Below are 72089 nucleotides of genomic sequence, written 5' to 3' on the forward strand. Positions count from 1 at the left end.
CCATATAACACAAGTTCCCTGGGGGCTCCCCTTGAGGGCTCAGGAAGTCCTGAGACCACACCGCCCAACTCTCCCGTTCTTCTCCACCCGCGAAGGTCCCGGGCAGGCAGTGTCGGGGACCGGGCTGATGTCCTCGGGGGACAACAGACCCGTGGGCCTGTCGTCTCAAGAAGGAAGACACCGGAAGTAAGGTCACAGCAAGACGAAAGGATCTTAAAAATCTCTTTTCTGTGACTCACCTGGTGTTAGATGAATTCTAGACAAAGACCTCTGTCTACAGAATGGCAAGAATTCCAATAATAAACTCCATCTCCACAGCTTATGAAAACCTTGTGACGATCAGTAACATCCATTGGTAAAGAATGTTGCAAGTTCTCTTTAAAGTGGGAAGCAGAAATGAATCCAAAACCAACGAACAATGTCCTTGACAGCAAAACCCTCCATCAACTTAGTGCACCCAGGTCAGGCTTTAAGTAGGCTCTGCTTTTAGAAATAAAATAGGAATATGAATTTTTCAAATTTGTCAGTGAGATGACACTCCTGTGAACCATTAAACACAGCGACTGGCACAAAGCTGATACCTCAGCACATTTATATAACTAAAAAAGCAGGAAGGAGAGACACACTTACAAGCACACCTTAGGGCTTGGGCGGGGGGGGGGTCTCTCATTTTATTTAATTACCCAACGTTCAGGAGTTTGGGTTCATTTTAGGGAACCGGTTATCAGAACCCAGAAATGTTTGGTGAATTGATGAAGCTCACAGAAACAGCAAGTAGCTGAAGCAGGGTTTCTGCTGTCTGCTACAAAGTTGCTTCTATAATGCAGCTCAAGGGAGCTAAATCAGAAATTGGTTTTTTCCCCCCTCCATTTCACAGAAGGTATGCTTCCTGTCTGCTACAAATGTTGCCTTATTTTCTGACCTCTAGACAATTATACCATGTGTTACTGTTTCATAAATATTTGAGGAAAAGTACTAAACCTTTCCTCCACATAAACTACAGGGGTGGAGACATTAATGACTACATCCCAACCCCTAGCACTGTAGACACCCCCACTTAAAGAAAAAAAAAAGGAGAAAACATCTGCAACAATGCAACTGCACTTTCACAGATCCTGAAGTTATCAGGAAAGAGGACTATAGACAGCTAAAGACAAACTGTGGAATGGTTGTCCAGACTCCCACATCCAAAGAGCTCAGCATCTCAAGGGATGTTGGGGTCTTTTTGCTTTTTTGGTATTTCTTAGGAACCCGAGACAGCTGGTTAAATGGGACGGGCCTCCTTAGGTGTAGTGGCACACACCTATAATCGCAAAGCTTGGGAGGGTGAAGCAGGAGGACCACAAATTCTACCCTAGCCAGAGATAACCACAGTGAGATGCAATCTTAAAAGTCAAATCAAATGAAAAACTGGACAGGCGCTCAGGGTGACAATGTTTATCCATTCCTTTCTGGAGGGCTTTGAAACAAGCAATACTGGAGGACAACAAACGATATACTGAGGATCAAATGGGATGGATGCTCAGATTTACAACCTAGGAAGGCAGCGTCTGGTAAATGCTTTAGAGGAAATGCTTAACAGGAAAAACAAGAGTAACATGTTGAGGTATGAAACATTTGCATTCTTTAAGAGCCATATACATTTGAGAAGGGAAAAACATACTTCTCAATTTTAAACAACTTCTTTAAGATTACAGGGTTTAAATGTAAGGGCCACAGAGGTTGGTGGGTTGCCGTGGAATAACAACACTTGAAGGCTCCTGGTCTTTGAAACTAATTTAAACACATTGAATTGTTGAAAGATTAAAAACCGCAGTCAGCTAATTACAGTCTCTCTCATGTCTTATTCAGCAAATGAATCACTTTTCATTACCACTTAGCTGAAGTACATGAATTTCTGCCTAATTAGAAATGTTGTAGCTAGAGCATTAGCGAGAAGAGAGCGGGTCAGGATATCTCGGTAGCTTCATTTTTAATTCCTAACAGTAGAGCCTGATAGGAAAGAATAGAGAGTCATTAAATAAATTTAAATTATTTATAAAAATTACTTTGCCCAAATTATAATTATTGTTTCTCCAAATGGTCTCCAATGTCTAATGGAATGAAAGAAAAAGCAGTTCAACATTGATTTTAATGAACATTTTAATGTTATATATAACAGAACATTATGAATAAAATGGAAACAAAGTTTTTATCAATTTAATAAAAAAATCTTCAACATAAAGTGGGGAGGTAATAATTTGATAACTATATTATAGTATTTATTTTAAAAAATATTCCCAGCTTGAGGTTGAAACAATTAACTTTGCATTCCAAACTCTAGAATCATGATTTTCATGTGAGTTTAATGCAGAACTACATCAGGAAAGAAAAACATTTGAATTAATTTCCTTTATTTGTCATTAAATCAATAAAATATTTGACTGCTACAGGCCTCCTTTAGTAACATATAGAACTCCTCTATAGAAACTGTATTGCTAATGTTGCGTTATATACACTCAGAACCAAACAAAAACAAATACCGCAGAAAGTCTAAAAGTGAACATCGTTGAGTTCTAACAATTATACTTCACTTAAGGATTCAATGGATTTCTATCTCTCCAATTTTTGGAAGACACCAAAAAAGATTAAAAAATAAATAATTTTTTCTCTTTTTAACTGTTCCCGACTTAAATGCTGGCTCTAAGGATGAACACGGAAGGAAGCCTTGTCAAGTGAAATCAATGCAAATTGTAAAACAAGAATGCTAAATACAAACAAAAAAAATACTGGAGGTTTGTTTTCTTTTTAAAAAGGGAACTGTAGAGCAGTCCTAAAAAAATGATGTCCCCCCTGGTTCTGCCCTGGAAAATGAAGAGCAGAAGCAACGGGAAGCCCACACAGCCAGCGCCGATCGCGTAGGGACTTGGTTACAATCAAAGTTTGGATAGTATCACTGCAGAGCTGCTGGACATTAGCAAAAGTATGTACATTCCAGTCACCTTTGACCTAGCCATAATCACATGTGGATGCTTTTTTTTGGACAAAAATAGATATTTTTATAAAAAACGGATCATCCAACTTTAATGATTTCATATATGGACTCGAGTGGTAGTAAAAGGAACAGACCCAATTATGACAAGGCGATTCAGGGACAGAAAAATCAAGTTCATCAGGAAAAGAAAAGTATAAAATTAGAGATTCAAACACATTTACTCGGCACTACTCCAATCTCCCACAACGCACGATGTGAACTGGGCTCTTGGCTTTCTAAAGGCGTTCAGGGGCCTCGCCACCCCATCTGCGGTCTATCCTCACTGGGAAAAATGATTTGAAGTGCTCTGGCATGGCCTTCTGAAATACTAGGTATTTCACTTTTAGAAAACAGCCTTTTTGGTTCTTTCTGTAGGTTTATTTAAGTAATTGATAAAAGAAAGGGGAGTTGATTAGCATTTTCCATCCCAACATCACCTATCTGCACAGCTAAAAATTCTTTGTTCAACCTGCATCTTTGACAACTCCTATTTGCTAAAGTTGGCGAAATTTGCAAAGGCATCTTGCTTGGGTTGCACAGTTCCAGGAGTCATGGCTATGTTGGGCATGCCCATTCCCACCGTGCCGGCCAAGCCCATCCCAGCAGCTGACATGCCCATGTTCATGTTCATGCCCATCATGCTCTGGTTCATCATGGGCGTATTGCCAAGGGGGGGCATTCCCATAGTGCCAGTCATCACATTGGGCATGCTCATAGGCATGGGGCCTCCCATCAGAGGGTTAGTTTGTGGCCGGACAGGAAGCATGTTTGGTGCAGAACTAAGGTTCACAGCGCCGAAACTCTGAGTCATCACGTTCAGAGGCTGTTGCATATCTACCAGAAGAAAAGAGACAGAAGAGCATTACAAGCTGAACTCCTCTGTTTGCAAAGCAGCAAAATCAGATGCCTTTCCCTGCTTACCGATACGTCTAGACTCAGTAAAATTCTCTCATTGTGATTTCCTAAGAAGAAAACTGACTTGCACTCTGTTAATACTCAGTGCTTTTACAGGTCCTGGTTTAACAGAGATGTAGAAACAGAATGAAGCAAGAAGCAAAATAATACAGATGGCATGATCCAAGCATTAAAACATGATTAGAAGTAATACAAAAAAAGTCCCAAATCTGTGGAATTAGATTATTTTTCCCCCCTCACTGCTTGCAAAAAAAAAAATTGTTTTGGGTAGGGTATGAGGACTGCCGGGAATGGAACAAAATTAGGCAAGTGCTCTTACTACTGAACTACATCTCAGCCCTTGCTTTTTTGACACAGTGTCTCTTTATGTAGTTCAGGCTGGCCTTGAACTTGTGGTCCTTCTGAGTACTAGGATCTCAGGTAAGCAACACCAAGTCCAGCCACAGATACATTCATTCTAAAGACCTGACCCTCCACATGCCCCCACAACACACTAAGTGTTATCATACCAAGAGCAGAATGCAAATCTGGCTAGTATTCCAGGAGGGATAGATATTAAATGAACATTATGCAAAAAGGTCTTAAGTGAATGCCCAGGTATCTTCCCTTCCCATGTTTTAATGCTTGAAATAGCCTTGGCAGCAGGTCAATAGACTAGAAGAAGACAAGAAGTGGGGTGTGCTGAGATAACTCACTCTGTTGTTGAATCATCGTATTGAGCGATGGCTGCTGGGGTTTGGAAGGCTGCATTCCAGGTAGTAAGTTGTCTAGGCTGATGTTTACACTGGGGTCAGACCACGTGGAGGGCAGGGTTTTGCTGACTGATTTCTGGACCATATCTGTATTCTGATTATAGAGAGGATTAGGCTTCTGCAGCATTGTGCTAACATTTTGCAAAGGCTGGAAAATAAAGAAATGCTCTAAAAATTAAGCATCTGTTCTACCAAGATTATCAGATGGCAATTTCATCACAATAATTAATGTATGAACACTCATCAATTTTCTCCTGTAACCCAAACTCTAGTGACAAATGCCCAAGGCAACTACCAATTTAAGGCTAGTGTACCTTTACGGAAATAACACAGGTGAAAGTTTACAAAATAGAACTTATGATATGATTTCTCATGTTTCACAAGGCAAAATATTGAGCAGCAGATTATATTTCATGTATACTAACATCTCCTTACTCTGCATACACTTCTGCCTAAAATGAGCAACACTACTGGAACTTGATACACATATGGACCAATTCAGGAGAAGAGAGATATAAAGGAGAAAGAAGCAGAGGTATCAGGTGGCTACAAGGACCGTGCATATTACAAAGTTCAGAAGAAAAAAAAAAGGAATGGAAAGAATAATTTAAAAATGCATCAATAAAGAGAATCTTCACCCTTCTGCTTCTTTCTTCTGTCTTTATCCTAATACCTGAAAAAAGTAACTGTACATATTAAAAAGAGCAATTAGTGCCACAAACAAATATTCTTAACAGCCGGAGTCAAAATATGTATTTTTCCCAAATTATTTTTTTCCCTTTTTTTTTGGTGTTGGTACTGTGGCTTAAGCTCAAAGTATTTCACCTGGGCTTGGCTATTTTTGCTCAAGACTGGTACTTGATCACATTATAAGGCATGAGCCACCAGTGCCCAGCTTCTATTCTTTTTTCCTTAAAACAATTAAATAATTTTAATTAGTAACAATGGTACATTTGCTCAAACATTTTTAGCTTTTTTCCTTTGTACAAAGTACTGCATCAGGAAACACAACATAGGTGAGAAGGCCTTGCCCTCCATAATCCAATGTCTATATCAAAGAATGAGTGTAAGGTAAACCCAAGATGCAAAACTAGTGTGCAACACACACATACACACCCGTACACAGAAGTGCGCGCATGTGTGCTGCCTAATGATGTCTTGGTAAACAATGGACCATATAAGACTGTACTGTCCAGTGCTGCTGTAAGTACTAGTGTCCTTCACATGATGTTCGCACAATAGAAATGGCCAATGCCCACTTCTCAGACAGTATTCGTTGTTGGTTAAACGGCTTCATAAATATGTATAGGCACATACACATATACTTTATAACACATGTATATGCACAAAGACATACACATAGAAAGGGCTTATTTTTATGTTTTACACTAAACTTTATGAATAGCTCAAGTTATGGGTCACAGTTGCCACGGGAAGCAGACATCTTACCTGTGATCTTGACATGGGCAAACCAAGTCCCACAGTATTCGTGCTCATCAAAGAGAAGTTCATGCTCTGGGACGATGTCATGGTTGCTTGAGAGGAGCCCATAAGATCAAACAGGTCTGAGGAATTTGAGGCGGCTGGAGGTGGACCCAGAGCGGCCTGTGAGCCACCGACAAGTTCTAGTCCTGCCTGGGGGGCACCACCAAAGAGCTCGCCGCCAGAAGCCACCGGGGCTGAGGGGGCTTGATTGAAGGCACTCCAGTCACCGAAGTCTCCGTTCCCACTTGTTGCTACAGACGAAAAGGAGAAGGGTATGAAACTTCTGAAACACAAAGTACAAATGTAACAGTCTATGAACTGAAACTAATTGGAGTTGATAGGAGTCCATCCAGATTAACATCTGCAGATACCAGCTCCATCTGGACATTCTTCTTTCTCATGAATATTACACAAGTGGTTAACAAGGTGGGAAAGAAGAAAATTTGAAATACAAAGTAAAATCCATCTCTCCAGACTGTGGGTAACACACAGAAACTACCATCAAAACTTCTCTTCAAGTTTTCATGTTAAATTCACTTCCAACTAAACATTAATGGTCTAACTTGGGACTCAAAAAGTAAAGAGAGAATTTCTAAACTGGCTAAGCTTCTTGAGGGAAATCCAGAATCTTCCCGTGCCAAACCATTCAGTAGAGTCAGAGACTTCAAATCACTTACTATGCTCACTGGAAGGGTTCAAGGAAAAATCAAACTACCACTTTACACCCAGGAGGCGTTTTTAGACCCCAAATTCTTCAGATTGAAGTTGCTCAAAGAAAAGCACAAGAGCAAGGATGAGAAAAGCTTTAAAAAGTTAAGGATAGGGTCAACTAATACAATTTATAAGAAGTATTCGCTCATTCCGCTTTGATGGAGACCCTTCAATTTTCTTAGAAAGGAGGAAGGGGGAGCCCTGCGCTGGCTCAGACCCCACTGAGAGCCACAGGGAGGGGGTGGGGCCACGAGGGGCTACTTCACCAATGGGGGGATCCAGTGATGAGGTCACACTCATGGCTTAGGAGGAGGTGGCGCCCGGCTGCAGGGAGTGAACAACTCAAAGAATGCCTTTCAGGAAACGATCTTGCCCTGGCCCTTTTCTCTCTCTCGGCTTCCAGGCCATCATGGTGAGCAGCTTCTTTCTTTCACAGGCACCCTGCCATTGGGTTCTATCTCACTTTGGTCCCAAAGCAAGAGCTGGCCAACCATGGACAGAAACTGGGAGCCAAAATAAACCTGTCCCTCTTAGGTACATCTGCTCAGGTATTACGTCACAGCAATAGAAAAACTAATCAAGAGATGTTAAAAAAATACAACCCACAAACATACAGAACTGTATCACTATCCTTCCCAAGTATAATAATCACAAGCCTGAAGTTGAATTGATACCAGGGTAACTGATAACCTGTAGGAGATGACTTAACTTCTCTGTGCCTCACTTTTAAACAGTGCACCATGAAGACTTAAGTAATTTAAGATACAGTATCATCTGAAGTTTGCTATTATTGTTTGGATTAACAGGCAAGGTAGGTGGAAGCCAAGTACTTGGGATGCTACCTAAGAACAGGTGACATCGGCACACATTGCACTCGTCATTTGAAACAGCACTTATAAAAGCAGTGGTAGGGCAAGTTTAAACGACGCTTCATGTGCAGCTAAGTAAGTAGACCTTCCCTTTGGATAGGGTCAAATGTGACAAAATAGAGTCGAAAAAGGCAAAGGTGAGCCTTGAGCAAAAAACCCCAAAACCAAAAAACCTCAGGGCACCCCTGTTGGGGTTCAGTTTTGACCTTGAGGGGGAAGGGCAATGGAGAGCGCTCCCGAGACGCCGCCCTTCCCCCAGCCCTGGGGGAATATGGAACCAGAAGGACTGGCTTTGCAACCAGACCCCCAACTTTCTCGCCAGCCCATGTGCCCCCCATTCTCGCGGGCTTTCCCCCTGGGGTGGTGCTAAGCAAGTGACGTTAGCTCATGAGGGGGTCCTATGACAAGCTCGCCAGCCTATCGCCAGCTCTCTGATCGACCACCCCTTCTCTCGTCGCCCCCTACTATATCAACTGCTAGCCACTCCCTTATTAAATCAGATTTGCTCTTGAAGCGTCTCCGAGATCTGCGTACGCCTGGCTTTCTTCGCGGGTAAGGAGGGAGGTAAAGCGATCTCGTACGGCCGTGTGCACCTGAGGTCTTTCCTGAGCCTCCCCACTCCACTCTGGCCTTATCTGCGGGTCGGGTGACCAGGGGAGAGGGTGAGAAAGGGAGCGGTTAGAGTAGAGTAGAGCCTGACACCCCTGTGCCAAGGGGAGGCGACCCGAGCCCGGCACACCCCGAATTCAAGCCCCAGTACAAAACAACAAAACAAAAAAGCCAGGCATCAGTGGCTCACGCCCGTAATCCTAGCTCCTCAGGAGGCTGAGATCTAAGGATGGCCGCTTGAAGCCAGCCCAGGCAGCAAAATCTGTGAGACTCTTATCTCCAACTAACCAGAAAACCAGAAGTGGCACTGTGGCTCAAGCAGAAGAGTGCTTGCTTTGAGCATGAAAGTTCAGGAATAGCACATAGGTCCAGAGTTCAATCCCCAGAATTGGCAAAACAAACCAAAAAATAAAAACAAAATAGCAATGGTGAGGAGTAACCTAGAGGAACTGACTGCTGGAAGTTTATTACCTCTGCCCTCTTGCAACTGTTACTGTTAACATTTGTCTAGCTTAAAGGGAACCCGGTAACCAGACACAGCAACACTGTGCCTCATTATGCTAAAAGTGGAAAGAGAACAGTAACTCCACTCAGTAGTTATTCTTCTATGACCATTTTAGAATGTAAGCACCCTCAAAAGAGAAAGTAATTTACTTAGAATCCCCAAGCTCTAGCAACAATGTAATAGGACACCGTGCTAATAATATTCTTTACTTAATGGTTTTACTAGAACATGTATTTGGTCTCTATTACAAAGGAAACTACAGTAACAGTTTTACAATTAGTTCTATTAGACAATCTGAACTCAAGAAGTACTGCTGCTGGATCAATGTAAACATTGTGTTTACACATTGGGTTTACATTCCCTTTGCTTGGTCTATAAAAGCAAGACCAGTGGGAACTGGAGTAAAATGGGATGCCCCATCTGAAAACCCAATGTCCTGAGAAGATTAATCATGAGAGGAAAAGATTTCTAGTGAGTCATATGTTATTCAGAAATGATTAATCATTGTTCCAACAGTGTCAGCCTCCTGTGCAACGGTGACCAGGTTATATTAATCACATACATATAGATAAAGAGATGTACCATTAAGGTACCATTAAGAGATTCGAATTATTTGCACTGTAGGCAACTTTATAGACATAGAATATTGTGAATTACACAGGAAGTCAGTAAAACTAGGGCAATGTTTATCTTCTATTCTGATTTGCCTAAAATATGGTATCAACTCTTAGAAGGCATCATCACACTTCCCAAATGAAATGTTTATTATTCAACAATTCTGGTTTCTAGAATCTGCAAAAGTAGGTTGTCAAAATCACCCAAACTACATCCAAGGTTATGTATTTTCCCATCCTGACTTCTCACAAACCTACATCAGATATTCACATAAAATTCCATTCAGTTAAATATAACAGCAACATCATTCTACTTGCAATGAATACATTTTATATATTCTCTTTCAAACTTCATAACCTACAGGGAAAAAGATTGTTAATAATAAAGTTAGTGTATACACAGTTCTATGGACATTATTTTATCCTTATAAAGAACCAGGACAAGTAGTAGTTATTATTCTTGGTTTTAGAAAGTTGGTATGTTTCATTCCTAAAAAAATCATATAAATAATTATACTTTTGTTGCTAAAGTGAGATACTTATTCATATCTCCCTGCAAAGGTAAGTTAGTTACAAATATGGATAATTTTCTTGAAGTGAACCTGTCATCGGCAATGAAATGAATTCTCCTGATATATTTAAGATACTGGATCCATACAAGCTTTATGGATAAGCTGTTTAGGAATTATGATTACAAATGACAAGAAGGTGCTGAGGGGGATGGGCTGTTCTGATGATATCCCCCTACCCCCCAACTTTCCGGCCCATCATACCTTGGGAAGGGAAACTGCCTGTTGCAGCTGCTGAGCCGAAGTCAGCAAATCCCCCGAACAAATCTGCCGATCCCCCTGGAAGTGAAGAATGAGGACAAGGTCAAACTCTCAGAACCGCACAACAACTAAGCAATTTCGGGAAGTCCGTTTTAGCTTCATACAAAAATGCAATTGTATAGGTGGGTGCTGGTGGCTCACGCCTGTAATCCTAGCTGTTCAGGAGCTGAGATCTGAGGTTTGAAGCCGGCCCAGGCAGCAAATTCTATGAGACTCTTATCTCTAATTAACTCTGTGTGTGTGTGTGTGTGTGTGTGTGTGTGTGTGTGTGTGAGAGAGAGAGAGAGAGAGAGAAAGCTAGAAGTAAAGCTGTGGTGGGCTCAAGTGGTAGAGCACTGACTTTGAGCAGAAAGCTCAGGGACAGCTAGCTCCTAGGCCCTAGGTCCAGCTGCACACACCAAGAGGACCTTGCAAAGAAATCATATCCAGGAAACCGTTACTGGGAAAATGGTAGATATTGTATCATAACATGTTCTTGTAAGAGGTAGAAGCCACAGCACTTTACAGGCAAATGTCCTGTTTGCATTCATCATGTAAAATGTTATAGAGCTACTAGCATGAAATAAAGAAAAACAAATACAAAAGAATTAAAGAAATGGGCATAGAAAATGGGGTAAAATTTCTGTGCATTACGAAGTTTAAAAGTAAAAAAGCTGAGGGAAAACCTTGCAGTTGGTTTGTATAAAAGCCGGTTTAAACAGACAGGGAAAAAAAAACCAGTCATGATTTTATTTCCCCTTGTTTATTCCATGAGACTAAACACTTCACTTTTTAATGTGTGAAAAAAGAATCATTTTTGCTATCACTTCTCAACTGATACTATTAAAGGGGCGAGAACTTAATCATGACCACAAATCAATCTCCATACAGGTAACACCACATTCTCAGAGCTAGAGGTGTGGCACAGTGGTAGGCTGCTAACCTAGTGGTGTTAGGCCCCCAGTTCAAATCACAGTACAGCTAGAAATAAACACCTTCCTAACCACATTCTCATGCACACTTTAACTTATTTGGGTATTTACTTTTATCAACAATTTTAACAATAATTATTTCAAGTTTCAGTATTCCATTTCCTCCTTTTGAACTATCCATGAAATAGGCAAAGACCTAAAACTGTCCTGACTTTTGTCTGTCCTTAAAAATTTCAAGAGTCGCAACCTTAGAAATCTAGAGCAGCAGTTCAATTACGGGGGTTTTAGTGTTATGGGAACATTATACAGGTTACAACACAGCTGCTTAGCCCGCAGTGCTCAGAAACTAGCCAGGTGGGACTGGAACATCTGGGCTGCACTCAAACACCACCAGGGACAGCTTCCAACATCTGGTGCCATTTCTGAATTGTCTCATCGCTGCGAGACGTTCTGCCCCATCTGCTACACTCAACTGGGTTAATTAAACTAGAACCATCTTCCTTTCCTAACAAACGGCCAGCTGTAATAAAAGGGACAGATCAGTTTGAGGCATGTGTATTTGGTATTTCTCTCTAAGCGTATTTATTGAAGTCAACTCTCAGCAGGTACAGCTAATTCTCCATTCCTTCACATCGCAGAGGTGCAGGCTCTGTGGGTGCACACAGCCTTACTTAGCAGCAAATGAGCCAGCCACAGACTCTCCCTTCCTACCACTACTACATCAGATAGGTTTTAAAATTCATTCTAGGGATAACAGCACGTACTCTCATCAGGACAAAATGTGAGGAGGAGTACAAATGACCAGTGAACTATCATATATTGTAACCCATACAACAAGGTTATTTATTAATAACAATCAGGGCGCAAGTGAATGGTGTCAACAGCTGCTGCATGTTTGTAAGTTTGTTTTCTGTAATGTTCCTTCATGTTAAAGTATATACTGTTGGGTACAGAATGATGTGGTTCACCAATTAATGTAACATTAAGGGATTTGAAAATGAGGAACTTCAATGTGATTCTTCTAAGCAGTAGGTACATATCCATAGACTTATTATGCCAAACAAGTAAAAACTTTCATAAGTAGTCTAAGCCACAAAGAAAATTCATGTCACAGATAAAAGCACTGAACACCAAAGATCACAGATTAAAACTGAGTAAGAAATTTTTGTTGTTTTTTCCTTTGCTGAATTCATATTTCAGACAAATTCTTTGGTTATTCTGCTGCTCCATCTCCACAGCAAACATTTTCCACTCAGACTACAGGAAGTTTTGTTTCAATGAGACTCAGGAATATCAGGAGTAGAGAATGGAAACACACACACACACACACAATGAGACTCAGGAATATCAGTAGAGAATGGAAACACACACAATGAGACTCAGGAATATCAGGAGTAGAGAATGGAAACACACACACACACACACATACACACACACAAAATGAGACTCAGGAATATCAGGAGTAGAGAATGGAATCACACGCACACATCCAATGAGACTCGGGAATATCAGAGAATGGAAACACACACACAGATTTTACAAATAGAAGTTACCTCAGACATAGATCTAACTTCTCTGTCTCTTGTTATCTCTGCTTCTACTAGTACCTTTACATAGTCATCTTCAGTTTTGAAAACTGTGTCAAAAATTAAAAATCTCCATTTCATTCAGAAGATTTTCTTATTCATAGGTAAGACATTCCTACCAATGCTTGAAACTGAACTGAAATTTGATATGCTCCAGCATTTTCCAGATAACTTCTATCTAAGGAGGTGTAAACAAAAGAGTCTATCAAAAATTGCCGCCTGTGGAAGACTGCTAATTTTCACAAGAGCGATTCTTCATGATTCCCACAAGAGAGCTGTCATTACAAATGAACCATTTCCATCTGCCTTTTCAGGGTGGCAAGGAGGTTATTTACAATCACCAGCTGGGAACATGCATTTTCCAAAGCAATACTGTGAACAGGAAAAATATGACTAGACACTGCTTCAACTACAAATAGCAATTTTCCTTAACAAAGAATTTAATGTTGACTACATTAGGAGAAAGTAAAACATGGCAAATGTAATATAAACTATCATTAAAAGAAATAACAAAATACAACTGTGATAAAAACTATCCAAAATCTTTAAGAATTTTACAAATCATTAAGAGTAAATATTTTTAACAGAAAAAAATGGATATAGAACATAAACAGGAAAGTCGTAACTGGCTTATTAAAATATGAAAAGGGTTTAAATCTCACCTAACAAACAAATGAAAATATAATGAAATATAATGAAATACTGTTTTTACCTTACCAACCTGTGAGATTTTAAAAGGTCCTAGTATTCTATTGTTTAGAAGAGAAAAAGTTGGAAAGTAACAGCAGAAACAAAAAAACTCTAATGCCTAGATAATAAGGGACTGATCTACTTAAGTAAATTACAGTATAGCCATACCATGTATGGTTAGAAAGCAATGAAAACTGTAAAGGTATGCGCTATCATAAAGAAAGAGTCATGATCTCAGGTAAACAGCAGTTTACATAGAAAAGAAATCCTTATCTAGAAGCTCAAAAGATTTGTACATAAGAAATGCTTAAACAGGGCTGGGAATATGGCCTAGTGGTAAAGTGTTCGCCTCATATACATGAAGTCCTGGGTTTGATTCCTCAGCACCACATATGTAGAAAAAAGCCGAAAGCAGCATTGTGGCTAAAGAGGTATGTTAGCCTTGAGCAAAAAGAAGCCAGGGACAGTGCTCAGGCCCTGAGTCCACGACCCAGGACTGGCAACAAAAACAAAACAAATAAAGACATGTTTAAACACACATATTATATGAATATCCAGAAAATACAGTTTTCAGGGTGGTACAGAATAGTATCTGCTTACCCTTCTAGTTTGTTCCCACATTTCTTGCCTGAAAGTACTGTTATAAGTATGGGCACATCTGGAAAATGACACTCAAGTGACATACCATTTAGTAATGTTAATATGGCAGATTCTTATGTTTCTCATGTGTAGATACTAAGGATTTACTATCCAATTTACTTTCACAGTAGAATTCAAGTTAAGATATGGTTATTAAGTTACTTTGGTAGAGACGGGAAAGAGAATCTTCAAGACTTGTTGCATATTATTTAAAATAGAAGGTAATTTTAAAATAGTTCTGCTGTCAACCCATGTTCAATTACTCTTTGGAAAATATTGGGATAAAACCAACTTTAAGTGGAGAATATTCCAGATTTTTCTCAAACTTTCCTAATTCCTACATGAATATTAATTGCTACTTTCATCTAATGAGTCAATTTACTTTTTGCACTAGAGAAGAGAAACCATTCCAAGCTTACTTGCAAAGGAAGCATGTTGGGTATTTAATAATTCTGTCTGTTCAAACCAATCTTGAAATCATGGGAGGAAGAAAGTTCCATCCACTCATCTGCCCTTCCTCGTTAATTCTTCTCTGATTGCTCCATTAAAACTTTCCACACGCACATAAAAGGAGCCTCTATTTGGACTTCATTGCAGAGGTCAGAACTTACTGATACTTTATGATATTATGTATTATGTGACTACATAATAACTACCAGTTAACACAATGGTTCAGTATTAGATACATAAAAACTCAGCACATAAACTGTGAAAGAACTAGTATGGCTATGTAGCATTTTTAAAGTAACAGATACCAAGGTTACCAAGAAGAAAAAGCCAACATGGACGCTTACCTGTTGATTGGCCGGAGCCATCAAACAGATCAACAAGATCTCCAGATGACTTGCTGCCAGGCACTGAATTCTGAAAGCAAACACAGAATAGGCTGAGCCAACATTTCTCCAAGTTTTAACATTTCCCCTCTATTCTGGAAAGTTTCTTTTCCTCCCTAGAATCAGCTCTAATTCTCAACTTAGATGCAAATACCTGTAATTGTCTACACGGGATAGATTTCATTTTCTTTTTTTTTTTTTTTTTTGGCCAGTCCTGGGCCTTGGACTCGGGGCCTGAGCACTGTCCCTGGCTTCTTCCAGCTCAAGGCTAGCACTCTGCCACTTGAGCCACAGCGCCGCTTCTGGCCGTTTTCTGTATATGTGGTGCTGGGGAATCGAACCTAGGGCCTCGTGTATCCGAGGCAGGCACTCTTGCCACTAGGCTATATCCCCAGACCAGATTTCATTTTCTAATGACAAAAATGAGTACTAACATAGCACCCTATGTTCCGGAAGGCAGTAAATGAAGTGTCGCTATAGCTCGCACTGTGGAAGTCCCTAACATCTGTAGTCTTTTTGTCTACTAAAGGTTTTGACACAGAGCAGCCCATGTTGGCCTTAGTCCCCAAGTACTGTGGTTATAGGTGTGCTGTTTCATATTCAATTTTCAAACTGAAGTCTGGAACCTGGCCTCCTACTTTTTTGTCTTCTCCATAGTGCTGCCAAGTGTATTCATATCTAGGTCCTCTATGTGCAGTCCTATGAGACCACAGGAAAACTCTGTAAGACTAGATATGGTCATTTGAGCTCTGAAGACCATGTTTCTTTTGTATTTATGTTATTCTGCATTTTCTTATTAAAATAGTACACCGTGGTTCTTAAAATTTTTCAACTGAAAGCAATCTGGAGCAATCCAAAAACTGGATAACATACAAAACCTTCAGCCTCCCACACATTTTTAAATTAGCAGAAATAAAGACAAAAAGATTACATTACAAGGTTAGGTGTGTAGAAAAGGTATATAATTCCAGTCTGAAGCAGGAAGATCATGAATTCAAGGCTACCCCGTCTCAAAACATTGTCTCAACCCCTGCCCCCCCCCAAAAAAAACCCAACAAAATAAAACATAAACAAAAAGATTAAAGTTGGGTACTGTGACTCATGCTTACAATCCTATCGACTCAGGAGTCTGAGATCTGAGGATCTCGATTCAAAGCCAACTTGGACAAGAAAGTCTGTGAGATTCTTATCTCCAATTAACTACCAAAAAGCCCTAAGTGGAGCTGTGGCTTAAAAGGCAGAGTGCTACCGTAAGCACAAAAGCTCAAGAATAGCATCCAGGAACTGAGTTCAAGCCTTCGGGACGGCATGTGCATGCACGCACACTTATTATTACAAATGTAAAGTATTTGTGGCAAGCACGGGTGGATGGTGCTTTTAATTACTCAGGAGGATGAGATCTGGAAGACGACGCTTCAAGATCCATGGAAAGTGCTCTACCTCTGAGCCTCAGCCACAGCTCTCATTCCTATCTTCACTGACAGTGCAAATCACTTGGCAGTTGGATAGGTTTCTTCCCCCAAGGACGTTTCATATTACTGAGTAACATGTGCCAACCGATCTATCCTCAGGATGACCGAGAACGCCCGAGTGGGCTAACGCAGGAATTCTGAAAGGCGCTCTCATCCTTGTACCGGGCCTGTGCCCCTTCTCACCTTCACTGAAGGCTGAGGTGGATGGGCTGGCGCGTTCTGGTCAGGACTGGCTTTGTCCCCTGTGTAGTGCGCTGCGGCGCCCAGGTCAATGGTCTTGGAAGGGTTGGCTGTGCGTTTGTGCCGGGTGGTGGTGGTCTCGGTGGCCTGCGTGATGTGGATGTGCTTGGTCGTCACCGTCTCTTCTTCATCTTTGAATTCACCTTTGGGAGATCTGCCTCTTCTCGCCTTTTTTTCCTCATCACTGTCACTACCAAGACAGTAAAAATGAAGCAAACTGTAAGACTGGGTGGTTTTTACATGGAAATCTCAATTATTTGAATGGATTTCAAGTGCAGTAAGCCCCAAATTCCATATTTTTTGACAGGAATCAACTGAATGTCATTTAAGCGTTATGAACAATGTTGGCTGTATGCATTGAGGAAGGAAAGGAGAACTGGCAAAATTCTCTATGCAAGCCTAAACTCTGCTATTAACAGGTATGTCATAAAGGTCTACAAACAAAAACTTAACTAAAATGCCTTAGGTTTTATTGTAGAGTTAAAGCTTAAAGATAAAATAAGCCAGGCACTGGCTGCTCACGCCTGTAATCCTATCTACTCAGGAGACTGAGATCTGAGGATTAAGGTTCAAAGCCAGCCAAGGCATGAAGGGAGACTCTTATGTCTCAATCAACCACTGAAAAAGCTAGAAGTGGAGTTGTGGCTCAAGTGGTGGAGCCTTCAGCAAAAAAGCTCAGGGACAGTGAGTTCAAGCCCTGAGTTCAAGCCCCAGGACTGGCAGGAAAAAAAAAATCACAATCTCAATGTGTAGCTTTAAAATGTTATTGTTTGAACTCAAACAACATAGCTCTCATCTGTGAATGCAAAAATGAGGTTAATGTACTTTGTAATTTTGCTGTCTTTGCTACATTATCAGGAGATCACACTGCTGTGTATATAAACTGCTTCATGGAAACAACTGTATTTAAAATGTTTATGAAATTCTTTGATCACACTTATAATGTTTTAGTAGTGCAAAACATTTTGTTCTGGGTCCAAATAGGAAAAGAGAGACACAGAAAGAACAAGAACTTGCTTCCCTACCACGCATGAACCCTGAGTTCAAACCCCAGTTTACAAAACAAAATATGACATGAAATAAGCTCCATTACCCATTTTACTTAATTTTAGAGTAGGTTGCTTGATTTATGAATATCCTAAAATGAAATGCCTAAATTTCTCCTATAAACTATGACTATTACTGATAAAATTTAGCTCTGAGTAATCTCAAACAATTTCAATTTCAACTTCAATATAAGTCAATTTGGAACTTGCATGTAGAAAGGCTGAACAACAATGACTTCCCATACAGAGCAAAGGGGTTAAATGCAAATTTCATATTACAAGTATTTCAGGGAACATACAAGTTCTGGCAAGTAGCCAGGAGCTGTTACAAATGACCTAAACAAAAAGTGTCTTAAGATTTCTATCATTTACCCTTCAGATAAAACTGCCATTCTTAGCTTTCCAATGTCCAGTATTATTCTAAGGCAAGATGATCTCTTTGTCTGTTAGGCTTTGTATGTGGTCACTGTTTAAGAATTCCTGACTCTAATCATGAAGTAAGAAGCATGAAATCCTGCTCGCATGTTGGAGGTCACTCACAACTTTAAAAGTCAACTATTCTCTCCAAGTACTCCAAGATGTACTTCAAGTCCCTGATGTGTATTATTTTCACTGACATTTGCTATGTTTTGAATCTTTCAAACCTGAATGTTCTATATCCAAGATTTAGGAACTCTAGCAGCTCTTGTATTAAAGACACTATAAAACAACCACCACTACCACCAGAAAATCGGGGGGGGGGGGGGGGGAAGAGAGAAAGAGAGAGAGAAGAGAAGAGAAAGACAAACCAAGAAAAGAAATACTAAAGGAGGAGGAGGAAGAAAGAAAGAAAAAAGGAAAAGGGAAGAAAGGGAGAGAGAGAGAGAGAGAAAAAGAAAAGAGAAAAAGTTTATGAAACTCTAGGTCTATAATAGAAAATGTTTGATTCAAAATCTATTTAGATTGTTTTTCGGGAACACAGAATCATAATATATTACAGATCCTTTACTTATTTTAAAATTTAATAAACAGACTTCATTATCCCTCAACAGTATCTTAGATCCCTGGATCTTTAAGATGTCTAAATGCAAAGTAACTTGTGAAAGCTTTTGCTGGGGGAAAAATACTATGAGAAGACTAAGAAACACACTGTATCACTTGAGCCATGCCGCCCCTTGACTTTTTGCCTGTTATTTGGAGGTAAGAGCCTCTCAGATTTGTTTCTCTGAGCTGGCTTCTAATCATGATCCTTAGATTTCAGCCTCCTGGGTAGCTAGAATTATCAGTTGTGAGTCATTGGTACCTGGCTTTGTTCTGTTTTTGCACAGAACATATTTAGGGCAGTGAAATTATTCTATTTGATACTTTCATGATGAATATTATTCATCTATCAAGATCTACAGAAACTGGAAAACACTGTAAACACTAATACACTCCAGAGTTTACGACCAATTTCTCTGTGACCCTAAGATGACTCTAGACAAGTTTATTTAAACAGTGTGTGGCAAATTTAATCTCTAGTAGCAGAAACAGGGAAAGAGGAGGAAGAAGATGAAGCTAAGCTTCAGACAATGCCATCATCCCAAACAGAAACCCAAGGGCACAAATCTAACACCCTTTCTTTCCAGGACACACGCTGCTGCTAATACCTGCATCTTTCTGGAGAGTCTTCTCTGTCTTTCCTCCGGAACTTGCTGATGGTGTCATCGATTGTGCTTCCAATCTTATCACTCAGTTCCCCTAATTTATCACTGAATGGAAATGCACTCTTGTTTTTATCCCACTCCTCATCCCACTTTGACTTGGGTTCAGGGTCGTATCTTTCACCTATGTAACACAGTAAAAAAAAGAAGCAACTCTAAAATAATCAATTCAGAATGTCAACAGTCCTTATGTCTGAAGCTTTTCCTCATAATAAAATCATTTTCAAAGGCAAACAGACTGCTCCTACAATGCTGAACCAACATAATTATGGCGAGGCACATCATGTAATGCCAGTCACTAAGTGGCAGGAATGCCGACTCAAGAGCTTGTATTGATGAAAACTTTCACAACTTAGTGCACAGCATTGGAAGGCTGCTGTTGAGAAACACAAAAAAGTTATCAGGCACTTTATGAGCAAAAGAGAAAAGGAGTTCTTTTTGTTTTCCAAAAGTCATTTAATACATTACATTTTATTTCTGTCTCTTAATGGTTTTTCATTTTTAGAGAAGTATTAGTAACAGTGTCTTAAACAAAAACCGAAATGTAACATGAGGGTGGTATAGGAGCCTGTAGTCAATGAAAACTACTTGGAAAGGAGAATAGGGCATGGGGCTCACTTTATCACTTGAGTACGGGAATTCAAGGCCTGTCTGGACAAGACAGCATCTCAAAACAAATAGCAAAAAACTCCTTTCCCCCAAAAAAGACATCAGGCCCACTCTGAATGCTTCATGTCCCAATACGCAAAGGAGTAAGCAACTGTCACTTTTTAATATCAAACTAAAAACCAAATGATTTTAAAGCATGGCAGGGCATTTTTGTAATGGTCATAAAGATAATTACAGTCTCGCAAAGCCCGCACACATTAGTCATACAGATGCTCAGGCAGTTCAGAACAGTGACAACTAGTGAGACCAATGGGAAATACATGCAGGAATGGTAAAATCTTATGCTGGTATGGACGCGGGAACAGACAGCAGGGCATGGCCATGAGGAAAAGCTGCAAAATGTCTGGGTCTAGGGGCCCAGTGGAGAAAAATTACAGACACAAAATAGGACCCTAGTCTAGCTTTTATGTCCAAATTCTGCTTAAGAAACAAGAGTGGGAAGTAGTGAGGTCTGAAATAAAAGGTTGAAAACTAAGGCAGGCTGGGAAGACCTGGGGCAGAGCTAGGAGAAACTAAGATAATGAGGCTTCAAAAATGTACCTACTAGAAATATTTGCCTATTATGATAGAAACCCTGACTTCCACTCACATCTCACACACACACACACACACACACACACACAATCTAGATGTGATCATTAACTTAAAAAAGATTCCAGTTAATCAGGAGGCTGAGGCAAGAGGATCACAAATTTGAGGTTAGTTTGGGCAAATTAGGAAGTTTCAGATGCAAAATAAAAATAAAAAAGGACCTGGATGGGCTGGGGATATAGCCTAGTGGCAAGAGTGCCTGCCTCGGATACACGAGGCCCTAGGTTCGATTCCCCAGCACCACATATGCAGAAAACGGTCAGAAGCGGCGCTGTGGCTCAAGTGGCAGAGTGCTAGCCTTGAGCGGGAAGAAGCCAGGGACAGTGCTTAGGCCCTGAGTCCAAGGCCCAGGACTGGCCAAAAAAAAAAAGGACCTGGAGATATAGTTCAGTGAGAGTACTTGCCTATCAGGGGTGAGGCCCTGGGTTTGATCCCCAGTATCACACACACACACACACACACACACACACACACGAGAAAACAAGGCAAATAGTAACTTGAACCAGAATTGTTTTCTAACAATAAGTGATTTTTCAATAACTTGTAGGTATATTCCAATGACAATGTGATGCTCCAGATAGATGACATCAAAATGACTAGTGTCGTGGACATCATAGTAAATTAATGCTAAAGACAATAGATGGTGGCATAACATTATATAATGTGAGAATGAAAAAAACCACAGAAGACAGATACAACTGAGTAGCAAAGTCTGAAAATCATCAATACTGAGCCAAGTATAAGATGCAAACAGTTTGTTTAACTGCCTACTAATACAGATACTGCAATTGGTGTGACTCACTCAATTTTCTAAATTTATCTGAGATAAATACCTATCATGCTGGGGAAAGAAAAGAGGACTACAAGCAAGCTGAATGAGGAAATGAGTTGCAAAAAGCAATTTCTAGTGAAAAATACATTAAATTGCTATTTCCAGATTGAGAAAATAAAATCACTAAGTAAAATAACAAGGGCAAATATCCCCAAATTTCTTACTCTCCTATACCAACAGCTCTAAAATCTATGTACATATACATTTTTACTTAAGAGAAAACTCTTGTCGATTCATGAATTGACGGTTACGTGATTTTTCAATACAAAAAGTGAAATTTTCTCTTTATATAGCTAACTAAATGCAGCATTTTTTTTTGAGGGTAGGAAACAGAAGAGCAAATAAAGGTATTTTATAGGTCATCACAAAATAATAGGTTTTACACATTCCTTTGAAGAGTTTAAGATCTGCATACAGATTTATACCATCTAAATATAAACTGACATATGGTGGGAGGAGCTTGGAAGCCCCAACAAGCACTGGCCTGTCTGTACACATGCAAAGCGACCTAGTACTATAGAACCTCACACAAGCCCGAGAGAGTCTAAGGGATATGCTACCAGAGAGAGCTCTTGGTTCCTGCGTGTGTCACAATACCTGATATACTATTTTTATATTATTACACAAAAAATACAGATGAGAGGAAATGTTCTGTTTCTTTAAGACAAGGTCTGTTAAGCCTGTGCTGGCTTCCATGTCCAGCTTCTAGTTGCTCTAAAATGTCTTTGGAATGACTAACAAAGAAAGCACAGACCTAGATGAGAAAATCATAGTATCTTCAGTCATTTTCTACTTCAAATTATGCAGAGAATAATTAAGGAAGAGAGACTGGCACCAGATTAATTTATTGGAAGCATATCTGTCTGGGGCCAAAGATAGAGCTAAATTGGTTTTGAATTAAAAAGACGAATCTCTTGATCAAAGTATATATCCACGCTCCAAACTATGATGCAGAGAACCTAACCTCCTCATTGAAGAAAAAATAGTAACTCTAAGAGGGAAGTGTGTCCTTGTGTTATTCACTGCACCTTAACTCAGTTACGTTCATCTAATTAGCCATTAACAATGAAAACCATATTCTTGAATCCACGCAAAAAGGGTAGATTCCCAAGATCCTAGGAACCCAAATGACTACCATGTATATTTTAGTACTCTATATATTTCTGAGAAGAAAAGATTCACCCAAGAAGCTGAGCTGGTACTTAGGTAGCAGATTGTCCTTGATACTCACTGTATCGGAATCCTCCAACACTGTCTGAAGAAACTCCAACATACTTGTCTTTGTTCTTCTTAGCTTTCTTTCGCTCTTCTCGAAGCCTGTCATCATCTTGGGCAAATTCAACTAATTCCTTCACCTTCTGGCGGATATTTATACCTTGATCCTTGCCATGCTCATCTTAAAGGCCAAAAGGGAGAAACAAAGCCTTAACAACTCACTTCATATACACCAAACTCTTTCAGAACATTAAAAAAAAACTAAACAAAACAAGCAAAAAAATAGCTACAAATTAAGACACCAATTTCAATATTGTAAAAGAGTAAGAGAAAGAGGGATGCACATTCTTGTACTTAAATCTTAGGATTTGCTGTAGAGGAAATGACAAGTTATAAAATGGGATTTTGACTTAAGGATCACAGATAATAGCGTTGTATATGGTCAACAGAAGGATTACCGATAATGACCATATATGGACACCTCCATAAATACTACCCATTGGACGATAGCAGAAAAGATCAAAACAAGACCTACTTTTAACATTGTAATGACTGAAAGGCACCCCACATGTCTTAATTTCTCCCATATAAATTTGGGACACTCATGATTAGAATTTGGTATGGTTGAAAAACTTAAAATTCTTAAAGATTTTCAACAAACGCATGCTATAAAATGAAGGCGCTTCATTCTCCAGCCTCGTTCACATTCACAGCACACTCTGGCCTTGCTGCCTCTGCACAGTAAATATTATTTGGTGGGAGGGGAAAAAAAACCCCAGCTTCAAACAGATGTGTGTGTTTTGGAGCTCTAACCTTTTCTTCCCATATGATTAAAGCTATTCCTTTATGGACACCACAGGGGACCGGTCTCCAGTGCATATTTTAATATAAACCCGAACACTCATGTTGTGTTGGTTCTGTTGTTATTAGCCAGTCTTTTCTGCAAGTTCTTGTCTTCACTAATTAATACTCTAGGGCCCCACGTCTTGGATTCTGCACTCGTCACACAACTGGCAACAGTCACATTCTAATTAGAGCAGAGGAGCTTCTAAGCTGGTTCAGGTGACTGACAACTCCAACTACTGTTTTAATTTGCTTATAAGGTTTTTCTATTGCTCACCTACAAAGTGGTAATTTTCCAGGGATCGCAAATCATAAATGTGTTCTCTGGCACTTGTAACAACACGCTCTGATCCATTTCTTATGAGGTAAGCTAGGAGCAGCAGAGACTGTGGAAATACAAAGCACCAAATGATTTAATGAAGTAAATTTTGGTAGAGCTTTGCTAAATGGTTAAATTAAAAAACCAAGTCCAGAATTAGCAAAAAGAGAATCTTTACAATGGTAGGTTTTTTTTAAAACTCTACATTAAACTTTAAATACCTAATGCAGCACTTGTCAATTTGAAGTTCCTCTAATATTAAGTATAGTAAATAATTATAAACTATCCAACAAATACTATGTGTCAAAAGTTTAAAAAGTCAGTAATTCTGATCAACAAAATCTAAATGAGCCAATAAACAGATTTTAGAAAGCTAACTCAGTTGTGTGTGTGTGTGTGTGTGTGTGTGTGTGTGTGTGTGTGTGTGTGTGTGTGTGTTCCTGGGCATTATGGAACTGTGGATTAAGAGAAACATAACCTTTGGATAATCATAGACTCCCACAGTATTCTCCCAAGATAAAATCTAATTTTGAGGTTAATGACATGAATCTTGTATCAAAAGATTGCAGCAAATAAATGAAAGAAAAAGCGTTTCAGAAAGTGTCCTAAAATGTGAGTCTAGACTTGACTGCTAATAGATAGGTAAATTCCGTATGAGGGGATGAAATGACCTGAAATCAGTATGACCCTTGAGTAACTGTGAGCACATTTTGTAAAAGAGCCACACTGATGTGCACGTTTTGAACTTATTCTGTATGGAACAAACCTCCCTTAATGATAGATGGAAATCAAGTTAACTTGCTGAAATTGAGAGCCATGAAACAACATCCTATAAAGTAATTTTCTTTTGTAAAAGGTAGTACCCAAGGCTTAAAAAAAAACCTCAAAACTATAATTTTACAAAGCCTTTTTTAAAAAAACAGAAAACCCAATGAATGTTTTCAGAAATCAACAACACAAATATACAAGTAAAGCATAGACAGGCAATTCTGAAAACAGAACTTCAAATCTGCCAAATATGAGTATGTTACCTTGTAAAATATATTCAGAGTTGCAAGGAAATATGGTGGAGAAAGAAGAGCAGATGGCTCTCCTGTTTAGAATTCTGCATTCTATGGTATCAAAATTAAAGGAAAGCAATCTGACAAAAAGTACATGCTCATAAATTAAAACAGAATTTAAGCCTATGTCACAGAATCTCTGATTATATTCTGAACTATTGTATTTTGGGGTGTTGACTACTATTACAATATTACTATAAATTGTGGTTGGGAATGTGGCTCAGTGGTAGAGTGCTTTCCTAGCATGCATTAAGCCCTGGGGGTTCAATTCCTCAGCACCACATAAACAGAAAAAGCCAGAAGTGGCGCTGTGGCTCAAGTGGTAGAGTGTTAGCCTTGAACAAAAAGAACCCAGGGTCAGTGCTCAGGCCCTGAGTCCAAGGCCCAGGACTGGAAATAAATAAATAAATAAAATACAAATTATTACTATAAATTAGGTGAGATTTTATGTAGATAGGCAAACCATACTGCTGGTTTTTATCTTAACTGCTCATGTATTACCTATGTTCATGATTCGAAATTCTGTACTTCTGATATTCACAGTTTCAATTTGAAAATTTTTAACAAAAATCTTCAACATTCTGAACACCTTACAGTAAGATTGGTTAATGAGCAGTAGAAATAAAAATACAAATAAGAAATTTACTTCTTTTAAGTGTTTTACAAAGTTCTATTTTACCTGAAGACCATTCTACATACAAGCCTTACATTTAGGCAAGTGTTTTCACCATGTGAAAACTATTCAAACAGGCTTATTGTCATACCTTATAAACTCTTCTCCAATTCTTTTTGTTGTCTTTTAACATTCGAGACCAAAGCATGTTCATAAGTTCTGGAAATTGTTCATACATAAATGTAGCCCTGAAAAAAAGGGTAATTGTCCTTAAGCATTTGCAGTATGTTAATTTTGACAGTAGATGGCAGGCTTGTTCCAAGTTACTAAGTTTCCATTAGATATTTAAAAAAACAAGCCCAATGCAAAAAATTTAGATCACATACCTCTGACAATGTTTTCCCCATGTTTTACAAAATATACAGCACATCTGTAAATGCCAATAATCATAGCAGACACTGCAAATTCTTCATTCACTGGCACAGAGGCCCAGATACTCACCAGAAAAGAATTCTAATAATTTTACTTCAAATGTTTCATATGCATTCTTTAAAAATTCACATCATAATAAGCTATAAATCTCTTAAACTTCACTAAAACTTTTTAAAAGTTGTGGGCTGATTTTTAAGGGAAATGGATTTTACATAAACTTTTGAAATTATTATTTACATCATTATGCAAAAATTTTGTCTGGCAATTAAATGGTGTAAAACTGAAAGCAAGTTTCATATTTCTGTGTAGAGACACCTTGATTCTTTCTGCACTGCTGAGTCACATGATCACTTACTTGGCAATCTCTCCCATGAGCTGCCCAGAAGGTCCCCAAGGATCATCATTCGTTGCTTCTCGAACCTTAGACTCGATCTCTGAATAATTCATAACCACATTGGTGCTGCAAAGAAAAAAATGCACGCACATACGCACAAAGATTAGCATCAAAACTGAGAAACACATGAAAACTTAATAATGACACTACTGGGTGTCCTAACGAGCTATCTCTACAGGGAGGGGTGGGAGACATCTTTTGTGCACAAGCTACCCAAGGACACAGCATAGCACATTTAAGTCACCTTTAAGAAGATCGCACTAGTTCAATAGCCTTTACAAATATGATAAGAAATTACATTGGTTCTGGCATAAGTCCAATTAAAAAAATTGACTTTGAGTTAAATTAAGAAGGGTGAGTGCCCTTAAAAAGTGTGGGTTCATGCCTATAATCCTAGCTGCTAAGGAGGCTGACATGTGAGGATTGTGGTTCAACCCCAGCCCAGGCAGGACAGTCTGTGTCTGTGAGACTCTTATCTCCAATTAAGGAGCGATTTGGAAGTGGAATTGTGGCTCAAATAGTGGAGTACTAGCCTTGAGCCAAGCTTGAGCTTCAGATAGCACTTAGGCCTTAAGCCCCAGGACAGTCACCAGCCCCCTCCCCGCCCCCTAAAGAGGACACTGGCATGCTAGAGATTTTTATGAAACTAAGTAGCTTGTTTTCCAACCAAATCTGATTTACATTCAGGCTTATGCTTCATGTTTACAAACTTTTGTAGATTAAGTAAAAATTATACAACACCAAGTAATTCAGATAAATGATAAAGCATCGTATCTACAGATGCACAGATATCTATAGAGATGCCCTTGTCTTTTTTCACTTGTTATCATACTTATCTGTGTGCACAGATATCTATAGAGATGCCCTTGTCTTTTTTCACTTGTTATCATACTTATCTTCCATGCCATTCATTATGTGGTCACAGTAATCCCCGCTTTTATAGGTCACACAATGCATTCCACCAGAAGATGGCATTTTAACTTTCTCTTAAGATGTCAATAATGGTCAGCAACACAGACTAGGTCTGGATGTGTGGCTCAGCGTGAAAGATGCAGAGTGTGAGCCACGGTCCCACCAAAGGCAGAAAGATCTACTCTAAATCTCCAACACTTTGTGACCTTGGGCAAAGCTGATTATTTTGATTTCCTCCAACGTAAAGTGGAAATAAATAAGAACACCACCCACAGGAGTATCTCATTGTGTTTAGCAGTGGCTGACAAACATAAACATGATCAACAGCATTCCTATTACTATGACACATTTTAAAATGAAGTAATATTTATTAAGAATTAGCTTTAAAAAGAATATTTTAAATTTAGACATGAGATGGCAAAATCTTTGTTAGAATGTAATTTGTCAATGCTTCCATGAATCTAAGAATTCAAATATATTTTGAGAAGAATTTTAAAGACTGAAAATATGATATAATTGATTTTTTAGCTAAAGCTCCAATTATTATTGCACGGTTAGTACAACAGACATCAGTTATATAGGGTAATTCAAACCTTCTACTTAAAGTTAAATCATAAAAAGCCAGATGGATGTCCACTTGTAATCTCAGCCCTTGGGAGGCTGACTGAGGTTAAAGCAACAAGATTCTGGGTTCTAGGTCAGACTCAGTTACATATTAAGATCCTGCCTCAAAAAGAAATTAGATATAATGCAAAAATCAGAAATTGGTAACTATTACATATATATAACTCCCTTTTGCTTTTCAGTTGTTAGTTTTGTTCTTTAAATAAGGGCAGTCTGGTTGAAATTGGCACTCAAACCTCTCAGATACACAAATATATTAACTTTAGAATTGTCACAGCAATTCCTCCAATTTCTATAACCTTAAGGAATAGATCTATAAACAGGCTTAGGTCAAAATTTAAAGAGATAATTAACTGTGAATAAACATGACTTGCCAAATCATGAAAAAAACCTGGCTTTTAGATTTCCAATACTGTTCTATCTAAGAAAGAAAAATTAAATCCTAGTATTTTCTTTCATACCTCAGAGAAAACTTGCTCCTAAAAAGTCAACTAGTATGGTAAAATAAATACAAAGCATTTCCCTGAGGGTAACTTAAATCCATAATCTCTAGTGCCTTTCAAGATTTAAGACTAATATTGAATGAATTTTCATAAAACTGCAATATATGAGTCTATGGGCAACAACTCTGTGTAAATGTAAAAGAGTAATTTTTTCCCCCTGATTTTATCAACAATGGAACCAAAATAAAACCAAGGCAGCCAATAACAGATCTGCAATCTGAAATGGCCCAAAGTGATGGCTATCAGAATGCTATTGTTTATCCTGGCGGCTAAAGAATGTATGGACCAGGCAGTTAAATGTCAAAATGCAGCTGTGAAAAGGAACGGCTGCAGTTAGGATTATACTTCACCCAAGCATTTCCTTACCAAGAATGTACTTGAAATCTTTTCACTGCTTAATTTGTTGGAGAACAAGATGAAAGGAGTTAATCTCCAGTCCATGTATATAAAATACTTTCCCCAGAGCCTCCATAAATGCTCAAGTTTTAGCACACTACTTCCTTGTTCAAGCTACAGAGGCCCATGGGTCAGAAGAGAAAGGCTGTACTTCAGCAACCCTTCACAAGATTCTAGGGTGAAGGCCTGCAGTGATTATGTACAGAGAGAGAGTGGCAGACTGCCAATAATTTAAGAATTTCTGTATTTCCTTGGTTGAAAAACAGAAAGAGCCATTAGAACATGTAATATACAGCACATCACCGAAGGCTACAGAAACTATAAGAACCAAACAGAACAGAACACTTCCACAAAGAGAATCAAGCTCTGTTTTAAGGCTATTTTCCACTGAAATTATTGCTTTCTGAAACTGGAAAGAACTCTTTCAAGATGAGATCTGATAACAAAAAAATTCCAAAACAAAGTTATTTTAAAGCTTCATTTAGTTCAAAAACAAGCATAAACTAAAACCAAACACAACTAACACCCACTAGTGTGACCATATTCCGGGTCATTTAAAACAAAACAAGGGCTAGGAATGAGGTAGCTTAGTGGCATAGTGCTTGCCTAGCATGCATGAGGTCCCGGGTTCAATTCCTTGATACCACATAATGAAAAAAAGATAAAATTAATTAAAAAACAATCTAAAGACAAAACACACCCCCAATGTCTCAAAAGGCAGAAATGGCTTTTGAACTTTTCCCATCTAACCCATGTCTTATTCATAAATTCAGTAATACTTTTTTTTTAAAAAAGGGAAAAGAACACCATTCCCATACAGAGGAAAAGAATTTCTAGATATGACAGGAAAGAGCAATTAGTTTAGTCCTTAAATGTCTGTCAGAAAACATCCTAAGAATGGCTATTTCAGACACTAGAGGGGGCTCTCTGTTTTCTTACAAGGCAAAATACAAACAAAAATTCCAATGTAATCTGTACTTCAGACAAATTAATAAAAAAGTTTCATACTACTTGTTTTAACACTATAGTCTAATGAGTGACCTTTGGACTTACACCTGTCTTGAACTGAAACTTGAAAACGAAATTGTATCTCTACACTGCCAAACTTTCAGGCAACTGTTTTTGTGCCCTCCTGTTAGAGGCTAAGAGTCTCTGAACACAGAACTTTCGACTTTCATTTCCTTTCACTGTAGTACTTGAAACCAAACAATCTGGTTAACACCTTTTTTAAAAAAGAAAAACAAAAAACTGTATACCAATTTAAACCAGCTTGGCAATATTTTTTTAAAGCTCAAACTACAAAATTTTTCTAATTACCCTCACCCACCTTCTATTTCCAGGCTTTTACTTGTTTTTTATTTCTTCAAACATACACAGACATAAAGATGTCTGGAGAGGAAAAGGTAAAAGAAGAATTGCTGGGCAATACAACTGGTTAGCAATATTAAAGGATTTTAATGTTAGGCTGCAAAGGTAGAGGAGGAAAACGGGGTATGAGCACAAGATGCTGCTCCCAGTTTGAAGATTTTACTGAAAAGTAATTTTGAGCCACTGCTTTTACAATCATCATATAAATACAACCATCGTGGTTTATTTGTATAAAACTGTGTACTGCTCCAACAATGAGCTCACTGGCTTCTGCCACTGCTCCTAGACCAGGCAGCAGCGCTGATATTTAAAAGTCAACATCAGCTAAGTTCCCACCCTCAAGCAGTGAGTATGATGTTTGAACAGTACAAACACTCAATTTGCCAAGGGCAGACAACTCATAGGTTCATTACCAGTGTTTATTGTGGTCCTCCACTTTTCCCCTCATATTCTAAAAGTGCCCATGAGTCTAAGTTATAGTCATCATCTAAAAAGTTCAAGGTTAAAAAATCACTCCAAAGCCCTACAATTTTAACTTGTCCATTAAAGAAATACTGTTCCTCTGCTGATAGCAAGTTCACATTTTAAAATTTTGAATTCTTAATAACCAATATATATTCATCCCTTACTATAAAAAGTCCCGAAAGTACAAGTAGCAGAAGTAATAAACCTTAGGAACTTCCCCCCAAAAAACCCATAGAAAAACGAACATTTTGTATAAAATTCAAGGTCAGAAAAAATTATCTTAAATGAGGAAGCATTAAAGAAGTCAACAACTTCCGTTTCAAATGGTAACCCAGCAAGGATACGCACACTGATGACCACAAAGGGAAAAACTTAACGCGTGGAAAAACTAAAAAAGGTCACTTTATATAGAAGTCATTAAGTGGTTACAGCCCAACATAAAACATTTTTTGGGGGGGAAACACTGGTACAAATATGTAATTATTTAATGTCTCAATAAAAATACAGGAATTGATCCAAAACAAAAAAATACTTAAAACCAGGATTACAGTGGAATTTCTTTGCTTAAAGTTTGTCATTTAATTTCAAAAGGGACCAACTTCTTGATCACTATTAAGAATGACTTAAACTGGCAAGTTTTCAAGGAGAAAGTTTAGTAATTTATGTAACAGATGTGCTAGGAAAACTGCATGAATGAGATAAGCCAAGAAAAACATCCTGATGTCCACAACTAAATTATGACCTATGGGAGGAAGCAACTATAAAATTACTTCCCTTTCCTTACTGCTTCAGTGGTTAGAAATGAAGTAACCTACTTCACAGCAGCCCATTTTCAGACATTAAAATGGACCTTAACTACTCTAAAACACAGGACAATACTAAAGAAAAATATTATATATTTATGTATTTCCCTAAGTTGCTCTATATTTCAGACATTTAATATAAAAGCAAAGTAATATGTGCATTAACTGAATAATCTATTAAGATTATTGGGACCTGAATCGGTGTCTTATATGCGCCTGTTTACTAGATGCACCAATCAATTACCATGTGCTTCAATTTCCTCATCTAGTCCCACAATTACATATTACTATCATTATGGTGAATAAAGGAAATGACAAATGGAAAATATTTAGCACAGTTTTCTGGTATTGCCTATTTTCAGGTTCAATAGACTCAACCTAAATGTGCTGTAAATATGCTCTCACTGCTGAACTTGACAGTCATGGTAAGTAGCCTCCTGCTGACCCAGTGTAAGGAAGAAAAAAGACTACTGATAAGTAATAATGGTCAAATAGCTGAAAATGAGTACCACTAAAAACAAGACAAGAACCTATATTCCAGCATAGAATAACTGCTAAGGAGAGTTGGTACCTGGAAGTTTACTTTTCTTTCTTTAAGTCATTCATTCAGTCATGGCAGAACTGGGGTCTGATGCTCATAGAACTACCTGTCAAAGGACCCTAAAAATGACCTTTTGATGTGGCATCAGAAAAACAGGTGGTAAAACTGACATCTGAAATAGCACAGGCCTGAAAGAATGCAGGAAAGGGCTGACCCATTCATGTGCCTGAGAACTGGAACAAAAACACTGCTTGTGCAGCTAGGTTTCAAGTTTCTTTAGTTCCAACAAAAGGTCTGTCACCTGACACAGCCCATGGTTAACCCAGATAAGCACAGCAAAAACACATAGCTTGAGATGTTGCTTCATTCTCCAAATGTATGAAGATGGTGGGTAAGAATGAAGAGCATCGAGATTTGATTTGAAATGTCTCTTCAATCTCTAAAGTGTATGACAATGATGAGAAACTGAAGAGGAGGGAGTGATTTGGGATTGTCACAAGCTCAGCTGGGAATGGAACCAGAGGATCCAAAGCAAAGAGGAAAAGAGCCGAGGGCTTTGGGACCCCCTGACAGAAAGCTGTTCATGCTTTCTGTTGTCCCATAGATTCCATTTCTACTTCTTCTTGGCCACTTGCATCCTCAGTGCAGCTCTGTGCCTCCAGCCCGTTTTCAGAGAGGGAGCATGCACTCTAGGAACAATGTGAATCACTGCTCATCCAACTTTAAAGTTGCTGTACTCTAATTATTTGACCTGTTAATTTAAAAAGGAGAGCTGATTCTCATTTTTTGTGAACTCTGTGCTAGCAACATTCACAGTCACAGTACTCTGTGGCCATTCTTGAACACAAGCACAACAGTAAAAACAAAAACCCTTGACTAGCCCACTGCACAGATTCCCAAGTGAGGTCAAACAAGGTAAGACTCTGCCCTCTGGGTTCATTCTGTAAAGCGGTCCTGCTTGTGGTCTTCTGGCACCATGCTTTCCAGCACTTTGTGCTTTTCATTGAAGATTCACTGTTTAAAATGGTCACAGATGCAGTGCAGAAGCTTAAGCTGAGAAAGGCTGGGATGCGCCTTGTAGAGAGGACGCATGCATGACCTGAGCTTCTCTCAGGCTTCAGCTATACTGCTGAGATTGAGTCTTGTGGACTTTCTGCCCTGGCTAGCTTTGAACCTTGATTCTCTAAATTTCAAACTCCTAAGTAGCTAGAATCACAGGTACGAGCCTCCAGCATACAGCTCTATCAGTTTATTTATTTATTTTTAAATTGCTGGAAAATGCTACTCTCAAAAGCCAGGCCCTTTTTCCCCCTCAATTTAAGTCAAAAGATCCCATACTCAAATGAACTCTATTCAGTTTATAGGGAAGGCAAGCATGAGTCCAAACTTCGAGATATTAGTAGTTTTCAATACTGTGCTGGTCCTGGGGCTTGAACTCAGGGCTTGGGCATTCATTCATTGCCCCTTAGGTTTTTCCACTCAAGGATGGCGCTCTACCACTTTAGCCATTTTTGGATTTTTTTTTTTTGGAAGTCAACTGGGACTTAAGAATGTCATAGACATTTCTGCCCAAGTTGGTTTAGAATCTCAATCCTCAGATTTTAGCCTCCTGAGCAGCAAGGATCACAAGCACGAGCCACCAGCACCTAGCTTCAATAGTTATTTTTACAAACTCACAGAGGTATTTTAACTTGTTTGCTAAATAAAGTGCCAATACCCAGTATTTTAATCACAATAGTAATCACTTAGTAATCAGCTGCTAGTATAAACAATTCAAGAGCTAAAAAGGCTGCAATACAATGAAAATACTTGGATTACAAGTGTAAACTAACAGGAAATACTAGGAAGATTATGTTCTATGAGAGCGTTTTATTGACACAATCAGAACAATGATCTTTGATTTTTGTCTGTTTATACTGAATTCATTTAAGGAAGCAAGTTACATTGCTGGGAAGTGAAAACAGAACAGAGAGACAGCCTTCCTCATAAATCTTAAGATTTAAAAATGTGAAAGCAAAACTTAAAATTACTGAAAGGAAAAATATTAACACCACATTTCCAAATAGCTCTTAGCCCTATGTCAACCCTGTGAGCTATTAAGTAATCCTGAATATTAAGAAGTACCAGCAATGACTTACTTATGACAAGCACCTCTTTGTATAATCAACTATATAATCTTTATTTTTAAAACCTGTAGGGCTTTCTGAGTGGCTCAAGTGGTTGGGCACTTGCCTAGCAGATATAAGGGCCTGTAATCCCAGCTACTCAGGAGACTGAGATCTGAGGAGCTCAAGGACAGCACCCAGGCCCTGAGTTCAAGCCCCATGACTGACCAAAAGGGGAAAAACAAACAAGGCTGCAGCACTTGCTCAAGTGCTAGAGCACTAGTCTAGTAAGCACAAAGCCCCAAGTTTAAACTCTGGTACTGGAAAAAAAAAATTCTGCTTCATTATAAATGTACTCCCGCTAAAATGAATACTGTAAAATGGTTAATTTTATGTAATGTGACTTTTAGCTCATTAAGACCACTTGCAGAGATGATTTGCTTTTCAGTAAATTAAATTTGTGTTAAAAAAAGGGGGGGAGGGCAGTGTGTTTTTTTCTTGTATCATGTTAAAATGGCTCTGCAAGGAAGATCAAATGTCCAAGGTATTCAAAAGTGAGTACAGCTCAACAATTTTATTTTCACTCTACATTTTAATTTTATTTTCTACAACTATGATAAAAGAGCCGCTAAAATAATTTAAACAGTCAAAACTTGACTTGTTAAAAAGGTTTAAAATTTTCTAAAACTATACCAGCTTTTTAATTTCTCTTAATTAGAACTAAGCTGAAACAAAGCTTTCCTTTTGTGTTATATCTTTTGGCTATCACCCAAAGACAAGACTAAAGAAGCAAAAGAAAGAAAAGAAAAATTGAGAGAAAGACAGTAAACATTTGCACAATCTATCAGCTCATTTAATTCTTTCCCAGTCCTGAAAGGTAGGCTTTGTCCTCACTTCATACAGAGGTAGATAACTCCTTTTTCAACTCAATTATCCTAACACTACTCATTTAAAAATAAAAACAAAACCCAAAGAAATATGATCAACGTTGGCACACTCAGGCAGCTATCTTTTGCATAGGTGGTTCCCTATGTGAAACATTAAGGTAGTTTTGTCGCAAGAATTAGGTTACCTACCACTCAGAAGAAAAATCTAACACAAAGTAACGACATCAGTAACCCTGAAAAACTACCTTCTAAGAGAATAAAAGGAGATATTCTACAATATCACTACGTGAAAAATCACATATTTATAGACACAAATGCTTGATATTGCAGCTATAATGTTTTTTTCCATTACCACTGCGAGATGCAGATGTACAGTCAAACGTCAACACAAATGGAGTATAATTCTAGAAAAGTCCTAGCAGAACAGAAATGACAAATTCTATACAGCGATGCTGGTTTGTGATGCCATCTTTGTGAACTATACTGACACTGTGTTTAAACTAAGCTGTAATTTTCTGATTCTGATTCACAAGTTTCTACACTCAAACATGATCAAATCCCCAAACGAATCAACTGTTTTGTTTTTTTATTTTTACATGAAGAAAACTATTTCTATACTTGAAATTAATTATTTAACTTGAACGATGAGTTCTTTTTAAAAATTGTACCAGTCCTGAGGCTTGAAGGCTATCCTTACTTTTGGGCTTAAGGCTAGCGCTTTACTATTTGAGCCAGAGCACCACTTCCAGCTTTATTTTTGGTAGTTAATTACAGATAAGAGGCTCTTGGACTTTCCTACCTGAGCTGGCTTTGATCTTGGATCCTCAGTAAATACTGGCCTTTCACTTTATTATTATTACAATTAAAAACATTTTTGGGGGTAATGGCACTGAGGCTTGGACTCAGGGCCTTGAGCTCTTATCTGGCTTTTTTTGCTCATGTCTGATGCTCTTCCTCTTGAGCTACGTCTCCTCTAGTGCCAGCTTCTTGCTGGATAATTAAGAGCTCTATGGATTTGTCTGTCCAGGTTGGCTTAGAACCATGCCTCTCAAATCTTAGCTTCCTATGCATGTGGGATTATAGGAGTGAGCCACCAGCTAGAACTGTGTGCTCGTGCTCAGCCTTCTTGTTCATAGCTGGCACTCTGACCTGAACCATGCTTCCAGCTCAGCTTTTGGCTGGTTAAATGGAGAAAGTATCTTCCAGAGTTTCTGCCTCATTTGGCTTTGAACTGCAATCCTCCAGATCTCAGCTTCCAAAGTAACTAGTATCATAGGTATGAGACACTTGCACTTGGCAAACAGTAAAGAATCATTCTTGTGTTGTCTGGAGAGTAGGATTATATAGTTAAACTTTTCTATTTGGTTTCATGAGAAATGAGCCACATGTCAAAATCCCATTTAGTACCAAACTTCAACAAACTAAGGATATTTAAGCAACTTAACTGCAAATGACACAGTTTTACTCATACAATTACATGTCAACTTAAAAATGATAAATAATGCTGGGGTGGGGGTGTGGCTCAATGGTAGAGCACTGGCCTAGCAAGCACAGGTCCTGAGTTTAAACCTCAGTACTTTAAGAACAAAGGAAGGAAGGAAAGAAGGAAGGAAGGAAGGAAGGAAGGAAGGAAGGAAGGAAGGAAGGAAGGGAGGAAGGAAGGAAGGAAGGAAGGAAGGAAGGGACAAGCTAGTCAAGCCTTGTGGTATAGGCCCAAAGGTCTAGCACTTGGGAGATTTGAGACAGGAGGATTGGGGGAGTTCTAGGCCAGCCTGACCTGCAAAACCACACTTGGGCTGGGAATATGGCCTAGTGGTAGAGCGCTTGCCTCGCATGCATGAAGCCCTGGGTTCAATTCCTCAGCACCACATATATAGAAAAGGCCAGAAGTGACACTGTGGCTCAAGTGGTAGAGTGCTAGCCTTGAGCAAGAAGAAGCCAGGGACAGTGCTCAGGCCTTGAGTTCAAGCCCCAGGACTGGCAAAAAACAAAACAAAATATATCTTGTCTCAAAAACCAAAACAAAAAAGAAGACAAATATGACAAAAGTTAATAGAAAAAAATGAAGTATGCTTGCATGCATTTTTCTTAAAAGTTTACTAAAAATTAAGAAAACAAATGTCGAGAAAAACAGAAAGCTAAACTTTTTTTTTTTTTTTTTTTTGCCAGTACTGAGGCTTGAACTCAGGGCCTGGGCACTGTCCCTGAGCTTTTTGTTCAAGGGTGGCACTCTACTACTTGAGCCACAGTGCCACTCTGGCTTTTTCTGTTTATGTGGTACTAAGGAATTGAATCCAGGACTTCATGCGTGCTAGGCAAACACTGTACCACTAAGCCACATTCCCAGCTAAACTTTTCATATCATTTTTCTGGTACAAAAATGTGATTGTGGATGAGAATTCTTGAGTAGAATATTCATTACAAAAGCTTGTATGCAGCTGGGAATGTGCCTTAGTGGCAGAGTGCTTGCCTTGCATGCATGAAGCCCTGGGTTTGATTCCTCCGTACCACCTACACAGAAAAAGCCGGAAGTGGTGCTGTGGCTCTAATGATAGAATGTTAGCTTTGAGAAAAAAGCCCAGGGCCTTAGTTCAAGCCCCAGGAATGGCAAAAAAAAAAAAAAAAAAAAAAAAAAAAAAAGGAAAAGAAAAAGAAAAGCTTGTGTGCATATTTAACAAATGATGAGTTTGTGTGAAAGCTACAAAAATTATTCCTATTAGAATTAGAAGCACACTTTAAGTACACTTCAGAATTATGTCAAAAATGATGCTTCTGGATTTTCGTAAGCGAAGTACAAAGCATGTGAGGCTACTATGGGACATGAACACAATCACTTGTATTTCAAAATTCAGTAGCTTAATCTATCCAAAAGTCCTATTGGCTACTTGTTGGCTCCAATGTGGGGATGCCGTGTTCCTATACCTGTATTTCATTTTCAGGCTAAAGGGGCTCTACTGAGCCAAAAGACTTCCTTGCCAATCTGGGTGAGTGGACAGAATCATCAGGAAGTCTTTCTTGCAGTGTCCTCTTTCCTTAGAGTATAGATTTCATTTACTGCTAGAGGCTAACGATATGGAATCATATATTTTAGATGGCTCTTTTGCTTAATATTACTCTGCTCCTTAGGAATAAATTGTCAGCTCCATTTTGCATTCCTAAAATAAAGCTTTTTATGTTTTAAAATCAATGTTTTACATTAGCAGTATGTTTTTAAGCTTGAGAAAACAAGCTGAACAAACAGTTCAAGAAGTGACAGGTGGAAGTTGCAGGATATCTTTCCAAAGACTTTATTCCTCAACATGTCTTTCAAAAGAATATTTCTGCATATGCCTTACAATATTACAGTAAAAGCATTTTTTATTTTGCAATAACACAAGTATGTACAACATACAGAAGTATGTTAAGTAAGCTTTCTGTCATATTAGTTAAAGATGGACTTAGTTCCACTGTTGTAGTAGAAAGGCTGGGCCTTGGGATGTATACCAGTAATCCCAGCACTGGGGGTTTAGAGAAACTGAAGCAGAGGCTGGAAGACTTTGAAGGTAGTCTAGGGGACACATAGTTCTAGGTCGGCCTTGACTACACAGTGAGACTTTGTTTCAAAAATAACAAAACAAAACAAAAACAACCAAGGCACAAAGGTTTAGCAAAAAATGTCCAATGAAAATACTGAGTTCATGGGCTTTAAGATACAGTTCTTACATTCTTGTAAAGAATCTAACAATCTTTATCCTCTCACTGTACTTCTTTGATTTGCTCATATTACTGATTATTCTGTGCACACTGTAGCAACAATAGTGTTCCAAGAGTTTATGTCAAATACAAGACTAAGGGTTTCATACTTAATCCTCATGAACCTGTAAAGTTTCATCATTTCTGTTTTACAGATAAGGAAAATCAGAGACACCAGTCTAATATCTGAGATCACTGCTTGCCAGTAGTGGACCTAACATTTCTATCAATTTCTCATCTCTGAACCACTACTGGCTTCCCAGATCGATTAAACACCACCTGGAGGTACCTGGCTAACAAATTCCTATAGATACATAGATGGACAGACATTCATAATGAAGCTAAACAAAGAAAGTACATATGAAGTGATACTGTCCAAAAAGAATGTTAAATACGGTGGCCTAGCAAATGGTGTAATTCTTTGTATTCAACAAATATCAGAAGTATAAAAAAAAAGAAGAAAAAAACACCTTTAATCTCTGTGAAGCAGTCTCCTTCCCCCAATCTGGAATTTGAGTTGGATTAACTGACCAGATATAATTACCAATTTATGGGCAACACAGAGGTCAGAGGACTGTTTAAATAACGCCATGGGAATGCAATAAACTAAATCTAGATGGAAAGAAATGCAAATGATCCAGTTTCTTTGACAAATAAGCAGCAAAAGGAAGAGAGAAAGTATAGTGTGGATGTACAGATGAAGAAAATGGAGAGAGGAGGACTGGGGAGGGAGCTCAGCTGTTGTGTATGCCTAGTGTATAAGCAGCCCCAGGTTTCATATCCAGAACAAGTGGAGGAGCCAGGACAGAGAATATAGAATCAAGAAATGTACGTACCAATCAGAAACAATAGAAAGGAATTAAAAGATGAGCATCGGTGTCTGACACCTGTAAGCCTAGGTACTCAGGAGGCTGAAATCTGAGACCACAGCTTAAAGCCAGCCCAGGCAGGAAAAATATATAATTTTATTGTTGTTATTATTAAGGTGTTGTATAGAAGGCTACCATTTCATAAGTCAGGTAGTGAGGGTGGTTGGGGTTTTTTTCTAGATAATGCCATCCACCCCGCCCACAAGTTAGATAGTTCATTTCCACAAGATTCTTATCTCCAGTAAAATACCAAAAAAAAAAAAAAAAAGCTAGAAGTGGTGCTGTGGCTCAACTGGTAGAGCACTAGTAATAAAGCTTAGGGACATGGGGCTGGGGATATGGCCTAGTGGCAAGAGTGCCTGCTTCATATACATGAGGCCCTGGGTTCGATTCCCCAGCACCACATATATGGAAAACGGCCAGAAGTGGCGCTGTGGCTCAAGTGGCAGAGTGTTAGCCTTGAGCAAAAAGAAGCCAGGGACAGTGCTCAGGCCCTGAGTCCAAGGCCCAGGACTGGCCAAAAAAAAAAAAAAAAGCTTAGGGACAACACCTAGGTCCCATGTTCAAACCCCAGGACTAGCACAGGACAGAAAAAAAATGGGGGGGGGGAGTTATGAAACAATAAGAAATGAATTCTACCAGGTATGGTAGTGCACACTTGTAATTCCAGATACCTGGGATCAGGACTCAAGTTCAAGTCCAGCTCCTGCAAAAAGTAAGATCCTATCTCAAAAAACAAGCCAGGAGTAGTAGCATGTACCTGTAATCCCAGCTTAGCAGGAGGTATAGGTAGGGCACTGCAGCCGGAGGGCAACTCCAGACAAAATGTAAGACCCTATCTGCAAAATAAAGCAAAAAAAGAATGGAGCATGGCTAAAGTGGTTAAGAGTGCCTGTGAAGAGTAAATGGACATTTGATATTAAGGAAGCACCTTTTATTTAAAAGAGGATAATGGTATTGTGGTAGGATCATAAAAATGTGGTTCTTTACTTGTTAGCAGGTGATCTATTTATAGGTGAAGTGATACAGTATTTGAGATGTCCCTCAACATAATACAAAGAGGTGGGTAGCTGGGAGTGCAGCCCATGCGGTACTGAAATGTGGGCGTGAGGTCTAAGCCCATGTAAGTTCACAATTATAGTCCCTCTATTGTTTTTTAATATATTTGCAATTTTGCATAATAAAAGCTAAAAATATATTCCAGTGCGATGATACATCTAAGTGTAAAAGGTGAAACAATAAAGGTTCTAGGGGATGAAAGTTATTCAAGCTGCCTCTATTTTCTCTTTCCTTAAACACTGTAAACAAATGGGAATATAATACAAGAATACAGAAACGACACTGCTATCAAGCCATACTTTAGTAGCAACAGTTAAAATGAAAAGGCTAAGTACTTTTAGTGCCGGTATCAGTAAACAGATGAAAAGCTACTTATGAACTAAAACTAAAGGATACAGGAAGATGTTAAGAGGTGCATAAGTATTTTTAAAAGCATGCAAAGGACCAAGGAAGTGACTCATGTAGTAGAGCACCTGCCTCACAAGTGTAGGCCCTGAGTTCAAACCCCAGACTGCCAGTCAATAAAAGTGTAAAGTAAAATAAAGATAAAAAGCACCTTGATAGTTAGAATTCCATACACTAATGTAAATACAGAAAATCACCTTCAAGAAATGCTGGCAGAGGAAAAATTAAACTTTTCTTTTTCTTTTTTTTTTTTTTTGCCAGACCTGGGGCTTGAACCCAAGGCCTGAGCACTGTCCCTAGCTTCTTTTTGCTCAAGGCTGGCACTCTACTACTTGAGCCACAGCGCCACTTCTGGCTTTCCCTGTAGATGTGGTGCTGAGGAATCAAACCCAGGGCTTCATGTACGCTAGGCAAGCCCTCTATCACTAGGCCATATTCCCAGCCCCTAAATGTATCTCTCTTTTAGAATCTAATTCTTAGTATCCACTCAGGTCCAGTTACCAGAAGAAAGATAATTAACTCATTGTTTCAGCAATAACAACGAGTTCAGCACTTAAGTTGTTCTAGGAAGATTAGAGAGCTGACAGTCAGCTTCTCTTTGCTTTCAAGTTCCAAGAAGCAAGCTAAACAGAGATTTACTGGTGAGATAGGGAAAATTGGAGCAGGGGCCACAGAAAGAAAAGCAAAACCAGAGATATGTTTATGTGGCACATTTTCTTGAAGGCAGACACCTGTACTTTCCAAGTTTAGCAAATACAGTACTGTGACAATTTTTTTTTTTTTTTTTTTTGCCAGTCCTGGGGCTTGGACTCAGGGCCTGAGCACTGTCCCTGGCTTCTCTTTGCTCAAGGCTAGCACTCTGCCACTTGAGCCACAGCGTCACTTCTGGCCGTTTTCTGTATATGTGGTGCTGAGGAATTGAACCCAGGGCTTCATGTAAATGAGTCAAGTACTCTTGCCACTAGGCTATATCCCCAGCCCCTAGCAAATACAGTACTAATCCAACATACAATTAATGAATTAACTGTTAAACTACTGAAGAAGCTGACGCTTATAAACGCAAGTTTCTCCCAGGGAGGTTAGCTGGACTAGAATAGTAGCTTCTACAGCTCTTAAGTAGCTGAATACTTAGGAATTTCAACAAATACACACCAATAAAATCACTAGTGGGGGTGGGGGAGAAATGCAATCTATGAGTAAGAGAATTAACATAAATCAGATTATTCATTGCCACTATCTCAGGACCTGTCACAAGAAGGGCTGCTTATGAAGTATTCCCGACTAAGAAGGAAGAGAAGGAGGGTCAGGCTTGCACAGTACAGGACAGTCCTGACCCACTACTGTGTTACCTTCACTGCAATCCCCAATTTCACTACAATCTCCAAGTCGGGAGGAAAATATAAGCGAACTGCAGCAACTTTCAGTTGGTACCATGGGTGAGATTACAGATTACAAGTGTATCTCATTTTACTTCAGCTTCAAAATCAGATGGCTGATACTAGTCAAGCTGCTTCCAGCCAGTCCTTTCTGGCCTGGGTAAGTTTTTATACAACTTGACTACAAGTGAGAGGAAACCACCACCCCAAATGCTGGCTGGCCGGGACTTTATCTGTTTCCTCTCAGTTTCACAATATTCTGCAAAACAAATCCACTTAAAACTACCAAGGGGCTGGCTGCTGGTGGCTCGCGCCTGTAATCCTAGCTACTCAGGAGGCTGAGATCTGAGAATCGCGGTTCAAAATGGCAGAGTGCTAGCCTTGAGCAAGAGAACTCAGGGAGAGGGCACAGTCAGTGCACTGAGTTCAAGGACCATGACTAACCAAAAACAAATGCAACAACTGTGGAAAAGATCCCCTTCCTTCCAGAAAGGCTTTTCAGAGGCCCAAAGCCAATGTGTGAGATGTATCATTATGCTTAAGAACTGCTACCATATGAATACAAGGGTGCTCCAGCCAGGAAACACAGTTTGAGGGAGTGTTATTTCTTTTTGAAGTCTCACTGGACAGGGGTATACACTACAAGTACTCGTTTTCCTGAGTCACTGGCTGGACTTATTTTGGCTTGGAGCATTTAAATATAACAATTGATTCCCATTTTCTGTTTATTTTTGCAGTCCTTGGAGATCTATGTCATTCTGCTTCAAATCATACATACTGCCAGCTAAAAGGTGTTTGAATGTGAACTTGCGTTCTTCAAAGTCCCTAACCAGTGGTCATTCCATGCTATCGCGCTCTGACCCAGTAAGAACAGCCCTATGTCCACTCCTGCTACCTCCCTTGTCCCTTCAACCAACCAAGTGCCATTCTATGGATCTGTGTCACCTTCTTTATGGAACTGTAAGGTGTCCAGTCTCAAAAGACATAGTGCCACAGTCTAGGGTTCTGTAAGACACATACATGCAGGTGAGGAGTTTCTTCACTCTCTGCCAGTGAAAGGTGCAAATCAAATCCTGAGTATTGAGTCAGTCCAACATTCCCAATGTCCTGATCTTAATGTCAGATAGCAAGAAAGCTTTCACAAGTTCTTAGAGGACGTATTATACGTTTCAAAACCCTGCTGGAGCCTATAATGGACAGTGGGTAGTAAACAGAAATAAGTTATTTTCACCCCAGCTCTTCCAATAGATGAGGTGGTAAGTGCTTGCATGGCAAATCTAACATGTAAACATGAGCATCAGGGTGATACTGACAAATAGGAAAGGAGTAGCCTTAGCAGAAATAGTTTCTTGATTTGTCTTCTAAAGTATGTACGGCCTTCTCACCTTTTTAAGTACCACAAATGCAGTCCTCTAAAACAAGTGAGAGGAAGCCACCATCCCAAATTCTGGCTGGCCTGGGCTTTATCTGTTCTCCTCTCAGTTCCACAACATTCTGTGAAACAGATCCATTTAAAACTACCAAGGGGCTGGCTGCTGGTGGCTCACACTTGTAATCCTAGCTAGTCAGGAGGCTGAGATCTGAGAATCTTCTGTTATTCTGACTCAGAGCTAAAGAGGTAGCTTTATGGAGACGTCTTCTGACTTTGAAAACTAAACTATTGGTATCCTGCTCTTTATGCAACATTAAATAACCAAGGAAATGTATCTGGAAGAGAGCCATTAATTTTATCTTTGACCATCAGAAACAAAGGGTGTGTAAATACTAACACAGCTCCAAATAAATACTGAAAGGCCTAATGGTCAAATAAGTAAGTTAGAAAGAAAAATTATGAAAAAAAATCACTTTCAAGCTTGGAGCTTCTTTCTTAAATGAGGTGATTTTCCTTTACATGCACTACACTGCTAAGAGTTCACAAGTACACTGCTAAAGTAAATTGTGTTTGTTTTAGGCAATCTAAGCCCTTGGCCCTTAGTTTTCACAGCCTTCTGAGGTGGGTACTAGTGTTTCCATTTTGCACCAGAGAAAACTGGAGTACTGGGAGGTTAAGTAACTTACTTGCCCATGGTCACTAAGCTTGAACCGAGCTTTGCAGCTTCTGAAGCCCACACTCCTTGGGCGCTCACTCTGATGCTTTCTTAGTAGCAAACAAAACCTGACAGTCCAGTCAAACTTTAGTTCCACCTGATGTATATTATTACCCAAGCCACTTGGAATTACTTGTCAGCTAATGTCAAGGACAGTTTGCTATCCACACTTCCTGATTCTAGGTTGGGGTGGTGGTGGTTCAGATAAATTGTTTTTTTTTCTTACCACAAGTATTGCATAATCACTAAAACCCAAAAGGAAGAGGGACTGATTAAATTCTTCAACTTTTATTTCCCGCTGGCCTGTCACAGCTGATATACCCAGTTTAAGTACTAAGCTTTTCTCGGTGTGCTAAGATCCTCAAGTCATTTTAGTTTTGAAGGAGACTGGTGTGCACTGGTCATTCCACCTGTCAAGGAAGTTAAAAGGTCACTGGGATAGAAACCCAGAATTCCTTTTAAAAGGTAACTTCGACGTCTCAATTTAAAGGAATTAGAGTCAAAGAAACGAGTCAAAAGGGGGAAAGCTAAGAGGAAAAAGAATCACAAGGAGCTGTATTATTACATGGCCGATCAACCCTCACTGGGGGTTAGAAAACATCAGGACGGGGTGTGCCTCCTCTTGAGTAACTTCGACCTGACCACAAAGGCCACTTGTTACACCTACCAACCCACGCTCACACTTGAGTTTCTCTAGGACTTAAAAAGGGGAGTAGTGAGTGCAGCAAGGTGCAAGGCGCACGTCGATTCAGGCCCACGGTCTTTCTGAACTACAACATCCTGATGGGCACAGAAAAGCACAAGGCAGAGCACGGCGTCCCCGAATTCCATCCCCCCGCCCCCCACCCCCCAGCTTTCCCTGCTGCCCCAGAAGGAACCAGGACAGTCCAGCCCGGGGCAGTGACCCAGCTAGCTCCGGACCGCCTGCCCCTCGGATGCCCGGGGCATCCGTACTCAAGGTTGGGGCGGCGGGGGGGGGGGGGAGGGAGATGGAGGTGGCAAGGAAGTGCTGGGCAGAGAGAGAAGGTGGGTAGGAGGATGGTTGGAAGCGCGGGGTGGGGGTGAGGGGGGTCCCCAGTTTCGCCCAGTGGGACGAGGGCCCAGGCCAGGAAGGGAGCCGGCCGCCGCCATGATGGGGCTGGCCGAGCCGGCGAAGGGAGGGAGGGGGGGGGCGTGACGCGAAGGACCCCCCGCGCGGGGCCGGCTCCCCTGCCTCCTCCCCCTCACCCCCTCCCCCGCTTCTCTTCCCCCGCGTGGGCCTCGGCCACAACTGCCCCCCCCCCCCCCGCCGCCGATACTCACGCTTTGTCCACCAGCTCCCGCACCTTCCACATGTTCAACATCGTGCCCCACGCGGGCCGGGCCGCCGTCTCCCTGTCCTGCTCCCCACGGACCCCGGAACACTACCGTGCCGGAGGAGGTCCAGGTCGGACGAGGGGCGGGGACGAGGGTGAGGGGTGGGGGGCGGGGAGGTCGCCGTCGCCTCCTCAAAGTCGCCCCCTCAGTCCGGATCCTTTCCCTGGCCACAGCCGCGGCGCCGCCGGTGACACGTCGAGACGCGGCGGCAGAAGTGCTGCGTGGACCGGAAGTTCCCCGCCTTCCGCCCGCGGCGCGCGCGCGGCACTCTGGGACTTGTAGTTTTTGTGGTGGCCCTCTCTTCCTAGTTCACCTGTTCATTTCAGTCAGTGCTCAGAATAAAAGCTTCAGGTAAATTTAAATCTCGTGTCATCCAACTGATTACATCATCTAGTTCTTTTCATTTCAATATAACATTAATGCCAGAACTAGGGGATACAGCTAGGGGTCCCAGTTCTCTTGGAGTTTATTAAAGGTCCCTGGAGGAAATAGTAATCAAAAAAACGTTTAATTACAGATTATAAGTGCTTGAAGAAAACAAGAAGATAAAACAATTGGCAATGATGTTAGAGGAAAATAACTTTAGGGAATGTATCTAGCTCCTTTGAGAAGTTTGTATTTAAGCTAAGATTGCAATGATTTAAAAAAAGAAACCGGCCATAAGAAAAAAAATTAAGGGAGCTAGGTGTGAGTGTCTCACACCTGTAATCCTAGCTATTCAAGAGGCTGAGATCTGAGGACTGCAGTTAGAAGCCAGACCAGGCAGGAATGTCCTGGAGACTCTTACCTCCAATTAATCACCAAAAAGCAGGAAGTGGAGCTCAGGTGGCCTTGAGCAGAAAAAGCTACAGGACAGTGACCCGAGTTCAAACCCTGGTACCAGAAAAAAAAACACAAGGGAAAAGTCATTGGTGAAGGATACTGATAAAGACTGATTTACAAGGAAGAGAAATGGACGGTTATTAAAGATGAAGCTGAGTGTTAGTGGTCCCAAGACCTCTGGTCCCTCAAGACAAGATAGCTCTATATGTTGAATCTTCTCTGTTATTACAGGTAGACTTGAAAGGAGTTTCAGTAAGACTTTGGGAGTAAGGCCCTGAGAGAAACAAGCTGAATCCATTGTCAGACAAAAGCAAGAAATCAAGATAAAGCTGGGCCAGAGTTCTGTCAAGATTGAACTACTGAGATCCCAGTGAGTTCTAGGATAGGTGAGGAAAGTAGTTAAGCCAAGAAGGTCCAAAAGTGGGGTTTTCAAATGAAGAGTTAGTCTTTCCAGTTGAAAAGATTGTCCAGCCCAAAGTTCAAGGGATGGAATGTGGCCAAAGGAGATAAGAGAAACTACTTTGCATAAATAAGTGCTTAGTAAGTTAACTTTTAGATAAACAAGTCCAGAGTGCACCTGCACAATAAACGTGGCACAAAAATAACAAACTTCCCTGTCTTTGGGCTTTTATGGACATTTCATAGCTTTGTCCAGCAAGGCTCACCAGAATTTTCCAGGAAGTACAATGCTAGTGGCTAATGTTCTCATTCCAACATCTAGTTTGGGTGTATCTAGACCTAATCTAGAATTATTATCCAGAGTAGACCTAATCCAGAATTACCATGTAGTGTTTTCACAGTCGGCTGGGGCCATCTAAACTGCATGAAAATCCTTCCTGTTCACCTTTCATTCCTGAGAGCTTCCAAAGGATTCAAAAATATCTGACCTGCAAAGTTTGTTGAAAAGTGGTCTTTAGCCTGGCAATAATTACACCTGTAATCATAGCTAATTAGGAGGCTGAGATCTGAGGATCACAGTTCGAAGCCATCCCAGGCAGGAAAGTCTGTAAGACTCTTATCTCCAGTTAATCATAGATAAAGCTGGACGTGGTGTTGTAGCTCAAGTGGTAGAGTGCTAGCCTTGAGCAAAAGGAGCTTAGGGATAGCACCCAGGCCTGGAAGTGATTTTTAAAAGTCTGGTTTGGGTGTCTCATGTCTGTAATCCTAGCTAGTTAGTGGACTAGAGGATCATGATTCAAAACCAGTCTGGGCAGGAAAGTCTGTGAGATTCTTATCTCCAATTAACTTCCAAAAAGCCGAAAGTGAAGATGTGACTCCAGTGTAGAGCACCAGCCTTGAGCTGAAAAGCTAAGGGACAGTGCCCAGGTCCTTGAATCCAAGCCCCAGTACTGGAACAACAACAACAAAAGTTGTCTCCAGACACGAAACATTTGCATGCAGGCAAAATGTTACATTTTGTCTTGGAAGTTTGAGGGCAGTTTCCATAGTAACTTCTTTGTGGCAACTTAAATAGGTCTATGGTAGAGAAAATGCCACCACCTCACCCCCCCCCACCCAACCCCTGCTACCCTTCTTCAGGAAAACATATTTCCATGAAATGAGCTCACATTTTTAGTAAGGCCAAACCAACACATGCTCTGAAAGGAAGCACACTCAGCTGTGCTCATTCCTTGGGAAGCACAGTTGTGCACAACGGACACGGGCTGCTTTTCTCATGTGTTTGGCTCCTTGGTGTTTCATGGGAGAAGTTTAATTCATGAGACACAACTTGGGCAGCCTTTGGAAGTCCCCTGCCAGACCTCCAGGCACCTACTAACAGCTTCTACTCTGGGGTCACTTATGTCAAGGCTATGCTTAAGCTTTGCTGGAGCTGGGCCATTTCTGCCAGTTTGAGGCCGCTCTCCCAGGCTGTCCCATTTCCTCAGAGCTTCCTTGCAATCTTCCTTCCTTTTTTCTCTTAACACAGGCATCAGAATTGCCCATGGTTTGAGACTCTAACCACTTGCTTTGCACGCTTCTCTTTTCCTTTTCTTTTCTTTCTTTCTTTTTTTTTTTTCGGTGCTAGTACTGGGGCCTGAACTCAGGAACTGGATGCTGTTCCTTAGCTCTTTTGCTAGGGCTGGTGCTCTACCATTTGACCTACAGCTCCACTGCTGGCTTCTCAGTGGTTATTTGGAGATAAGGGTTTCTTCCTGAGCTGACTTTGAATCTGCTATCCTCAGATGGGTACCTAGGATTACAGGAATGAGCCATCGGTGCCCAGCACATTCTCTTCTTTCTGTTTCATTTTTTTTCTCTCTCTCTCTCCTCCCCTCAACCAATAAATATCTACATTTCTAATTCTGTTTTGTCTCCGTTCAGCAGTACCCAAATGGACCCAACAGTTTCCTGTATACCTTGGTTTTGGTGTTTGGGTCATGAGGTGTTTGATCCCACCTGGCCACTCCCCTTGTAGAAGGAAGGCCCCTTGGTTCCTAAATGTAGCATGAGGGTTGTCAGAAAAAGCCATGCAATTCTGACTAGTGGTGGTTTAAATCTGTAATCCTAGCTACTAGGGAGATTCAAGTTCGAAGTCAGGCCAGGTTTTAACAAGAGTCTGCGAGACCTTTATCTCCAACAAACCACCCAAAAGCCAGAAAGCGGAGCTGTGGCTCAAGTGGTAAGAGTGCTCAATCCTTGAGCAAAAAAAGGCTGGGGTGACAGCGCCCAGGCCCTGAGTTCAAGCCCCAGTACCAGGCCTCTCTCTGTCTCTGTCTCTCTCTGTCTGTCTCTGTCTCTCTCTGCAGAGCTACCAACTGCAAGGCGCATGGTCCCTGTGCTTTCAACTGAGCACCTAGGAGGCTACAAATAATTGTCTCGTTTGCCAGGGGAGACCTGACATGGCGGGGAGAACTCTGATTGGCTCAGTGGAGATCTCGTGCCGACCTCCCAGCCAATGGCAGCGAGGGCGGGTATGCGAACTCTGATTGGTCTCGTTTGAGTCACGTGCCTACATCCGGGGTCCGCCGGCCTTGGCGGCGGGCGCTTGAACAGGCTTCGAAGCCTCCTCGACGCTTTCTGAGGCGGGGAGAAGATTCCTGAAGTCATCTTTTTTTTTTTTTTCAAATTTTTATTATCAAACTGATGTACAGAGAGGTTACAGTTTCATGCGTTAGGCATTGGATACATTTCTTGTACTGTTTGTTACCTTGTCCCTCATGCCCCCCTCCCTCCCCCCCTTTTCCTCCCCGCCCCCCCCCAGTAGTCATCTTTTTTTTTAAAGCTGTATTTTACCAGACAAAAGCCGCGGCAGTTTACAACTAAGTCTGAGTTTCTGCCGACACCACGGCTTGTCCTCATCTGCTCAGGCCCTGGGTGGATTTGTCCCGTTTGAAACTCATCCATCTTTCAGGATCCACAGCGGGCCTCAGGTAAGGCCTGAGGCCGAGTCCTCATGCAGGCCTCTGGGGTGTGTGTGTGTGTGTGGGGGGAGGGGTGGCAAGGCCTCAGGTGTGTGTGGGGGTGGGGTGGGCAAGGCCTCTGGTGTGTGTGGGGGGGCGGTGGGGTGGGGTGGGCAAGGCCTCTGGTGTGTGGGGGGGGCGGTGGGGTGGGGTGGGCAAGGCCTCTGGTGTGTGGGGGGCGGTGGGGTGGGGTGGGCAAGGCCTCTGGTGTGTGGGGGGCGGTGGGGTGGGCAAGGCCTCTGGTGTGTGTGGGGGGGTGGGCAAGGCCTCTGGTGTGTGGGTGGGGTGGGCAAGGCCTCTGGTGTGTGTGGGGGCGGTAGGGTGGGGTGGGCAAGGCCTCTGGTGTGTGTGGGGGGCGGTGGGGTAGGCAAGGCCTCTGGTGTGTGTGGGGGGCGGTAGGGTGGGGTGGGCAAGGCCTCTGGTGTGTGTGGGGGGCGGTAGGGTGGGGTGGGCAAGGCCTCTGGTGTGTGTGTGGGGCGGTGGGGTAGGCAAGGCCTCTGGTGTGTGTGGGGGCGGTAGGGTGGGGTGGGCAAGGCCTCTGGTGTGTGGGGGGGCAGTAGGGTGGGGTGGGCAAGGCCTCTGGTGTGTGTGGGGGGCGGTAGGGTGGGGTGGGCAAGGCCTCTGGTGTGTGTGTGGGGCGGTGGGGTAGGCAAGGCCTCTGGTGTGTATGGGAGGCGGTGGGGTGGGGTGGGCAAGGCCTCTGGTGTATATGGGTGTGGGGGGGGGCGGTGGGGTGGGCAAGGCCTCTGGTGTGTATGGGTGTGTGTGGGGGGTGGGCAAGGCCTCTGGTGTGTGTGTGGGGCGGTGGGGTGGGGTGGGCAAGGCCTCTGGTGTGTGTGGGGGGCGGTGGGGTAGGCAAGGCCTCTGGTGTGTATGGGAGGCGGTGGGGTGGGGTGGGCAAGGCCTCTGGTGTGTATGGGTGTGTGTGGGGTGGGCAAGGCCTCTAGTGTGTGTGGGGGGCGGTGGGGTGGGCAAGGCCTCTGGTGTGTATGGGAGGCGGTGGGGAGGGGTGGGCAAGGCCTCTGGTGTGTATGGGAGGCGGTGGGGTGGGGTGGGCAAGGCCTCTGGTGTGTATGGGAGGCGGTGGGGTGGGGTGGGCAAGGCCTCTGGTGTGTATGGGAGGCGGTGGGGTGGGGTGGGCAAGGCCTCTGGTGTGTATGGGTGTGTGTGGGGGGTGGGCAAGGCCTCTGGTGTGTGTGTGGGGGGGGAAGATGGAGAAGGCTCTGGCAGGAGGAAAGATGGGAGACTGCAGTTCTCATAAAGCCATTTAAAGTCAGGCACTGGCAGCTCAGGCCTGCAATTCTAGCTACTAGGGGTTGAGAGATGAGGTCTTTGATTCCAAGTCAGCTCAGGCAAGAAAGTCTATGAGACTCTTTATTTCCAATTAACCCACAAAAGGCTGGAAGTAGAGCTGTGGCTCAAGTAGTAGAGCATTAAGCCTTGAGCAAAAAAAAGACACAGCACCCAGGCCCTGAGTTTGAGCTCCAGGACTAGCACATACCCACAACAAATACAGTATTTTAGATGAGTTTCTGGTCTGTGGAAACAGGCGAGCCCAAGGGTATAGGCCTCTGGAAAGTCCTTTTTGCAACAAACCAAGGTTCCCTTCCCAGAGCTTCTCAGTAGTGTGGAACTGTGGAAACTAAGGGTGGGCTGGCTTATGTCTGAAGCAGGAGTTTTCTGCATAAGACCCCAGGTCTTGGGAAAATACCATGTGTCCAGAGGTTGTACTGAGATGCCACTAGTCCTCTAATGTTACTAGTTCCTCAAAAGAGTTGTATTGTGCACAGGTGGATTACGCCTGTAATCCTAGTTACTCAGGTGGCTTAGAATCACTAGCCCTTATAGGAAAGTCCATGAGATGCTTATCTACCAGAAAACACTGTGGAGGTATGGCTCAGGTGGAAGAGCACCAGCCTTGAGCAAAATAGTAAAGGGACAGCACCCAGGACCTGAGTTCAAGCCCCAGTACTGGGACAAAAAATAATGAATTGTGGCTGGGAATTTGGCTTAGTGGTAGGGTGCTTGCCTAGCATGCCCGAAGAAGCCCTGGGATTGATTCCTCAGTACCGTATAAATAGGAAAAGCCACAGTGGAGCTGTGGCTCAAGTAGCAAAGTGCTAGCCTTGAGCAAAAGAAGCTCAGGGACAGTGCCCAGGCCCTGAGTTCAAGCCCCAGGACAGACAAAAAAAAAATTGTACATCAGGGGAGGAGCTCAGAAGAGCCAGACACTACTTTAGTAAACAGAGTAGCTAATGATTTGGGGGTGAGGGTGGAGCAATCAATAGCATTTGTGCTTTCCTGCTGGGAAAGAATCAACATTTATTGGACACCTTTGGTTTGCATTATTGCAGTGGGGTTAAATAGATAATTAAAACTGCCTGCCACCCAAGGAATTCAGAGTTTTAGTGGAGGAAAACCTTTTTGTCTTCCTTTTAAAGTCTGTACATGGGAGCCTGTGAATTAAATTGATGGACAGATTGGCAAAGAAAGGTTTATGTAGCCAGGAGCCGGTGGCTCATACCTGTAATCCTAGCTACTCAGGAGGTTGAGTTCTGAGGGTGATTTGAAGCCAGCCCTAGCAGGAAATTCAAGCCCTAGCAGGAAATTCCGTGAGACTCTTACCTTCAATTGACCCCAAAACCCAGTAGTGGAGGGGTGGCTCAAGTAGTAGAGCACTAACCTTCAGCAAAAGAAGCTTAGAATTAGCACTCAGCATCAGGCCCTGAGTTCAAGCCCTAGTACTGGTACATAAAAAATAATGGGGTTTATATGTGTGATATGTATATACACAGGAGTGCTTTGTGATGAGATCTTTAAGGGCAAATTATATGTAGCTAAAGAACAGTGACTATCTACTCAGGAGGCTAAGATCTGAGAATTGCAGTTTGATGCTATCCCAAGCAGGAAAGTTCATGAGACTCTTATCTCCAGTAAACTACTGAGAAAAAGTGGCACTGTGGCTCAAGTGGTATAGTGCTAGCCCTAAGCAAAAAGAACCTCAAGGACAGCACCTAGGCCCAGAGTTCAAGCCGCCCAGTAATGGCAAAAAAATAAATAAAAAATAAGGAGTAAAGGTTCTTATGAGCAGAATGAAAAGGATTCTTTAAGATGGACACATGGGTTTTTAGAAAAACAAATGGGAGATAAGAAAGTTTATGAAAATATTTTCTATACAGCTATGAATAGTCTTTTCTGTTCACTTTAGGCATCATAAAACTTCCCAGAGAAGGGCTTTATGATGGATTTACTCTTAGTCTTTTTCCTGGGACCATCCCAAAGAGGGAATTTATGACAGTCTTCATTTCTCAGAAGTTTCTGCCCTGAGTCAAATAAGGGAAGCTCCCGAGAAGGCTGCTTTCTGCATCTGTTGAGTGTCAAATGTCTTCAGTTTAAAAGAATTTTTATACCAACTGTGGGCTTCTGGTGTGTCTCCATCTAATCTAATAGGGAAGACAGTTTTGTAAGCAAACAAAACCCACAGGGAGATATAGATGGTGTTGTGCTGTGTGCAGGAGGGGCTCAGAGCACCAACTGGGGTGAGCACAGGACCTTGATTCACACTTGGGAATGTGACCATGGCTAAGTGATGTGGCCTCTTGGGCATCATTGCCCTCATTGCTAAAAAGGGGGTGGGGGTGGGGACTAATAAGTGTCTCTGTTTCAGCCGTGTCTCACTGGTGGCTCATGCCTGTAATACTAGCTACTCAGAAGGCTGAGTTTTGAGAATCCCATTTCAAAACCAGCTGGGACATGAAAGTCTATGAGAATCTTACGTATAACCACCAAAAAATCCTGGAAGTGACAATGTGGGTCAAATTAGTAGAGCTCTAGCTTTGAGTAAAAAGAGCTCAGCACTCAGGCCCTGAGTTCAAGCCCCACAACTGACAAAAGAAAAAAGAACAGTCTCTGTCTCATTGGATTGGTGTAAGTAGTAAAGAATGATACACCTAGAATGTCTAAAGAGCACCTAGTATGCAGCAAGGTCTTCCTTGAGCAAAATTTCTGTTTTCCAGGCAACAGTTGTTCAGATCTGTAATCCTAGATGTGAGGATTACAGTTTGAAACCAGCCCAGGAAAGAAAATCTGTAATATTCTTATCACCAAAAAACTGTAAGTGGAGCTGAAGTTAAAGTGGTAGAGCACAAGCCTTTAATGAAAAAACTGAATGATAGTGCCCAGGTCCTGAGTCCAAGCCCCAGAACTGGTGCATTAGTCAGTCAATAAAGGAATACACTCATCTTTATAAGTGCAACAACCCAAAATACATAAAGGAAGAAGTGTTTTCATTCCTTTATGCTAATTTTGTTAAAAGCTCCATATGTGTTTTTCCACACTTGGTCTTGCTCACACAGGTGTAAAGAAATACATTCATAGTAAGTTGGGGGTCATGCTCTGTGATGCTTGCTTTTGCACATAATCAGGAAATCTGGGTGTGGTCACACATACCTGTAATTCCAGCTACTCAGACTGAGGCAAGTGGATAATAGGTTCAAGGGCAGCCTGGCCAACTTAGCAAGAGATTGTCTCAAAATAGAATAAAAAATGCTGGTGATGGAGCTTTGTAGTTAGAGTGTTTACCTCTGGTGTGTAAGGCCCTGGATTCAATTCTCATTACCATCTGAATGAATAAGTAAGTATATAATATAGTTAGCCCTCAGTTTCTTTTTCTCTGTGTGTCTCCCCCCCTCTCTTTTCTTTGTTGCTGGTCCTGCTCCTGAGCTTCTTTTGGCTCAAGGCTAGAAATCTACCATGTGAGCCAGAGTGCATTGTCCAGCCTTTTCTGAGTAATTTGTTGGAGATAAGTCTCACCGACTTTCCTGCCCAGGCTGTCTTGGAACCATGATCCTCAGATCTCAGGCTTCTGAGTAGCCGGGATTACAGGTGTGAGCCACTGGAGCCTGGCCTCCAGACATACTTTGTGCTGGAGGTAGTTTCATTTTGTTCCCAGGAACAGGCCTAGACCCCAGTCTTATTTTAGGCTTCCCATTGTAGCTGGGTTGGCAGGTGTTTGCCACTGTGCCTACTTTGGGATTGGGAAAGGATTTTGAGCAACCCAGGCATTTACTTTGATTTCTGTCTGCCTCTTTTAGGTTTCCAATCATAGCTAGGATGATAGACATATGTCACTAGACACAGCTTCTTCCCAGGCCTCATGGCCTTTTCTGCCTGAGTTCCCCTCAAATCCTCCTACTCTCAGCCACCGATATGGAGGTCTTTTGCTTTTCTCGCTATGTAGCCTAGCCTGGCCTCAAATTCAGCTTCTGTCTCTCCCATGCTGGGATTACAGGCTGTGCTCCCACACTGGCTTTGGGTTGATTTTCATGTTATATGAGCTCTGTGATCTGTGTTTATTTTTTTTTGCCAGTCCTGGGGCTTGGACTCAGGGCTTGGGCCCTGTCCCTGGCTTCTGTTTGCTCAAGGCTAGCACTCTACCTCTTGAGCCACAATCTGTGTTATGTTTTGAGTGGATAAAGTATGACATGGGGGTCTGATTTCATCACTTTGCATGTGGACATCCAGGTGTGTTGGTACCATTTGTAGACTATTTTTTTTCCTAATTAATTGTTTCAGAATCGTGTTGAAAGTCAGTTGATCACCCTCTGAAGTTATTTCCGATGTCAATGAAAATGATAAGAACTTTTTTTGTGTGTGTTCCAGACTTGGACCTTGAACTCGAGGCCTGGGTGCTGTCTCTGAATGATTTTGCTCAGGGCTAGTGCTCTACCACTTCAGCCACAGCTCCACTCCTGGCTTTTGTTAAAAAGAGTTTCAAAGACTTTCCTGCCCTGGCTGGCTATGAATCATAATCTTCAGATCTCAGCCTCTTGAATAAGCTAGGATTACAGGTGTGAGCTACCAGCACCCAGCTAGAACTATTTTTGGCTGTTACTGTATATTAAAACAACAAAAAGACCTGTCTTTTTCACTTGGAGGTCCCAAGGTCTCAAATTTGTGTTGTAGAGTTAACAGAGCACTGGAAGGGTAGTGCAAGTATGATTATAAAGGATGTGTGGCCAAACCTTCCTCCTCCTCTACCCAATGAGGCTAAGCAGAGTACTTACATATGGGGTGGACAAGGCTCTGAAGCTGCTTGTTGAAGTATATATTTGTGGAATTATCGATGAATGCTTGATAGACTTAAGGCAAATAGACTTCAGTGCTCTGGCAAGAGTTGGGCCAGAATGGCAAAAAATAAACTCTACTCTGTGAGTAGACCTTACTGAATGACCTTACCCAATCACTTAAACTCTCGTCTGTTTTCTGGCCTTCTGAGTATAGGTAACCATGCCAAGTCTAATGACCTGACTGGGTTATTATGAGATTAAAGGTGTAATTTATGTAAAAGTACTTTGGAGAACTTTTTACTGTGAGCATTATGAACAATTTGTGGAGAAATACTTGCTTTCATTGAAAAATTTGTCTTTGAATGGTTTATAACATCTGACTTATCCCTGCTTGGAGTCAATCCCAAACAATGTTTACTGCAGTAAAACATTAACAGGAGATTTCTCACCACTTACCTGGGTAAGAGCCAGAGCCTGGCACTTGGCTCAAAGGAAGTAGTTATACATTATTTAATAACAACCAGGCCCTCTGGCAACTCTCAATAAATACTTTTGGTACTAGGTTAGAATATAACCAAAGAATATCAATACGCAGTCTTTTCTTGATTGTTTAAAATGTAGAGGAAATTGTTTTTTTTTAATCTCAGATTTCTTTATTTCCATTGCTATAGTTTAAAGCTCTAAGCCTTCATTCACCCACCTGTCATTCCACATAGTTATGAGGAGAAAGATGGTTTGTCCAAGGAACCCTAGTATGTGGGTAAGAAAACAGGAGGGCAAATGAACTGTGTAATCTAGAGCATTATTGAAGAAGATGCATGGTTAGTTTAGACTCACCTGTCTCTGACAGTCAATGTGGATGTTTGGAAGATAGAAATACCACCCAACAGTTATCAGGTTAAAACAGACTAAAGGTCTCCATTACTTACTATACCAGGAAGACACCAAACAGGCCAGTTGTTGGGGTACTAACACCTGATGTCAGGTTTCTGAGTATCTAGATCTTGCAAAAAGGCCGGAGTTTTCCAGAGAAGGGCATTGCTCTGATAGGAGAATATGAAGATCATGAAACAAGGTTAGACTAGGTGCTGATAGTCATGCCCTTAGTTCTGGCTAGGAGTCTGAATTCCACAGGACCAGTTGGGGCAGAAAAAAATCCACAAGATTTTCTTCCAAACCAGTTTTTTAAAATAGCAACGTTAGAGTCATGGTTTAAGTGGTAGAGTGCCAGCCAAACAAGCAAGTTGAGTGAGTGCAAGGCCCTGAGTTCAAACTTCAGTACTGCCAAAAAACAAAAGAACCCAGCCTAGGATCTTGAGGACTTCTGAAGGGGAATTTCCTTTATGAAGGGTTTCACCTCTTAGTGCTGCTTCTTTTCTCTGTGTAAAGGTATTCTTTATGTACAGTCTGAAATGATTCCATACTCTATAGTTACCACTGGCTTCTTCCATTAGTCCTTCAGTAATGGGTACACCATAGTTAACAACTGTGTCTCAGTTTCCTTAGCTATAAATGGAGGTGATACCTACCTCACAGTGCTGTCTGTAGGGTTAAATGAATTGGTACATGTTGAATGTGCTAATTAAAGTGTGTAAAGCTAGGACACCTGCCAGTGCCTGGCTTGTGGGTACTCTGTGTACTTGAACTGCTATGAATGATATAGGTCCTCAATACTTGGACGTGTTCTTCTTCTGGAAGGCATTTCAGATTGTGAGGCATCATCAGATCTCTTCCTCAAGGCCTTTCAGAGAGTGACAGCCAGAGCCACTTCCATTTTTTAAGCTACTATTATATTAAAAGTAAGGAAACTATAGCTCACACCTGTAATCTTAGCCATTTAGGAGGCTCAGAAATGAGGATCAGAGTTTGAAGCGAGCCCAGGCAGAAAAATCTCTAGACTTATCTTCAAGTAACCAGAAGTGGATGTGTCTCAAGTGATAGAGCACCAGCCTTGACTGAAAAAGTCAAGTGAGAGGGCAAGGCTCTGTGTTCAAGCCTCAGTACTAGAATAAAACAAAAAGGAAATTACAAGATTAGACCATTAGATATTGTGAAATGTTGTTGTTTGTTTTAGACATTTATGCTTAACAAATGAACACTTGGTAACAGAAAGAAATACAAGCAACAAGATTGTACTATCATGTCTCTAAAACCAAACAATTACTAAATAAACATAAAAAGGTCTAGGGTAGACCTGCCAGGAGCACAATAGCTCAACAGCTACATACATATGATTATATAAGATGAAGCTAAGCAAAATGAACTCCAAGAGATGGAAACAGGAGGATTTTACTGTTGTCATTATGTTTAATGTACTAGGTGAATTTCCTTTGACGTACCCACTGTGGTCACTGTATATGATTCTTGTACACTGGATATTGTATATATGCTTATCTGAACTAGGGAAGGAAAAGAAAAATGAAGGCGAGTGTAACAAATATGACAAGAAATGTACTCACTACCTTATTATGTAACTATACCCTCTCTGCACATCACCTTATCAATAAAATTTAATTAAAAATAATAAGTGGGGCTGGGGATATAGCCTAGTGGCAAGAGTGCCTGCCTCGGATACACGAGGCCCTAGGTTTGATTCCCCAGCACCACATATACAGAAAACGGCCAGAAGCGGCGCTGTGGCTCAAGTGGCAGAGTGCTAGCCTTGAGCGGGAAGAAGCCAGGGACAGTGCTCAGGCCCTGAGTCCAAGGCCCAGGACTGGCCAAAAAAAAAAAAAAATAATAATAGTAAGTGTTACAAACACATGAAAAAAAAGATTGTACTAGTCACAGAATAATTCCACAGTGCACTGATTGTACTTCAAATACAGTAACTTAGGGATTGAAATACAAATTTAAAGCTGACAGGTAAACATTGACATCTTCAAGTCTGCCAGAATTTTTGTGTCTAACTTCATGTGGAAATAATTCTGAAGTCATATGTTAGTCTTTCTTCATTATGTCCCAGTCTTGGACTCAATGTCAATTCATAAAGGGAAGGACACCGCCCCCCCCTCAGACCCCTGCTACCTTTTCAGAATGGGGAGTGTCATTGATTGTGCCCCGGGGACATTTGATATCACTATATATCTGTTATCAACTGTATCCCCTCCATTCCAGACTGGGAATCTGGTCTGGAGTTACCTCCTCTGCCCTGTTTTCTCCTTTGTAGGAGGTAACATTCTGTTTTCAAATATATAATCATATATGTGTGTGCACACACAGGCATTCAATAAGTGTTTGTGTATTTAAACATGTTAATAGCCTGGTCCTGGTGACTCACACCTGTAATCCTACCTACTTACTGAGATCTCAGGATCACAGTTCAAAGCCGGCCCTGGCAAGAAAGTCTGTGAGACTCATCTCTAATTCACTACCAAAAAAAAGCTGGAAGTGGAACTCTGTGGCTCAAATGGTAGAGAGCTACCTAGAGCAAAAGAGCTTAGGGACAGCACCCAGTCCCCAAGTTCAACTCCCAGGGTTGGCATATAACAAGAAACCTTAGCTTAATAAAGTTACTAGAGTAACTTTTCTCTCTTTGCTTTCTGACTCATTGCTAGACCTTGGATATTACTTCGTAACATTTTAACAAGGGCTTAGAGAACATTATTACCACATACTGTTATATACTCAGCTTCCTAGTGACTAGCTTTTAGGTTGTTTCTAGTCTTTTGCTATTCCAAGTAGTGCCAACTAATTCTTGGCACAGTATGCATGCAACTGTTCATCTTTTGGTAAGTGTATTTTTAGACTCAGAACTTGGAAGTTGTGTTTCCAGGTCAAACCCAATATGCACATGAGAGTTCTGTAGAATGTGCTATCAAGTTTGTCTCTTTTTTCAACCTGATAGGTGAAATATAATGTCTTAGAATGCTTAATTCACATTTCTTCTATGAGTATACACATTTTCTGTTAAGTCATTGTACAGATGTGGTGGCACATACCTGTAATTCCAGCACTCGAGAGGCAGAAGAAGGATTGTGAGTTCAAGGCTAGCTTGGATTACATAGCAAGTTTTGGGCCATTTTGAACAACATAGTGAAATATTGTCTTAAAAAAAAAGAGCTGGGGGCCTGAGTCTCACACTTGTAATCCTAAATACTCAGGAGGCTGAGATCTGAGGATCACATTTTGAAGCCATCCTGGGCAGGAAAGTCCGTGAAACTCTTATCTCCAATTAGCAAAAAGCTGGCAGTGGATCTGTGCTTAAGGTAATAGTTCTCCAGCCTTGAACACAAAAGCTCAGGGATACTGCCTAGGCTATGGGTTCAAAACCCAGGACCAGTATAAAGTGAACAAAGCCCCAAAATCCAACCCAATTGAACAGTTATTTACATTTTTTATTTTTAATGATCTGTGTTCACATCTCTCCCACTCTTCTACAAGCGTGGTGCATTCAGGCACTTGCGTGGGATGCTGAGCTGAGGCTGTCATGATCACATATATGGGAGACCTCCCCTGGCTCCTCTACTTTGCTCTGGGCTCATCCTCAGCAGAGACCAGGATAGATTGTGCTCTGACTCCACTTTCTGGGGTTTGCCTGGAGCTACAACCACTGCCTCAGGGATGGGAGAGTATTGGAGAGCTTGTACTTTCTTCCCTGCTTGAAATCTTAGTCATCTAGATCCTCCAGCCCTGGGATTAGAGGCTCAAACCCAGGACCTTGCACATGTTAGGCAAATACTGAACCACGGAGCAAAAATTCCTCAGCTTTATCTTGGTCTTTGTCTACTTCCTACTTGCTTTGAGGATTTTCACCTGAAACATCAACTTATTAGGGCATGACCACCCCATCTAAAGTGGCCAGTCTCATACCTTACATCTTTGTCATACCACACCGTTACCTTCAGAAAACCTACCACCATCACTGCTTGCTTCTTATCTGTGTCTCCTCCCCTCTCTCCTAAGGCATACACTTACTGGGAGTTTGAACCCAGTGATTCCTACTTGCTAGGCTGAAAGAATGTTACAGAGCAGTGCCTCCAGCCCTGTTTTCCACTGGCCGTTTTTAGGCCAGGGTCTTTTTAAGGGTCATTTTTAGGATGGGGTCTCCCTTCTAGCCCAGGTACATGCTTGAGCTGTGATCGGCCTACCTTAGGCCTCTGCTTGTTGCTGGGATGACAAGTATGTGCCACTATACCCAACCTCCCTCTTCAGAGACAGCATCTTGTGGGCTTTTCATGACCCTTCCCATCTCAGCCTTCACACATATCTTGGGATGACAGGCATATACTTCTGTATGGGTTGAGAAGAGGGCTTGCACACTTTTTTTCCTGAGGCTGCTCTCAACCTGTGATCCTTTGGTTCTTGGCCTCATAGCAGCTGGAATTACAGGTGTGAAGTTACCAGTGCCAGGGAACATTGGCATGGAGAAAGTGCTCAGAAAGTGAGTGCTTTATGAAGGAATGAACAAGATTTAAGCATCATTACAGATAACATAGGAGATACGGGGCTCTGTGTGGATGACAGTGCTGTTCCCTAGGACAAGGATGACTGGAGGAATAGTCCTGCACTGTTGACATTATAAGCAAGTTTGGGACTCTTGTTCCAGCTTATCTGGACATTGCTCTGCCACTCTGAAAAAGTCTGGAAAAGTCACCTCATCATTTTGGGCTTTCATTTTTTTCTGAGCAATAGTAGAGTGTGGTTGGTTGATGACTGAGGCTTTCCAATTTTAGCATTTTAGGATTCTCAAGCATCTGAGTCAACAGTTGGCTTGCCTGTAAGTTTAATTACATGATTCAAAGGATCAGCTGTGCCAGCAGAACCTGTCTCTCTGCAGTGGAAACCTTTCTTTGGCAAGGAAGTGAATGAGATAATTATGGGAGGAAAGAACTCCTTGGATTCAGACATTGACATGGCCTGCTTGCTTCTAGTTTAACAATTACTATTTTTTTTCCTCCCATTTCCTGCTTACCATTCACTCAGGATATAAGGCCCCACTTGCAAACCAGGCTGTATTTGGGGGGAGGGGTGGGCTATTGGGGATTTTCTTTGCCAGATTCCCCTCCACAGAGTACACAGAGAAAAAGGGAGTTGCTTGAAACCTTAGGTACCTCCAATCTGACCAGTCTCTTCCCTGGAACACTTCCCCAGTGCTGCCTGTCTTGTGAGAGCTGGTTTAGAGGAGTTGGACCTCCCCTTCTCACTCTAATAAGTGTGGGCCCAGAGACGCTTTAATTTTATCTTATAGCAGACATTAATAGGCCTCTTCAATGTGGTTTAAATAGTTTGGTTGCCCTCAAGTTCCTTGAGAGAGAGATTTGGGAGACATCCAGGCCAAATCCACATATGCTAAGGCCCTAGAAGGCTGCACTGGGAATGTGGCAATGTGTAGACAAATCATTTTGCTATTTATATTTCTATAGGTGCTATGTGAATCCCATTCGTGTTATTTACTTCACTGAAATGAAGCCTTTTAATTTTTTTTTCCTTTTTAATGCAAGTACTAGGGCTTAAACTCAAGGCTTTGTGTCCTCTCTGGGTTTAAAAAAAAACCCACAACAACTCATGGTTAGTGCTCTACCACTTGAGCCATGCCTTTTTAATGTGTTTTTTTTTTTTTGAGCCATGCCTTTTTGAAAGTTAAATTGGAGATAAGATTTTTTTAGGACTCTTCTGCATGAGCTGGTTCTTAGTTGCGATACTCAGATCTCAGCCTTGTGAGTAGCTAGGGGCATAGGGGTGAACCACTGGGATCCTAATGTAGAGCTGTTTTAGCCAGGTCAGGGAGGATGCCACCTCCCTTTTTTCCTCCTCTGCTTACTTAGGTCCTCCCACCCCTATATTTTCATCTGTTTACTGGGCTGTATTATGCATTGACTCAGCAAACATTTGCTGTAGTCTAGACCTGGGATGAATGTACATTCAAGAGGACATACAATTGCTTCTTAGTGCTTCCACTGCTGCATCTTGAGTCTCTCCGTGATGTAGGGCCAGTGGTTTTCTTAATGGACAGCCAGTGAAATTATCACTGCGGCCATTCTTAAGTGGCCTGTGTAATTATCAGAAGGCGTTGTTGCTGGGCAGCAGGTATAATTGGGTTTCACTGTCATAAACTATTAAAGGGAGAAACTTTATAGACTAAGTACTGTTTGGAGAGAGTTATTTTTCATTATTTATGTGCGCTTAATGTTAAAGAATGATAGAAAGCCAGGTGCTGGTGGCTCACACCTATAATTTTAACTACTCAAGAGGGTGAGACCTGGAGGGTCTTTGAAGACTTCCTGGGCAGAAAAGTCAGTGGGACTCTTATTTCCAGTTAGCCACCAAAAGCTGGAAGTAGAGGTGTGGCTCAAGTGGTAGAGCAGAAAGAGCCAAGTGAGAGAAAGATGCCCTGGTTTCAAGTCATAGCATCTCCCCCCGCCCCACCCCCAATCTCAACGTGCATACACATTGCTTTCCCCACAGAAAGAAAGCAACCTTTTCCCCAGCCTTCCTGTGTAAGAGCTGGCCATAAAATTCTTTGACTTGCCCGGTTAGGCCTTGAGACCCCCATTGCACGAAATGCTGCCTGTAGGTCTTTTAGTCTTCTATCTGCAGGCTCTGGTGTCACCTGAAACTGTGATCCAGGCTGGGCACTGCTGGCTCACGCCTGTCATCCTAGCTACTCAGGAGGCTGAGGTCTGAGGATTGCATTTCAAAGCCAGCCCTTGAGACTCTTCAGTTAACCATCAGAAAGCCAGAATTGGCACTGTGGCTCAAGTGGTTGAGTGCTAGCCTTGAGCTGAAGAGCTCAGGGACAGCGTCCAGCCCAGACTTCAAGCCCCATGACTGACAAAAAGAAAAAAAATAGAAAACAATTATGATCCCATTTATTTGTATTGGCTTTTGTTGCATGCAAGCTGTCAAGCTGTGCTCTTTTGTGAAGCTCAGAAGAGAGGAAGGGACCACCTACTTTTGTGTCCCTGCTAATAGACAAAACAAGCTCCTGATAAATTGTAATATATGATATAATGTTGCTAATGGTAATTACCAGAAAGGATCAATATAAATAACCTCATTGTGCATCATGTTATAATTGCATTGAAAACTAGGCATATGAGGAAGATTTTCTGGGAAGTTAATATCCATATTTAAAGAAAGTAAGAGTAACTTCAATGAGCAACTTTTACACTTCTGTGCCTCCCAATAAAAGTTTATTACTTATTTTACCAAAAGTAGGAGGAAAGAGAAACAGTTCATAGTTTTGTATTATGGCAGATTATCATTAATAATGATTTAGCCAATGGATACTTTATTGTAGTAGAATCAGAGGCAAAGAATGAGCAGCAGCATATTTTTCCATTCATATCTGAGGAAAGACAGAGAATCTTGAGTTGGAGGTGTTCTGAGGGTGCATTATGTCTATCTCCATTTTCCCTGGTGAGGGGAGGGAGGTGACGTAGAAGCAACCTCCTGGAGACGGGGAAGAGATAGGATTACAGGCCTCTGTGAAGAGTGCCCTGATACCTAGGATGCTTTTTATATGAAGAACCTTAAGCTTGGCCAGAGGGTGGTTGTATGAATCCTGTGCTCCCTTTTTTTTTTTTGGTTGTTGTTTTCCTAGGGCTCTAACTTAGGCCTGAGCACTGTCCCTGAGCTTTTGTGCTCAAGGCTGGAGCTCCACCACTTGAGCCACAGCTCCCTTTCTGGCTTTTTTTGTTGGTTAATTGGAGGTAAGAGTCTCATGGCCTTTTCTGCCCAGGCTGGCTTCAGGATCCTCAGATCTTAGCTTCCTGAGTAGCTAGGATTACAGGTGTGAGTCACTGGCTCTGTGTGTGTATGTGTGTACGTGTGTGTGTTGCGTGCATGTATGTGTATATTCTGGTACTGGTATTTGAACTCAGGTCCTGTGAATTGTCCCTTAGTTTTTCTTTCGCTCAAGGTTGGTGCTTTCTTGAGTGACAACTCCACTGGCTTTGTGGTGGTTAATGGAGATAAGAGCCTCGTGGACTTTCTTTGAACTATGTTTCTCAGATCTGGGCAGACATGAGCTCCCAGTGCCTGGCTTGTGGTGGAGCTCTTGAGAAGCATGTCTCAGCTAGTGGCCTAAGCACGTAGGAAGAGAACATAGCATTGGGAACAAATGGAGGGGAGTAGATTGCAACCATGCCTGTACGTAGAGGAATGTGACACTGGGAACCTGCTAGGCAGACTCACCAATTCCTGTTTTCCAGGACTGTATCAGCCCTGTGTTCTAACAGCAGACACTACATAACTGACAGCCATTTAGGCTTCTCAGTTCCATCTTACTCTGTCAGGCAGGAAGGCAGATTTTAACAAGTGACATTGTTCAAACCTGAAATGTTGAGCTAATTTTCTTTCTTTTTTTCTCTTTTTGTCCGAGACCAGGACCACAGCTCTGATGTTTGCTCAATGCCTGGTGCTCTACCCACCCGAGCCATGCCAGCACCCCACAGTTTTTCCTTACTAAAGTACTTCTGTATAAGGCTTTAATGTAGTGGTGACAACGAACCGTTCGTCAAGCTCTTAATGCATAGATTAAAACTGGCATGGACAACCTTGTCTCCCACTACTCTAGCAACAACACCTGATTGTGGGTGTGGTTGTCTTTCTCATGTCCTTTCATCCTCCTCTTAGTCCTCACAGTGCTCCATTCACAAGTCAGACATCCTTGAGAGTCTTGGATAGGAGCCTCTGAAAGAGGCTTACAGAGACCACAGACCCTGATGGGTGTATTTCTGGATGGTGGTCAGGCTGTTTTAGCAGGCACTCCACCTGTTTCTATTAATGGCTACTCAGATTTTATACTGTTATTAGCTCTGCTTCTGCTGCCAGTCATACCGAGGTTGAGGGAGAGAATGTCACACCACCCTCTCTGCAACCCTCATCCACTCACCACACCCTGTCTTCTTGTAAACCTCAGAGGTCTCTGAGGAAGGGGGCAAGTTGCCACCTGCTCTACTGCCCTCCACTAGCTTGACTGGTTTTTCCTGCTATGGCAGCCTGGTCCCTTGGCAGCTGAGGCCCCTGTGACCCACAGAGACCTATGTGATTAGCCAACACAGGAAAAAAAAACCCTCAAGTTTGGCAGGAAAACAGTAAAATAGATCTTTAAAAATGATTCTGAGAACCTGAAAAGTGACTTTGTTGTAAAACCTGTGATTTTCCTTTCTCCTTTCCAGTGAGTTGGATTTTTGAACTACACTTAGTATTCAGAACTCAAAGTACTCTCTGTTCTCGCTGCTTGAGATTGTATTACAAAGTGAACCCTTTCTCCCAGTAAGGGGCAGGTTTTTTTTTTTTATTTTTTAGAATCCTGCTGCTGTCCTTCAGATGGTAATCATATTTGGCACCCTTGAACTAGCCATCAGGATGCCACGTTCAAAATAAATTCTGAATAAGGAAAGGAGAAAACAATTACTCTTTTTTTAAAGCACAAAATTATCCATTGAGTCCTAGTCTTCCTCAGAGAGAAAGTGGTTGCTACAGCTACAGATAGTGAAGGAAGAGACTAATGGTAGTGTCTTCTGTGTGCCCACTACATGCATGCGCTGAGTCCTCCGGCAGGCCAGTGCAGGTAGGCTTAGCCCAGACAGGCTTTCATTGGTTCTAGCAGGTTCTTACTAATTAGTATGACCAGCAGCTCCAGGACAAGCTCACCAAAAGCTATATGACCTCTTGAGTTAGCCAGGGTTATTTCCATATTCTGTTGCTTTAAGCAAGTGATGAGATCAAACCACATTCAAGAGGTGGAGAATTCTGGTCCATCTATGTGCATAAGAGCTGGGTCATACCTAGGCCTTGTTTTTGGATCAACTACTGCATGAGAGCTGGGTAAAAGGGAATATGGAATAAGGGAAGCCAACTTATACCTAACTCTACGAGGTGAGCACTTTGCCACTAGGCCATATTCCCAGCCCTCATACCTAACTCTAAAAGAACATAATTTTTTTTTTTTTGGCCAGTCCTGGGCCTTGGACTCAGGGCCTGAGCACTGTCCCTGGCTTTTTCTTGCTCAAGGCTAGCACTCTGCCACTTGAGCCACAGCGCCACTTCTGGCCGTTTTCTGTATATGTGGTGCTGGGGAATCGAACCCAGGGCCTCATGTATACAAGGCAAGCACTCTTGCCACTAGGCCATATCCCCAGCCCCTAAAAGAACATAATTTTTAAGTGTGTGTGTGTGTGTGTGTGTGTGTGTGTGTGTGTGTGTGTGTGTTGGTATTGGAACTTGAACTCAGGCAATTGTGTTCTCCCTTTGTTTTTTCTTTCAAAGAAAGAGCTCTGTCAGTGAGCCATGTGTCCAGTACCATGGTTATTTTGTTGTTGTTGTTGTTTGCTTTTTGTTTTGTATCCTAGGATAGGCTTCAATTTGCAGTGCTTTAACTTGGCCTCAGCCTCTCAAGTGCTGAGATCACAGCCATGTACCACCTCACCCAGTTAAAAGACATAATATTAAACAACATACAGCACTCATAAGTTATTTTGATCTTCTTTATAGAGAAGTGTGGTATATGGTCAGTAGAGGTGCAACTTTTCATATAAACAGAAATAATTTCTGCTGGTCACATGATGTACAAAATCAGGTAGGTAGAGTTAATCAGGTTTGGAGGGTGTGGTTGGAATTACCAGACAGGATATAGACAATATTTATTTTACACAGAGGTGATTCACCACAAGGAGAATCACATCTGGAGAAGTCACAGAGCACTTGAAATTGAACTGAGACCTGCTGACTTGGAAGATGTGCACAAGGATTAAGATGCTGTGGGCAGAACAGACTGGTTTCATGTATGAGCCTCAGACTGATAAGGGTGGATGCTTCTGATGACAGGTGCTGGTTGGTATCTGGAGGTCTGGACCACAAGTCCAACTCCAGAAGTTGCACACGTCAGGTCTGGCTAGTCACTCGAAATAATGAGTGAAGGGTAGAAAGGAGATTTTGTACAGCACCATGAGCACACTATAGGAAAAGAGGCAAAATACGCACTTCAGCCCATCTATCCTGCAGACATGAGTGTTAGGTTTAAACAGAGGGAGGATTGGGGTGGTACCAGAAGTCTGTATAATTACTGAATGGTCTCCATCATAGATGTGGTTGGTTAGTGGTCAGAGGTGGTCTTGTTGCTCACTATATCCAGGATTGGTCAGATGGGGGCCTTGGTCAATGTCAGTTTTTCTTGATAAGGGTATCTTCATGTTGCAAGACTTTATCAGTTCTTTTCTTGGATTCCTAAATGTCTCAAAAGTAACTAGCATTTAGGAGAGAGTGGTTCAGAGCAAAGGACATAGTTACAGCATGGAGATAGAGGAGCCAAGCTTTTATCCTGCTTTTAGTAGTTACTCTTTGGCTATTTGTAGGCTATTGCAGTCTTCAATGCTAGAAACAGCTATGAAGTACTTGTCACAGGAAGTACAGGTATGGCTCAAGTGGTAGAGCACCAGCCATGAGCAGAAAAAGCTAAGCCCGAGTGTGAAGTCTTGAGTTCAAGCCTAGGAGCAGCACCAAAAAAAATCTGCTACAGATTTGCACCTGAATTATTTCTTGCATGACCTAGGAAGCAAGTTCCTAGTCCAGCAACTGCCATGATTTTGTTTATCTAGCAGTGGTTAATGATTCTTCAGACCACACCAAATAAATAGACATACTAATTATTAACATGTATCATTTGTTTCCTATCTGTACAGGGGTTTGAGCTTAGACTGTTAGTGCTATAAGCTGGGTTTTCCATCTTAATGAAGCTTACTTCTTAAAATGGCCTTAGGCTCCTGTGTCCTGGAGGCTTCAGATAGCAGCCAAGGAAATACTGACCCTGGTATGGTAAATTACTGAACCTAGGAGTGGTCACAACATCAGATTGGGATGTAGGAGAACTGCCAGTCAGTGATGTACCTTAGGTGTCTGCTTACCTCTGGAATCTAACCATTGTGCCTCATCTCTCCTATTATATCTCGGTTCTTGCCAGTCATTTTCAGGTTAAAGTCATACTTCTTTAGAGTTGGCCTCTCTAGTCTGCTGAGTTTTTTTTTATGTTTTCAAAATTATATTTTTATTATCATTAGTTGTGTTACTGTTCAACAATTTAGTTCATAGGTACAATGCGTCTTGATTGATATCACCTCTTTCGTCATTCTCCCTCATTTTGTATCTTTGCCTTGATGTTTGGTACTTAATGTTATAGGATGGAGAGGAAGGTGCTCTTCCCACTTTACAAATGAGCCAAGGTACTTAGCATAGTGTGAAGTGAGACAGATCTAAAATCAGGTCTTGTTATTCTTAATTTATTGCTGTTTCCCCCACATTGCTTACATCTGTGCAATGATTACACTGTTGGACATCCAGATTTCCTTTGCTGACCTCTTTGTGTATATAAAAAGAATCAACACTGTAGATTTGGAGTCTTATCTAACTAGACAGAAAGGATAAAACAAAACATTTTTATCCACAGAACTAATACTACAACAAAGATTTTAAGACTGTGATAATATTCCTTACAATTACACAGCTTGATAGAAAAATATTTATATACTTTATATGCATTTTATGTGTAATCATATTTTAAAGAGCAGACACCATTCTAGAATACATTTTTACATTTACCTTGAAAATTCTTTTCCCCCAGAAATATTGTTTTCTTTTTTGTAATTTATTTATTAATTAAACAAAAATTTTTTTGACAAGGTGTTGTGCAAAAAGGGTACAGTTACATAGTAGGGCAGTGTGTACATTTCTTGTGATATCTTACACCCTGTTTTTCTTTCCCTTCCCTAAGTCAGGTAGACATATATACAATACACAATATACCAAGAACATATACAGTAGCCACATGGCCTACGCCCAAGAAAATTCGCCTAGGGCTTTAAATGTAATGTCGACATTAGACAATATGTCGACAGTAGTCTTATATGAACGTACATACATAGCTTTTGAGCTATTGTATTCCACTGAGAGGTCAATTTTTGACCTTTATATGTTGAGTAGTTGTTTGGTTTTAGTTACATAATGTTGGGTCGCTGACCCAATCCTGTGGGAAATACCATTTGACAAGCAGTTTTTGGTTTCACAGACTTGGTCTCTACTGTCTCTCTGTCACCCCATCTTAACAGTCATGTATCAGGGAGATCATGCCCCTTTGTTTTCTGTGTTCTAGGCTTGTCTCACTCAACATTATTTGTTCAAGTTCTGACCATTTCCCTGCGAATAACAATATTTCACCATTCCTAATCGCTATGTAGTATTGTGTATAGGTACCAAATTTTTTTTGGATCTATTCATCTGTGGAAGGGCATCTGGGTTGTTTCCATATTTTGGCTATTGTGAATTGTTAGTCTGCTGAGTTTTACTAATACAACTTTTCACAGACTGTGCCTAAATATCTGTTCATGTTTCCTTCTTGCTGTTGCTTTCTCACTCTTTGACTATCTTTATCATTCTTTCTTTCTCTCTTCCTCTCTCTCACACACAGAGGAATGAAGGAATATAAGGGAAGGAGGAAAGGACACTGCAGATGACTATGTTAAACAAAAAATACTCCTTTCTTCCCTCTCTCTTCCTTTTTTCCTCCCTTTCTTTGGGGTTTAACCCTGCACCTTGCCTTGTTAGGCATACAGTCTCCTACTTGAGCCATATTTCTAGCCCTTTTTGCTTTATTTATTTATTTATTTATTTTTGGCCAGTCCTGGGCCTTGGACTCAGGGCCTGAGCACTGTCCCTGGCTTCTTTTTGCTCAAGGCTAGCACTCTGCCACTTGAGCCACAGCGCTGCTTCTGGCCGTTTTCTGTATATGTGGTGCTGGGGAATCGAACCTCGGGCCTCGTGTATCCGAGGCAGGCACTCTTGCCACTAGGCTATATCCCCAGCCCTGCTTTAGTTATTTTTGAGATAGGGTCTCATATCTCTTTGCCAGACAAGCCTGGACTGTGATTTCCCTATTTACACCTCTCCTGTGGCTGGGACGAAAGGTATATGATACCGTATCCTTACCTTTTACTTAGCACTCATCCTGAATTGAAACAATCTGTCCACTCATCTGCCTTTCTATTCTTAAGTTCCTGAAGATGAGCCTGAATCCTGAAAGTAACACCATCTATCATAGCATCTGGAATACTGGTACTTTCATTGTCCAGCAGGGAAGGGACACAAAAAAGTGAAACAATAGCACAGTATTACACAACATGACAATCTGACTTCATCAATAAATGTGTGAAGTTATTTCTACGTCCCCAGGGTTCTCATATATAAGGTGGGAGGAATGGAAAGGATGCAGATAGGTTTTGGTTTGAATGCCAACTCTAAAACATTGGTCCTGAACGTCTGTAGACTGGGAAGGATTGGGCTTCTGTGACTAGAGTTATCAGGAATGAATGTCATGATCAATTAGCCATGTCGGCCGTGGTCAGGAAATAGGAAGTGACAGCAAACCTGCTAGAGACATGCCAATCTAGGGAAAGATTGTTTCTCTGGCTCCATGGATTTAATCAGTCTTGCTCAACCCAGCCATATCTATATTATACATTATGCCAATAAAGACAAAAGCCAAATGTGAAAATGACTAGATGCCAAAATTAATGTTGCTTGCTATGATAGAGACCATGTCTCACTAGTTCATCTTCCTGTGTGGGCAAGCTGCTGAATGGTATTTTTTCCAAGCTCCTGGCATTGAGTGTGGACCATAGACCTGTTCCTACTAATGCAATGTCAAATGAGGTTGATGTGAGTTCTTTCCAGCTAGGCACAAGAGCCTTCTTTGTGCTTCTCCTTTCTGCATTATTGACTAGTTCCATATAAGAATATACCAGATGGATCTTGGCACCTGACTGACCACATCCCACATTTGACTTCAATGACAATGAGGAATGAATTTCTTTGAAGTCACACATTTTGTGGGAAGAATTAATATCCTAAAATATCTCTCTGCCTTATTTTCTTCATTTTATTTTTAGGTGTGGAAGCATTGGGTGGTTTATGCTGAATGTTAATGGCATCCATGGAAGCCAG

General features: G+C 41.3%; 1 protein-coding gene across 2 annotated transcripts; it reads right to left on the reverse strand.

Moving 5' to 3' along the window:
* Nucleotides 1–2124: 2124 nt before the first annotated feature.
* Clint1 (clathrin interactor 1) lies at nucleotides 2125–45935 on the reverse strand. 2 transcript variants are annotated; one of them, XM_048334368.1, is made up of 12 exons: nucleotides 45806–45935; nucleotides 26333–26437; nucleotides 25697–25793; nucleotides 23830–23938; nucleotides 22726–22890; nucleotides 19349–19526; nucleotides 16618–16864; nucleotides 14924–14993; nucleotides 10247–10321; nucleotides 6130–6416; nucleotides 4624–4828; nucleotides 2125–3847 (listed from the first exon to the last, which is right to left on the reverse strand). In XM_048334368.1, exons 1-12 carry the CDS (start codon nucleotides 45844–45846, stop codon nucleotides 3501–3503), a joined length of 1926 nt encoding a protein of 641 aa, XP_048190325.1. In that variant the 5' UTR covers nucleotides 45847–45935; the 3' UTR covers nucleotides 2125–3500. The 2 variants fall into 2 exon arrangements, with proteins under 2 accessions (XP_048190325.1, XP_048190326.1); XM_048334369.1 differs by having other exon boundaries at nucleotides 4624–4774; nucleotides 45806–45934.
* Between the last annotated feature and the right edge of the window lie 26154 nt (nucleotides 45936–72089).

The sequence above is a fragment of the Perognathus longimembris genome, chromosome 25, assembly GCF_023159225.1.
Source record: "Perognathus longimembris pacificus isolate PPM17 chromosome 25, ASM2315922v1, whole genome shotgun sequence".
Classification (NCBI taxonomy): Eukaryota; Metazoa; Chordata; class Mammalia; order Rodentia; family Heteromyidae; genus Perognathus; species Perognathus longimembris.

Coding starts and splice junctions, on each gene's coding strand:
- Clint1 (XM_048334368.1), bottom strand. CDS start 45,846: ATGTTGAACATGTGGAAGGTGCGGGAGCTGGTGGACAAAGC. Junction 10,322..14,923: donor TGGCTCCGGCCAATCAACAG/GTAAGCGTCCAT, acceptor CTTCACTTCCAG/GGGGATCGGCAGATTTGTTC. Junction 6,417..10,246: donor AGGCAGTTTCCCTTCCCAAG/GTATGATGGGCC, acceptor TTTCGTCTGTAG/CAACAAGTGGGAACGGAGAC.